At 38.4% G+C, this 71,518-nt stretch overlaps 6 protein-coding genes and 2 long non-coding RNA genes across 9 annotated transcripts; 3 read left to right on the forward strand and 5 right to left on the reverse strand.

Annotated features, from left to right (window-relative positions):
* Positions 1-4,844: 4,844 nt before the first annotated feature.
* LOC133738774 (umecyanin-like) lies at positions 4,845-6,532 on the reverse strand. The gene is made up of 2 exons (XM_062166390.1): positions 6,261-6,532; positions 4,845-5,445 (listed from the first exon to the last, which is right to left on the reverse strand). Exons 1-2 carry the CDS (start codon positions 6,442-6,444, stop codon positions 4,970-4,972), a joined length of 660 nt encoding a protein of 219 aa, XP_062022374.1. The 5' UTR covers positions 6,445-6,532; the 3' UTR covers positions 4,845-4,969.
* A 2,745-nt stretch (positions 6,533-9,277) lies between these two features.
* Positions 9,278-10,736, forward strand: LOC133729062 (zinc finger BED domain-containing protein RICESLEEPER 2-like). Its single transcript, XM_062156541.1, has 4 exons — positions 9,278-10,007; positions 10,091-10,155; positions 10,303-10,573; positions 10,630-10,736. Exons 1-4 carry the CDS (start codon positions 9,278-9,280, stop codon positions 10,734-10,736), a joined length of 1,173 nt encoding a protein of 390 aa, XP_062012525.1.
* A 2,421-nt stretch (positions 10,737-13,157) lies between these two features.
* LOC133711448 (uncharacterized) lies at positions 13,158-13,622 on the reverse strand. The gene is made up of 2 exons (XR_009847076.1): positions 13,525-13,622; positions 13,158-13,194 (listed from the first exon to the last, which is right to left on the reverse strand). It is a non-coding gene; the product is annotated as an uncharacterized LOC133711448 (long non-coding RNA).
* Positions 13,623-14,478: 856 nt separating this feature from the next.
* Positions 14,479-15,264, forward strand: LOC133729070 (uncharacterized). Its single transcript, XM_062156547.1, has one exon. The coding sequence runs from the start codon at positions 14,479-14,481 to the stop codon at positions 15,262-15,264; it is 786 nt and encodes a 261-aa protein (XP_062012531.1).
* A 13,241-nt stretch (positions 15,265-28,505) lies between these two features.
* On the forward strand, positions 28,506-29,696 carry LOC133729094 (uncharacterized mitochondrial protein AtMg00810-like). The gene has a single exon (XM_062156563.1). The coding sequence runs from the start codon at positions 28,506-28,508 to the stop codon at positions 29,694-29,696; it is 1,191 nt and encodes a 396-aa protein (XP_062012547.1).
* A 2,670-nt stretch (positions 29,697-32,366) lies between these two features.
* Positions 32,367-35,124, reverse strand: LOC133738782 (uncharacterized). The gene is made up of 2 exons (XR_009860269.1): positions 32,934-35,124; positions 32,367-32,832 (listed from the first exon to the last, which is right to left on the reverse strand). It is a non-coding gene; the product is annotated as an uncharacterized LOC133738782 (long non-coding RNA).
* A 12,594-nt stretch (positions 35,125-47,718) lies between these two features.
* On the reverse strand, positions 47,719-49,855 carry LOC133738787 (glucan endo-1,3-beta-glucosidase 14-like). Its single transcript, XM_062166410.1, has 3 exons — positions 49,680-49,855; positions 48,174-49,207; positions 47,719-48,061 (listed from the first exon to the last, which is right to left on the reverse strand). Exons 1-3 carry the CDS (start codon positions 49,786-49,788, stop codon positions 47,972-47,974), a joined length of 1,233 nt encoding a protein of 410 aa, XP_062022394.1. The 5' UTR covers positions 49,789-49,855; the 3' UTR covers positions 47,719-47,971.
* A 628-nt stretch (positions 49,856-50,483) lies between these two features.
* Positions 50,484-55,406, reverse strand: LOC133725106 (methyl-CpG-binding domain-containing protein 11-like). Of its 2 annotated transcripts, none has more exons than XM_062152226.1 (2): positions 55,201-55,406; positions 50,484-51,720 (listed from the first exon to the last, which is right to left on the reverse strand). In XM_062152226.1, the coding sequence occupies exons 1-2, from the start codon at positions 55,264-55,266 to the stop codon at positions 50,866-50,868; spliced, it is 921 nt and encodes a 306-aa protein (XP_062008210.1). In that variant the 5' UTR covers positions 55,267-55,406; the 3' UTR covers positions 50,484-50,865. The 2 variants fall into 2 exon arrangements, with proteins under 2 accessions (XP_062008210.1, XP_062008209.1); XM_062152225.1 differs by lacking the exon at positions 55,201-55,406 and adding an exon at positions 52,666-55,181.
* Positions 55,407-71,518: the final 16,112 nt, after the last annotated feature.

A 71,518-nucleotide genomic window follows, 5' to 3' on the forward strand; every position in this document is an offset into this window, starting at 1 on the left:
TGTGGGTTTATCCCGTGATTTGTGAAACGTGTGAGTTTATCCAGTGATTTGTGAAATGTGTGGGTTTATCCCGTGATTTGTGAAACGTGTGGGTTTATCCCATGGTTTGTGAAATGTGTGAGTTTATCTCGTGATTCTTCTGGGTCTTCCCCGTGTTTTTGTGTGAGTTGTTTTTGAGTTACTCATACGGGCTTGCAAAAGCTTACCGGGTTTGTTGTGTGACAACCCGGTGCACTATTCAAACGGTGTAGGGGTTAATCCTGCAGGTCAGGATAATCGTGGCTGAAACTGAGGTAGCTTGTTGGCAGCAGAACGGGTAAGAAGCAAATTTGGGTGGCTTTACCATTGTTATGACTTCCGCTATGTAGTAAACTCTGAGGAGCATTTACGTTTTATTTTGTTGTTGACAATTTAATTCGTAAGCTTATGTAATATATGACTCTGTGGGTAGGTCAATATTGACATAGTTGGTTCAAGGAATCAATACGTTTGTAGTTTAAAGGGAAAAAGTTTTCAGGTGCTTGGTATTGATGGTTGAACGATCACGCATATGTAATTATGAGACTATATATCGATTTTTATTTGTGTTAAAAATCAGGGGCGTGACAAAACCCTCCTCAAAGTAAACTCACTCGGTTTCTCTCTCTAAATATAAGGAACAATTGACCAAGAGAGCTACAAGCATACAGTTCGTAGTGTTTGACGTGCATATTAAAAAAAAGGGCTTCACTTCTGTGGTCTAGTTCTTCTTCATCAGTAAAGATAACAATTTGACCTCGTGGGAGTAATTATGAATTTTTTTTCTCTTGATAAGGTCATTTTTCAACTTTTTAGAAAACTAGGTCATAAATCAATTTAGAGACATAAAAGTGGTCATTAGAAATCAGCTATGTAAGGTTCATTAGAAATCAGTTATGTAAGGTTTACAAAGATTGAGAGCTGCCGAAATGAGCATTTATTTATTTATTATTTGTTTGGTTTACGGTTGAAAAAAATAAGGTAGCGAAAAACCCGACGAATAAAGGCAAAGATTTCAGTATTAAAAATCGGAAGAAATTTAGAGAAATTGAAAAATATCGAACCTTTTAGTCGAATCTAGTTTATCCAATCCGCATCTTCTCTAATTTCTCCCCCAATTCTTCACTTTATGCTCCCATAGAAACGAACTGAGCTGAACCCAGACATAAAAAATCCAATCGATACGAAACGCTCTTCTCTCCACCGATCTGAATCTCGCAGAATTCAGTCCCGTATGCTAATCTCAAACATAATCAAAATTCTGAATCCTCCGACTTTTCCCAGCTCAACAGACAACAAAAAAAGCCCAGGAAGAAACTGCTTCGACTTCTTCTTCTACTGAATCAGAGGGGATCGAACTTGATGATGATGAGATTATAAGAACAAACTCTGGTTCTTCTTCTTCGTTGTTGTCTCAGCAAGCCTAGACCTTTTTTACTTTTCTTTCTGTTCTCCTCTCTCCCTCTCTCTCTCTCTCTCTCTCTCTCTCTCTATCTCTCGAAAGTCCCAAATTCTCTTTCTTCTTCTTCGATGCGCTAAAAATCATCATCACTACTGTCAAGTTGAGAGGGAGGAGAGCGAGAGCGTGAAGAAACCTGAACCTTCTAGTCTTCTACTGTCAGTGGGTTTTTATACCCAGACTGAATGGCAAGGATGCAATTTAAGAAAAAGATAGGGAAAAACTGTCTCTTCATTTCGAGCCGAAATGAACAATATCCCATATTTAGTATATAGTAAATTATAGGTTTTATGGTTTTAATTAATTTGGGCATCAAAATATGAAGTCTCTGATTCGTGTACAGAATTTCGTGTTGAGAGAAAATTGAAAACTCATATATGTAGATTTGAAAGAGCTACAATGATGACTATATTTTTTTTTTATATTGATTTGTGATTGATTTGAAGAAATGACGAGTACGTTTACTTACCAGGAATGGGAATGGGAATGGGAATTAAGGGAATGATTCAAGGGTCTGAAAGTTCATGCGTTTACTAACATATAAAGGTATTGGAGAGGGTGTGGGTCCCACCTCATTATCAGAACTCGATTCTTGAATAAACCTTAGTTTGATAACCAGGGGGATTATGGGTTTAGGAATCATTCACATACCGATTCCTTCATTCTTCCATTCCCGTTGTCTCCGATTCATGATTTTTTCCATTCGAAGTAAGTAAACGTGGCATACATTGAAAATTTTACCTTCTTCCATGGATTTTGAGAACCAGATGTGGAAATTTAGCGCATCATCAAAATCGAACAAAAACTGAAATACTGAGGTTGGTTAAACCGACTATGTTGGTGTTGAAAGATTCTGACCAGTTTAGGTGCCTAAAATATAGTAAACCGAATGGCTGGTTTGGTGGTCAGTTTCAATTAATTAACCGCGATGAACCAACCAAGTCCAGCATGCTAGTGTCACTGTTTCTTTCTCTCACTGCGATGCCCTTCCTGTTGATCTAGGATTGCAGCAAGACGATGACCATATGGTTGGCCGTCTTCTCAGCCGCAAATTTAATTTAGCAGGCTTCACTGGCACAATTCCAACAATATGGAAGATGTGCACAAGTTTATCAATATGAGAGGTTGGAGATCAGTTTGTGTTTTAATTTCATAGGGAGGTAAATCGTAATCAAATTCTACATGTGGGTCAGCGGTTCTTTGGGAACAGGATAGTGGTTCCCATTAAGTACAACAACCTTGCTCTAGTAGATTCGATCCCCCTCCACTCTTAGGAGACCTAGTTCAACAAGGTCTTGCAAAACCGTTGAAGGGAGAGGATGCGAAGCCAGAAAAGATGTCAGATGAAGATTGGGAAGAGTTGGAATCCAGTGTGTGTTAGCACTATTAGGCTTTATATTGCTAACAATATTATCAATAATGTTAATGATATAGATTCGGCACCTGAGCTTTGTAAGAAAATAGAGAAGTTTCATCTTGGGAAAGGCTTGCAGAAAAAGTTGAATCTAAAGTGGGATCTCTACAAGCTTAAGATGGGAGAAGGTATGAGTCTCATGGAGCACATGAACATGTTCAGAGGATTGGTAATCAACTAGCAGGAGTTGATGTAAAGATTGAGGAAGAAGATCAAGCCCTTCTACTTCTTAGCTCGCTTTCCGATTCATATAAGAATATCATCACTACAATCTTGTATGGTAAGGATACATTAGAGATGGAGGAGGTGGAATCGACTCACTTAACTCAAGAGAAGCGGAAGAAAGCCGATGATTCCAAGGTTCCGTCTTTGTTGCTCATGATCATAATCAAAGGAGAAGGTCAACTGCCAGGGGATCTAGAGGACACAGCAGGTCTAAATCCTGGGGCAGGGAAGAGGGCAAGCAGTGCTACAAGTGCAAGGAGTGAGAACACATAAGGCTGGATTGGCTATCGTGGAAAGAGAAGGATGATAAGGGCTCAGATACTCCATGGTTGGTGTAGCACATGTTTCAAATGATTTTGGAGAATTTCTCACAGTATCCAAAGTTAATTACAGTTGTTCTCAATGTGATTGGATATTGGATACTGATTCTTCTCATCATCTTTGCTCAAGGAGAGAATATTTTGATACGTTCCAAGAAGTCCAAGGATTTGTGACTTGGGGTGATGGCACAAGGCGTCATGTCATGGGTGCTGGAACGGTGAAGAACAAGATGTTTGATGGAGCGGTTCGCGCTTTGGGTGATGTTGTATACGTCCCAAGGTTCCGGAGAAATTTAATATCCTTGAGCCAATTAGACTCCATGGGCTGCAGGGTTTCGTCAACAGGGAGAGTTATGAAAGTATCATGTGGTTGCCTGGTCCTAATGAAAGGAGAAAAGTGTGGAAGTATGTTCCGTCTGATAGGAAAAATTCAAACCTCGAAGGTTGAAGGGAAATAGTGTGCACAAGGATGTAGGTACCTGAAGCAGTGGGGTCTCGTTTGTGGGCATAGTAGAGACGTTAGTCACAAGTTTCCAAGTTTCAGACGATGGTCAGAAGGTAAATTCTACTAGGGAAGGGGTCGAATCAAGGTCCTCATTCAGAGTCAACAAGTGATCGTTGTCTCGGGGCAGTTACACATGGTATTGGTCAATTGAATCAGGGGGATCGAGTTATGTCCGAATGCAATTAACTCTGATTATGTGCAACTGGTGCAAGTACAAGGCCAAAGGGGTGCTTGTGGGTATAACAAGTTGTGTCTCAGATCGAGATGACTTCAAGGATTTAAGTGGTGGTGCGGAGCAAATGAGGGAGATGGGTTGTTGGTTCATGAATGGGCATTGATGAAGTGAGTCTAGAGACTTCTATCAATTGCTATAAATGAATGAAGCTTGTGTGGCAAGAAAATGAGAGGTCAAGAGCAACTCTAAGGGTCTTTGTGTAAAGAAGCAAAGTGAGTTGTGTTCAAGAGTGTGAATAGCTGTTGGGGTAGAGTGATCTTCTAGGTTGAGAAAGGGTTTACAAGGGGCATCCTTTTGGATACAAGGGCTTGAGTTGCGCATAAACTTGAGCGGTGTTATCTTGTACTTGTGTAATTCTCTCCTTAGTAAAGGTGAAACTCTCTGAGGATGTAGGCAAGGATATTGGTCAAACCTTGTTAAATCTTGTTGTCTTCTTGGCTTGATTATTTCTTCTTTCTATCTTTACTTCTATACTTGTGTGGTGAGAGAATTTTTCCCTAACACCTAATTGACATGAGATAAGAAATAATAAATGTGTTTTATCATATCCAACAAATATGAGAGTTTCATGGATAATGAATTGCCCCATTACATTATACAAAGGTTGGTTCGAGAAAGTCAATTATATAAGCATTTATCTATATTCGTAGAGATCTAGATTTCAGGAATAGAAAAGAATTAATCCTTTATTAACAATCATGCGCTCCAAAGATATCATCACGCTGAAAAATGAATAACGATCTCGATCTCAGAATATCAAAATGAATAATGGGATCCCTATATATATACATATCTAAAAGAACAATCCCATAACAAGGGACAACAAGCACAAAACGAAACCAGCCCCAACGGCAGGGGAAGAAGAGCTCGGCGGCAACACGGTGGATCCTGGTGTGGAGCTAGCTGTGGGCCCCGTGGTTTTGGTGGACGGAGATGGTGCTTGGACCGGAGGGCACGGGGCGTCAGATGTGGGTGAAGGCGTGGTAGGAGTAGTAGTGGTAGTGGGTGGAGGTGGAGACATAGGAGTTGGTGCAGAAGGGGAGGCTCCGGGTGACGTGGCGGATGCTGAGACGGTGATGGCGAGCTTCTGGCCGGACTGGCAGTGGCTGCCGAAAGTGCAGATGTAGTAATGGTCGCCGGCAGATGTGAGAGTGATGTTGGCCGGGCCCGTAGTGATGGTACCGCCGATTTGGTTGGCGGAGCTGCATGAGTCGAACGATGCTTTGGGTACTTGCACTACGTCGTGTGCGTCTGTCGCGAAGTTGAAGACTGCAAATTAATTAAGAAACATCAGGATGTGAGAAATGGGGATAAATAACCACTAACCATTAACCCCTTTTTGCTACATGATTACTAAAGTAATCGATCTAGAACAAAACAAAAAGAGATTTGATTCCTATAATGATTTTATTGATTGACATTGCATTTAGAATATATTCCATGGAACATATATGTGATGACGGATTTTGTTTTTTGTTTTTTTTTTTTTTTTTTGACTTTGTCAAGGGAAACCAAAAGGCTTTCTAGGCCCAATATAAACCCTTTCGGCGCATGTGAAATGCTCCAACTGTGCATTGCAGTACAGTGTCTGGCCACTTTGACAGCTTCGGGGTTCGAACCTAGGTTGGGGACGGATTTTGTTTAACTTCCTCAAATTCATGTGAACAACATTAATTTTTGAAAATGTGAACAACATTAATATGAGAACAATAAACTTGATTAGGCCACGTACATGCTATTTTTGATAAAAATAAAAACAAAAAAACTTGGTCATTGCTTAGAGTTTAAGTTATTAAACTGTAAAATATTACTGAAAAAGGTCGGACATACCATCAAGCTAATCAATCTACATGATTTGAAGGAGCACGTATGTAAAAACCTCTAACGTACCCATAATTTGAAGGACTTAGTCAGCGAAAAAAAAAGAATTTAGGATTTTAATGTGATACAAAAAACATGGTAATAACTTAATAAGAATTTCCCCTTGAGGGTTGGTTTCATAAAAGACTGAAAAAAGATTGAAAAGAAGATGATGGTGATGATATATGGGAGTGAAATTAAAAAGCTAGAGATGGAAAACATACTTAGAACATCACCAACTATGAACTTCTGACCAGACGCCCAAGTGACATACTCTTGTGCACCATTCTGTGGTATGGTCCAGCCTACGCTACCTCCCACCACATGGGCCGTCTGCGCGGCCACACTCTCCAAAAACACAGCCGCAAGTAACCCAAAAACAACCATCATCTTCTTCTGGCTTTCCATTTCGATCTCTCTAGCCTCTTCTTTCTTGATCTGTTTATGTCTCTTTTCTTCAAATGGTATTGTATGTGAGTGCTAATGTCTGATGAGAATATATGTTCCAAAGAAAGAATTGAAGGCTATAAATAGGGCTCGAATGAGTGAGAAAGACCAATAGGGTGGAAGACTTTTTGGAGCTTAGGCACGGCAAAGACTTGACAATAAAGGCATGCCATTAATTACCGAGTACCGACTGGTTCTTCATATGTGAACGCCGGTCATTTTTCTATGTTCTAGACTGTTCTGCATTGTTTGAGTCCAAACGTGTGGAAACAAGACCCAAATTAAGTGGCAATAGAGTTCCGACCATTATTGGTATGGAAATTTAGAAAGGCCATACTATTGAATCATTCATGCTTGATTATCAGTCTATACCTACCTTTTTTTTTTTTTTTTTTTTTTGAGACTATACCTAGGTAGGCCTACTCTTTGTAAGGAGCATTAATATTTGGGTATCAACTAAAATCCCTCGACAACACTTGAATTCTGCAATGTTTTTTGCCCACATCTGAAGGTAAAAGCGGTGTTTGCTTCAGCAAGTTTCAATCTTGCTTTTGTCCAGTTAACTCTCTGGTACCTGGTTCAGTTTGAATTAGGTGGAGACGTTTATCTCTTTTCTAATTTGTTTGTAGAACTGTTTTGGGCCTTTTCTTGGCTCTCCGGGCTAGTCCCTTAATGGAACTATCTGTTCAACCAAAAAAAAAAAAAATCCTCGAGCACCCTTAAAGTTGGTGTTCATTAGAGAGGATAGAAGACAAAATCTCCATCTAAACTAGAATTATACAATGTTATTCGCCATTTGATGGCGAAAAAAGTGTTTGCTCAACTCACACCATCTGGCAACCTCAAAGTTAGTGTATATCAAAGAGAAAATAATGCAAATTCAATCACCACTAACCAGCCCCACAACTGGTATTTTGATATTTTGCATGTGAATATACTTAATTAATAAATTAATTACAAGAATAATCTTTCAGAGCTCTTTGGATTATCACGATCTTTTATGTAAATCTTATCTCATTTGGGACACTATCAATAATATTGTCCATGTTTTGAGGCTGATGAAGAACATAAAATGAATAAATGATTCAATAAATAATACCTCAGAATAATTGCATGTTTAATTAGTCTAAATGTGCAATGTCGATGAATACAGTTTCCAAACTTAACTGTACTTACATTCCTAATTTTGAAAAGTTTTAGTCTCAGAAGAACCAAATGATTAATGACTTGTTGCGGGGAAATCATATCAAAGCTTCCATGCTCATGCTTTCTTTGACTATATATAGCTTTAGGCCAAAAAATATAGACTAATTAAGTAACTAACCTGAAGTACCCAAAAATTGACGTTTGTGAGACTTGAAACTTGAACCACCTACAAATGCCTACCACTACACTGTGATGGCAGATTGTGATTTTAGATAGGGTTGGGCACCTCAAACCGGAAAACCGATCTCGAACCGGTCCCGTATCGAAAATTGGTGGGACGGAACGGTTTGAAATCATGAAAATCCACTATTTGGTCCCGTCCCGTCCCGTTCCGTTAAAACGGGACGGGCTTCGGTTCGGAAGCTAGGAATCCCGCGAAGGCCCGGCCTGGCCCGAATTAATTTCATTTATTCTGTTTTTCTTATTTTTCTATTTATATGGCATTTGATTGGTTGATTTTCGAGTCTATAGTCTTAATATGAACTCGAGCACACTGGATAGGCCGATCCTAACGGTAAAATAATCCCCAATTCTCATCCTAACGGTAACCACTAAATCACTCACCGTTCTGATCGATTCCGTTCGCAATTCATCGTTCATCAATTCAGCACATCAAGTCATCAACATCACCGATTCCCAAATTCAGCAACTTCCGAGTCATCAATTTCAGTTCAACAACATCTTGCAGCTTGAAGAAGCTGATGGCTAGAGGGAAGAAAATAGCTCGACCTCGATCAGATGCTTCTGGTCTTGAGAATTCTTCAACAGCCACATCACTAGCTTTTCCTGCACAGCTCGAAGATACAAGCCAAACCGAAGCTGCAAATCGGCCAAATCCAACTCTTGAAGTAGGTCAAGTAGCTGCAAGTCAACCTTCTGGAAGCGAAGCTGCTGCATCTGTAGGTGAGGCTCCTTCTGAAAAATCAGGTATAAAACGTAGCTTTGTTTGGGACCATTTTAAAGAGTATGATAAGATTGAACATGCCAAAGATGCTGATGGAAAAGACATTCAGATAGTTCATAAGAGAGCTCATTGCATCTACTGTCCTAGGGGAAAGGTTGGTGATTTTGCTATTGACAATTCTAAGAATGGCACTTCTGGTATGATTAGGCACATTAACATGAATTGTAGATATTATCCTCCTAATATGGATAAGTCGCAAAAAAATTTTGTTGGTGATACATTTAAGGGCAATAGACTGACCACAGTAACTTATAGTCAAGATGATTATTTAGAAGCTTGTGTAGAGATGATTGTCATTGATGAGCTTCCTTTTAGTTTTGTGGAGAAGAAAGGCTTTAATAGATTTTGTGTTAAAGTGTGTCCTCTTTTTGATGTTCCCTCTAGAAGGAAATTGTGTAGGACCTTTCTAAGTATGTATGATACTTCAAAGAAGGATTTGAGGAAGTATAGGTTGAGTCTAACCACTGATACTTGGACTAGTGTTCAAAATGTCAATTACATGGTGTTTACTGCCCATTTCATTGACATAGATTGGAAGATGCACAAGAGGGTTATTAATTTCTGTGTGATTCAATAGGGAAGCTTATTGAGTCATGTTTAGTGCGTTGGGGAATTGAGAAAGTCATGTGCAGTACAGTTGATAATGCCTCTGCAAACAAGTCTGCTTTAGAGTGGCTTGTGTCTAAAATGAACAAGTCTGCATCTTATCAGCAGATTTTGAGTGGCAAATACATGCATGTGCGATGCACTGCTCACATCACTAACTTAATAGTGGGGCATGGCTTAAAGAGGTTGCAAAAGTCTGTGTTAGCAATTAGGAATGCAGTGAAGTTTGTGAGATCTTCTGCAAACAGATTGGATATTTTTAAGAAGACTGTGGAGAAAGAGAAGCTTCCCTGTAAGGGACTTGTGTGTTTGGATGTCCCAACTAGGTGGAACAGCACCTATCTAATGTTGGAAGCAGCTTTGAAGTTCAAGAAAGCATTTATAGTGATGGCTGAAGATGAAGATAGCAATTTTGCAAACTACTTCAAGGAACCAGATGAAGAATATGATGAAGATGGAAATCTTGTACCAAGCAAGAATAAGAGAAATAGGGTTGGACCTCTAGAAGTGGGAGATTGGGAGAAGGCTGAGGTCTTTGTGGAGTTTCTAAGAGTGTTCTATGATGTCACATTGAGAGTTAGTGCATCATTGCACCCCACTGTGCACACAACTTTCCATTATGTGATTACCATGGAAAAAAACATAGAGAACATGTTTTTGGCACCTGAGATTGCTAGTGGATCAGAAATTGAGAAAATATTGATGGATATGGCAGCCAACATGAGATCTAGATGGTCAAAGTACCATAGTTCATTTCATGAAATCAATCACATGATCATCATAGTTCATTTCATGAAATCAATCACATGATCATCATTGGCCTTGTATTAGATGCAAGGTTCAAGTTGAAGAATGTGACTCACATCTTTCAAATTGAAGGTTTAGATGATGATGAGGTGCAGAGAAGAACCTTGGAAATTAAAACCCTTCTACTTGCTCTCTATGATCAGTTATTACAGTACTAGTTCCATACTTCCATTGTTTGAATTTCAGTTGCTTACTTGGTTTCAAATATATATTAATTTCTGTCTTTTTTGTCTTAGTATGTCCTGGTTGTAGATGGAGGTAGACACCTGCAAAGGCAGCAATCTCCAAGCTCTTCGTCTAGCACAGTTACAAGTAGAAGCAGCAGAGGAGGAGTTAGAGGCCAGCTGCTCAATAATTGGAAGAAGGTTGTTGAAGAAAGCAGTGAGGCAGTGGTAGCACATGAAGTGGATCAATACCTGGATGCTCCATTGGACCCAACTAATGATGAAGATTGCTTTGACATCCTGTGCTGGTGGAAGATAAATGGATGCAATTCCAGTTTTGACTGTTTTCAGTATTTTCAGTGCATAGGCATTTACATCACTTTTTTTTTTCTTTTGCAGACCATGAAAGCACTGCATCTAGCAAAACTAATGTGTGTCCAGCTCCAATTCCAAGAGCAAAAGGCAAGGGAAAGCTTGGGGCAGTTGGTAATGTGATAGATATTTGAACTTCGAAGATTTCATTTAGTTGTGTGCACATCTTTTCAGTTATGGCTTAAGTGTTTAAGAACTTAATCTTTTACAATTTGGAATTGAAGTGTTTAGTTGTGTGGACTGTAATGGATTATTGGATTATGCAGATTTGGTCTTCTTTGAATCTTTTCTTCTTTTTTAGCTTTTACCTGCAACCTGCAGGTTTGGTAATTTGCCCATTTGGTATGCATTATGCAATATTGCAATATGCAGATTTGAACATTTGGTCATTTTTTCTTCTTGTTTAGCACTTTTGCTTTTAGGCTTTTAGCTGCAGCTTGCAGCCTTGCAGGTTTGGTACATTGGTATGCAACAAAGCACTATGCATATTTGGTCATGCTTTTGTTGTTCTTCTTGTTTAGCTTTTAGTTGCAGCTTGCAGGTTTGGTAGTTTGGCAGTTTAGTATGCAATTGCAAGTGTGGAAGTGTGGAACTATGCATTATGCAGATTTGGTCTTTTTTAGGTTTTTTTTTTCATTCAGTTTTAGGCTTTAGCTTTTATTGAATAAGATCAACTTGTTGGATTATGGAATGATGAAGTGTTGTAGGGAATTGCACTCTTGCTTGTTCTCTTTGAAATGATCATTTTAATGCAGTGTTGAAATAATGGAAAAGTAGAAATGTAAACTGGAAGATTTCACCAGATTGCAAACTCAGGAAACATGTCTTTTTTCTTTTTCTTTTTTAAATTTCGGGTCTGTCCCGGATTGGGCCCGGTCCCGGCCCGATACCGATCGGGTTCGGGCTTGTCGGAATCATTTCTCAAAATAGCCTAAACCGTCCCGGCCCGTACCGAACTCTATTTCCGGGACAGGCTTCGGGATTACCACAATTTTAGCCCGTCCCGGCCCTAATTTTAGATGACTAAAAGTTATTTATATGTAAAAAGTCTAGTGGTTCTCGTGACCCACTGTGCCCCAAAGAGGCTCCGCCACTGGATGAAGTTATATCCAAAGCTTGAAATCCAGACCACTGGACAGTATATCCATGATATCACCATAAAGATTTGAATGTTGACTTGTTGCTAACCATTCCTTGCAAAACGAAATGGTAATAAGGCGTTAGAGCAAACACACCCATGAACCAAAGGCAATTGCTGATTTGCCAACCAAATTGGAACTACAAATTCACTATTCATCCAAAATTGGCAATTGCCTTCAACTTGCACAATGCACCAATAAAAGGCAATTTGACTGCCAATCCACTAGTCACACTTCAAATTTGAATAATTAATTATCATACAACATTAATTTAAAAATAATTAATGAATAATTTTTTAAGAAATTAAATTCTATATCAAGCATAGATATCGTTATCATCAGAAGAAAAAAAAAATTCTATGACAAGCTATAAGATTATCGACCAATCTTCATTCGCTACTTGTCGACTTTCAATATCTTTATCTTACAAAAAATATTTATGATTTCAAATAAGATAATCACTCAATCTTCATATGACACGTGTCACCTACAGATATCGTTATCTTCTTAAAATATATCTACAGTATGTGATCATATTTTTGATCTATATATACGTGACACATGTACTTATCCTAAATTTTTATCTTTCAACATTGGTAATAAATAAGCTTCTGACTTCATTCTCTACTCACACATTCCTCTCATTGTACACCTATATTTCTTTTGAAATCTTATCATCCATCTCATTTCCCCTCTTTCTGATGGAAGAATTGAACAAATGGTTGTTAGATAGGGAGTGTGAAAATATGGAAGAGCTCGAGAGGATTCAAGCTACAAACTCTTAAGCTGCTGCGATGGTGGCGCAATATCTATTATCGGAGACACGCAGAGGGGGTGGTTCATGACCTGGCCGTGCCCTAGATGTTGAAAGATATAGAGAAGTTCGAGGTCAATTTCTCTAGGAGGATTATGTTGTCAAACATCCAGTGTACGACAAAGTAGGCTTTCAAAGGTTGTACAGAATGCAAAAACATGTTTTCCAACGCATAATGGAGGACGTTTGCAACCTCGATAGTTTCTGGGGGCAAAAAGCATATGCCACTTGAAAAATGGGATTGCTTCCCTAACAAAAAATGACAGGTGCCCTAAGAATGCTTATGTATGGTGCAGCTACTGATCAATGTCATGAAATCACTAGGATGGGGGCTTCTTGTCACATCCCAAATTTTTTTTCTTTTTTCTTTTTGAGATGCAACTCATACTCCAATCATGGAAATAAATTTCCGAGATCGAAATATGAATAATTGGAAAAAAACGATACTAGACAAGTTTCCGAAATTGAAACACAACCTTTATTACAAGAGGGGTTTACACCAACATTTACAACAAAAGGTCAACTATATTCCAAGTTCTTGTCTAGGAACCCAAGCAGAATTAACAATAACACACATGTATATTACATTATTAAAAACACCCTTGCAGTAAAATAACTTCAAACTTATTTATTCGTCACCTGCAAAATGATAAAAAGGGGTGAGCATACATTGCCCAGTAGGAGAACAAAACCTCTGTGAAGATCATAGTTAGAATAGCACTAATGAATGGATGCAACTATTATCTATTCCCGATAATCCACATTGCAAAATAAACCGAACATACATGTCCCATACCATGTATTTTACCATGAAGGTGACTCAGAGTATTCAACAATGTGAACTAACCCCCACCCAAAATCAATCCCCCTAACCCTCTTTTGCTAGTCATCTTGTCCATTCCCCTTTCGCCAGTCCCGAATTACCCTTTCAATATCCTATACTAAGTGCACATTAACAAGTGGGCATACCTGGGATCTGGTACCTGCTGAATTTGGGATGTGACAAGTTGGTATCAGAGCAATAGGTTTAGTGTCCTTTAGGACTGTTAACATTGGATAGACATTTGTATTATCTTTATTCCTCTTGTTTTTAGAGACTGTAAACTGATTCCTTTATGTTGTGTTATAGGATGGATAGAGTCTACTCATCCGATAGCCTTGGACCCTTTGAAGCCACCAGAAATGAGGTTCGACCGTTAAATCCCGACACCTATGAACTACAATTGGATTTTCGTGCCGAAAGACTCGTGAGACAACTGATTAGAAAGACCATATTTTTCAGATCTAGTTACTCTTACCAATTGCAGCGGAATATGGTCAAGTATAACCTTAGGAGCCAACTTCGCACCGTCAACCTTGGGATAGCTGCTACTGCTAATGACTATTACTATAATATGTTAAGGGACCAAGTAGTAGCTCTATGGAATCTTGGAAGTTCACCTGAAAATCCTATGATAATACCACCATCATCATCAGAGTCTAATATGAGTGAGAGTAGTAATGATAATAATGATAGTACTGATGATGGGAGTAGCTCGACGGGGGACTATCTTGATGCTATTCTAGTTGTTAGCTCCCCAAAGCCTTATGAGGAAGAGGAAGTTTAAAATGCTATGCTGAGTAACCATGTTCTATAGTGTAGAATAAATAACCGTGGGTGTGTTTATTAGTTTTTGTATACAGGTGTGCTACTTTTGCTTAAGGGTTTGTAAAATATAGTCTGTTGATATGTGTTTTTACTTTCAAAACTTTGTAAAGTGTTTCATGTAATATATGTTATGTATATACTTCTCTCTCTTACGTGTTTATTCTTTGTCTTATAATTGGAAGTTTTGTTTACTATATGTTAGATTACTTGAATTTTATAAACATATAATAATGAATAAAAATTATATGATTGTTTTGTTTTTTTAAACCAAAAGAATGGCAGAAGAACAACATAAGGGTGTGGTTAGTAGCAACATGGAAGTCATAGCTGCTATTCAAGATATGGCAAGTGCAATAAGGGAAAATCACAATGGTAATCATCAAGAAGGTAATGAAGAACGAGTTATGAGAATACAAGGTGAATTTCGTAAGGCCCGACCTCCTATATTCAAGGGTACCTTAGATCCCATGATAGCTGAAGAATGGTTGAGACAAATGAAGAGAACCCTGAATAATCAAAAAGTGCCGGAAGATTTGAAAGTAATTATTTCAAGTACTTACTTGGAAGGTGCAGCTTATCACTGGTGGGAATCAGTTCTTGCTACTCCAGACACTGAAATTACAACCTGGGATGCATTTGAAGTTATTTTTCTTGAGAAATATTTCCCAGACACAGTAAAGCAAGCCAAGGCAAAAGAGTTTATGTTTCTATCTAAAGGGGAAATGACAGTAGCTGAATACCAAGGTAGATTTGAGGAACTTATGCGGTTTGCTCCAGGTATTATTCCCAATGAGGCTGCCAAAGCAAAGAAATTTGAGGAAGGACTTAATCCTAAGATTAGGGAGAAAGTATCAATTCTAAAGTTATTGAAATATTCAGAAGTGGTAGACCGAGCACTTATTGTTGAACGTAGTATTCAAGAAACAAAAAGGGTTTGGAATTCTGGGAGTACTAGTGGACAGTTCAAACGCCAGAATTTTGGACCTTCCAGAAATAATTTCCAGAGATCATACAAATCTTTTGGGACATCTCCATATACAAAATTCTGTTACTACTGCTGAGGACCGGGACATCTTCAGAGGGATTGTCCACTCATACAGCCAAATCAAGTTCCATATGCACAATTTCGTCCAAGTCAGCAACCTCAGTTCCGTGCTCCACAACCCCAGTTTCGTCCTCAGCAGCAGCAGGGTTATGCACCGCAACAACAGTATCGTGCACCTTTTCAACCACAACAGAATTGGCAGAGGCCAAATGTTCCTCAACAGGCACAACGACCAGGAAATCCAATTAGGCCTAGAGCACCAATTGGCGCACAACGTCCCACACAGGGTTGACTGTATGCTCTGAATGACATGGAGGAACAAAATGGATCTCAAGTGGTAGAAGGTACATTCTTAATATCTAATACGGCAGCTAGAATATTATTTGATCCTGGTGCGACACATTCTTTTATATCATCATCCTTTGCATCTATACTTGAATTGAAACCTGAGATTATGAAGACTTCATTAATTATTGGGTCTCCTTTGAGTAAGGGTGTAAGAGTTAATAGAGTGCATGTGTAGGCTATGCATGATAGAAATATCAAATCATAAATTCAACTTTGATTTGATAATGCTGGAAATGTCAGAGCACGATATCATCTTGGGTATGGATTGGCTTAGTCGTTATGATGCTATCATGGACTGTGGTAAAAATAAAATAACTATCAGTACTCCAGAAGGTGAAACTTTTAGTTTTTACGGGGATAAGAGCACTTATAAATCAGAAGTATCATTTGATATCAAGTGCAATTATTTGAATTTAATTGCCCACATTGTGGCCGAAGAGGAGAATAAAATGAAGTTAGACTCTATTCCTGTGGTAAAGGAATTTATTGATGTGTTTCCGGAAGATTTATTCGGATTGCCTCCTGTGCGTGAGATAGAATTCGTAATTGAAGTATATCCGGGCACATCACCTATTTCGATACCCCCTTACAGTATGGCACCAGCAGAATTGAAAGAACTCAAGGCACAAATTCAGGAATTAGAAGACAAAGGTTATATTCGTCCTAGTACTTCACCGTGGGGAGCACCGGCCATTTTTGTGAAAAAGAAAGATGGGTCTCTTCGGATGTGTGTCGATTATCGTCAATTGAATAGAGTAACTGTGAAGAATAAATATCCAATACCAAGAATTGACGATTTGTTTGATCAGTTAAGGGGTTCTTGTTTCTTTTCGAAAATTGATCTCTGTTCCGATTATCATCAACTCCGAGTCAAACCTGAAGATGTACCGAAAACAGCTTTTAGGACTCGATACGGACATTATGAATTTTCAGTTATGCCTTTTGGATTGACAAATGCCCCAGCAGCATTTATGGACTTAATGAACCGTGTTTTTCGACCCTACTTGGATCAGTTTGTAATTGTCTTCATTGATGATATCCTCATTTACTCAAAATCACAAGAAGATCATGAGAGATATTTGTCCATTACGTTACAGACCTTGAGAGAACATCAGTTATTTGCTAAGTTTAGCAAATGTGAATTTTAATTGACTGAAATAAAATTTTTAGGACATGTGATCTCTAATGAAGGCATTGCAGTTGATTCTTCCAAGGTAGAAGTAGTATTAAATTGGAGTCAACCAAAGAATATTTCAGAAATTCGAAGTTTTCTTGGATTGGCTGGTTATTATCGAAGATTTATAAAAGATTTTTCTCGGTTAGCTGCACCCCTGACCAGGTTAACTCGGAAAGAAGTCAAATTTATCTGGTGTAGAGAATGTGAAAATTCATTCCAAGAATTGAAGACACGCTTAACTACTGCTCCGGTGTTGATTATTCCTGAGCGAGGAGAAGGTTACGTGGTGTACACAGATGCTTCTTTACGCGGATTGGGATGTGTGTTAATGCAATCAGATAGAGTGGTCGCATATGCCTCTCGACAATTGAAAACACATGAAAGAAATTATCCAACGCATGATTTAGAATTAGCTGCAATTGTTCATGCTCTTAAGACTTGGAGACATTACTTATATGGTGAGCGATTTGAGCTATATTCTGATCATAAAAGTTTGAAATATATATTTACTCAAAAGGAGCTTAACATGAGGCAACGACGTTGGATGGAATTTTTAGAAGACTATGATTTCGGATTGCATTACCATCCTGGAAAGGCAAATACAGTTACAGATGCTTTAAGTAGAAAATCAAAAAGTTTTGTGGCAAGCTTACATGTTCAGAAATGGAAGATGATGGAGTCTCTTTGTGAATATGATCTACATGTTGATGTACACAACAATATGGCTAGAATTTGTAACTTAGCCACGCGACCAATTTTGATGGAAAAGGTTATTGAGAAACAACATGAGGACACTCTATCCAAATCAATTCAAGACAGATTGATGTCTGGAAATCAACTTGAGGGTTGGATCTTCGATCAGAGTAATGGTTTGAGATATTTTGGAAGGTTATATGTACCTGAGATTTCAGAGCTCAGAAATGAAATTTTACGTGAAGCACATTACTCATCATACACCATTCACCCTGGAAGTACAAAAATGTACTATGATCTTCGTCATCAATTTTGGTGGGATGGAATGAAGAAAGATATTGCACTATGTGTAGCAAGATGTCTTACTTGCCAACAAGTCAAAGCGGAGCATAAAAAGCCAGCAGGAAAGCTTCAACCGTTGCCAATAGCTGAATGGAAATGGGATTATATTACCATGGATTTTGTAACTGGTTTACCACGTTCACCTCGAGGTAAAGATGCAATATATGGGTTATTGTGGATCGTTTAACTAAATCAGCTCATTTCTTACCAGTGAAAACTACAGATTCTGCAGAAACACTTGGCAAGTTATATGTTCAAGAGGTGGTTAGATTACATGGAGTTCCTCTCTCAATTGTATCAGACAGAGATTCCAAGTTCACTTCTAAATTTTGGGAAAGTTTACAACAATCTCTCGGTACAAAGTTAAATTTTAGTACTGCCTTTCATCCCCAAACTGATGGTCATTCAGAAAGAACAATTCAAATTTTGGAAGATATGTTGAGAGCATGTATTTTGGATTTCCATGGAAGTTGGGAAGATTTTTTGTCATTAGCAGAGTTTGCATATAACAATAGTTTCCAATCTAGCATCAGAATGGCACCATATGAGGCCCTATATGGTAGACCTTGCAGATCACCATTATGCTGGACAGAAGCAGGTGAGACTACCATAGTTGGACCTGATTTTATACAGGAGACTACTGAGAAAATAAAGATAATCAAGCAACGACTGCTAACAGCACAAAGTCGACAAAAGAGTTATGCCGATCAAAGGACACGTCCACTAAAATTTAATGTGGGTGATCATGTGTTTCTGAAAGTATCACCTCGAAAAGGAATTCAAAGGTTTGGAAAAACTGGGAAATTAGCTCCAAGATTTATTGGTCCTTTTGAGATCCTAGAACGGAAAGGCGAAGAAGCCTACAAGTTAGCTCTACCACCACAGCTTTCGGGTATCCATGATGTTTTTCATGTGTCAATGCTTCGAAAATATGAACCAGACCCGACACATATTTTAGATTGGACAGATCTTGATGTGGACGAACAATTATCTTTCGAGGATAGACCAATCCAAATATTAGATCGGAAAGAAAAGGTACTGCGAACAAAGAATATTCCGATAGTCAAAGTTCTTTGGCAACATGCAAATGTGGAAGAAGCTACGTGAGAATTGGAAACAGAAATGCAGAAAAAGTATCCAGAGTTATTTACGGATTGTGGTATGTTCTAAATTTCGAGGACAAAATTTCTTAAAGGAGGGGAGAGTGTGATGACCTAAAATTTTTAACATTTTCTAAAAAAAAAAAAAAAGTTTAATTTTAATTATTGTGCTAAATTATTTGTTTAAATATTATTATTTAGAGATAATTTTACTTGTTTTCTTTTGGGTTTAAGTAATTAGAGTAGCCCAAAGTTTTTCGCCCAAAACTCAAACCCAAAGTAACTTAACAGCCTATAGAACGATTTCCACGACAAAACCAAATCAAACAACGTCTAACTCAAAGCATTGTCCTTTCTCTTCATCGCCTTCCTCAACCCCAGAATCTCCTCCATCTGATACACCAGCCACTACCTTAGGAAAGTACAAAGGACATAGCCGCCGCCATGGGTAAGTAGGAGGTGTCAACAGCCTTGGAAATCAAGTTTCAGATTGGTGATTCCCCAAAGCTATGAAGCTAGAGCTGGAACCCTAGAATCAAGAGCTGGAACTCTAGCAATCTGGAGGTGGCGAGTCTAGTACCTATATGGGTAAGATTTCAATTAGAATATCCAATTTTCCTTCTGTTAGACCAATCTTGCTTTCTACATTTACACCTCTTTTCCAGTCACTATAAGTAGGCTAAACTATCTATGCTTTCCATACAGTTCCTTGAGTTGCTAGATATATAGATAAACAAGGGAGAAAGAGAGAAAGAGAGTTTTGGTATCTTAGAAGTGGTGGAGTAAAAACTCAGGTGTGATTCTTTTTACTGAGTTGATAGTTCTTTGTTGGTTCTGATGGATAATTCAATTTGAAAATTGGGTTATGTTCATAGGCTATTATAAGACCTGGGGATTCATGATGATAGAAGAAGTTACAATAGAGATGAAGTTCAGTTAGGAATAAAAGTTGTTGTTACTGGAACAACTAGAACTAATTATTTTCTCATCTTCTATTTGATTTCACTAGTTTTCTGGAAAATAGTTTATATCTTTTATCTTTGAATTGATCCAAATTAGAATTTGAAATCACTTTGTATCTGGTTTGTTGTTTCCTTTAGTCATTAGAGTTTTTGGAAGACAGAGATTAATAGAATCTGATTTGAGAAGAGTCAGGAACCAAGTAGGAAACATATGCAGTTTTAAAGTTGAATTTAGAAAGCCTTCACTCATCTTTTAAAGCCTTGTTGAAAGTGGGGTTTCTTTTCTTTGACACTTTATAATGTCTATTTTCAGTACTGAAAGTTTTACACAAATGGGAGTTTTAGAAAGTACATTAAAACTAAAGAGGTTAGCACACAGTAGCAGTTTCTGCAGAAAAATGTGGGACTGTAGCTGAACTTTAAAAATTCATAACTAATTCTAGGAAAATTGTTTTCAGGTGATTCAAATTCTGAGCGTTTCTTTAGGATGTCAGCTACAAATCGTTAGAAGACCATGAAAGCAGATGTTAAACATATTTGTACAGTTTTTAACATTAAGGTGACTGGGTCAGAAAACTGCAGTATTTCAGTTTGTCAAGTAAAAACCTGTTTTGGTCAAAATAACTCACTGCTAAGATTTTCATAGTATGTTAGCTGAGTTTTTCTTTAATTCTTTGTGTGTGGAACTAATGAATTCTATTCTTGCAATAGGAACTTATTTTCATCCGGATACTTAACAAGAAAATCAATCAAGGTAGGGGAAAAACTTGGGGAGCCTCTATGTTTGCATAGGATGGTTGTTTACATGATTGTATTGGATGGTTGTGTACATGATAATATGCATTTATGTCCTCTGTTTCTGTTTGTTGGTATGGCTGAATAGTGAATACACTTACATATTCAAAGTATTTGTGCATCAATAAGACATGAAGTATAAGGGTGGTGATGGTAATGTGAATATGCTATTGGAATGAGTATGTTGGTTTATCTTTTGCGTAGTTGAGTCTATAACCTCAGCAGGTACCAGATCCCAGGTGTGCCCACTTGTTAATGTGCACTTAGTATAGGATATTGAAAGGGTAATTCGGGACTGGCGAAAGGGGAATGGACAAGATGACTAGCAAAAGAGGGTTAGGGGGATTGATTTTGGGTGGGGGTTAGTTCACATTGTTGAATACTCTGAGTCACCTTCGTGGTAAAATACATGGTATGAGACATGTATGTTCGGTTTATTTTGCAATGTGGATTATCGGGAATAGATAATAGTTGCATCCATTCATTATTGCTATTCTAACTATGATCTTCACAGAGGTTTTGTTCTCCTACTGGGCAATGTATGCTCACCCCTTTTTATCATTTTGCAGGTGACGAATAAATAAGTTTGAAGTTATTTTACTGCAAGGGTGTTTTTAATAATGTAATATACATGTGTGTTATTGTTAATTATGCTTGGGTTCCTAGACAAGAACTTGGAATATAGTTGACCTTTTGTTGTAAATGTTGGTGTAAACTCCTCTTGTAATAAAGGTTCTGTTTCAATTTCGGAAACTTGTCTAGTATCGTTCTTTTCCAATTATTCATATTTCGATCTCGGAAATTTATTTCCATGATTGGGGTATGAGTTGCATCTCAAAAAGAAAAAAAAAATTATAGACTCAACTACGCAAAAGATAAACCAACATACTCATTCCAATAGCATATTCACATTACTATCACCACCCTTATACTTCATGTCTTATTGATGCACAAATAGTTTGAATATGTAAGTGTATTCACTATTCAGCCATACCAACAAACAGAAACAGAGGACATAAATGCATATTATCATGTACACAACCATCCAATACAATCATGTAAACAACCATCCTATGCAAACATAGAGGCTCCCCAAGTTTTTCCCCTACCTTGATTGATTTTCACGTTAAGTATCCGGATGAAAATAAGTTCCTATTGCAAGAATAGAATTCATTAGTTCCACACACAAAGAATTAAAGCAAAACTCAGCTAACATACTATATATGAAAATCTTAGCAGTGAGTTATTTTGACCAAAACAGGTTTTTACTTGACAAACTGAAATACTGCAGTTTTCTGACCCAGTCACCTTAATGTTAAAAACTGTACAAATCTGTTTAAAATATGCTTTCATGGTCTTCTAACGATTTGTAGCTGACATCCTAAAGAAACTCTCGGAATTTGAATCACCTGAAAACAATTTTTCTAGAATTAGTTATGAATTTTTAAATTTCAGCTACAGTCCCACGTTTTTCTGCAGAAACTGCTACTGCTACTCTTCAGTTTTAATGTACTTTCTAAAACTCCCATTTGTGTAAAACTTTCAGTACTGAAAATAGACATTCTAAAGTGTCAAAGAAAAGAAACCTCACTTTCAACAAGGCTTTAAAAGATGAGTGAAGGCTTTCTAAATTCAACTTTAAAACTGCATATGTTTCCTACTTGGTTATTGACTCTTCTCAAATCAGATTCTATTAATCTATGTCTTCCAAAAACTCTAATGACTAAAGGAAACAACAAACCAGATACAAAGTGATTTCAAATTCTAATTTGGATCAATTCAAAGACAAAAGATATAAACTATTTTCCAGAAAACTAGTGAAATCAAATAGAAGATGAGAAAATAATTAGTTCTAGTTGTTCCAGTAACAACAACTTTTATTCCTAACTGAACTTCATCTCTATTGTAACTTCTTCTATCATCAAGAATCCCCAGGTCTTATAATAGCCTATGAACATAACCCAATTTTCAAATTGAATTATCCATCAGAACCAACAAAGAACTATCAACTCAGTAAAAAGAATCACACCTGAGTTTTTACTCCACCACTTCTAAGATACCAAAACTCTCTTTCTCTCTCTCTCCCTTGTTTATCTATGTATCTAGCAACTCAAGGAACTGTATGGAAAGCATAGATAGTTTAGCCTATTTATAGTGTCTGGAAAAGAGGTGTAAACGTAGAAAGCAAGATTGGTCTAACAGAAGGAAAATTGGATATTCTAATTGAAATCTTACCCATATAGGTACTAGACTCGCCACCTCCAGATTACTAGAGTTCCAGCTCTTGATTCTAGGGTTCCAGCTCTAGCTTCATAGCTTTGGGGAATCACCAATCTGAAACTTGATTTCCAAGGCTGTTGACACCTCCTACTTACCCATGGCGGCGGCTATGTCCTTTGTACTTTCCTAAGGCGGTGGCTAGTGTATCAGATGGAGGAGATTCTGAGGTTGAGGAAGGCGATGAAGAGAAAGGACAATGCTTTGAGTTAGACGTTGTTTGATTTGGTTTTGTTGTGGAAATCGTTCTATAGGCTGTTAAGTTACTTTGGGTTTGAGTTTTGGGCCAAAAACTTTGGGCTACTCTAATTACTTAAACCCAAAAGAAAACAAGTAAAATTATCTCTAAATAATAATATTTAAACAAATAATTTAGCACAATAATTAAAATTAAACTTTTTTTTTTTTTTAGAAAATGTTAAAAATTTTAGGTCGTCACACTTCTACAGAGCTGAAATGTCTTAAGAAATATTTTGTAGACAAGTCAAGTTTCTTCACGCTGGTTGGTTTCTTCGTCCTCGAAATCAGGCTGACTTATATAGGCTTCTCAACAGAGGACAACGCCTTGATTTTCTAAGCATGATTGGGAGCATCGACTGCATGGATTGGGAGTGGAAGAATTGCCTAACTGGCTAGGCTGGAGTTTTCACGGGTTGAAAGGGTAGACCAACTATTATTGTTGAAGCAATGGCATCTTACAACACACATATATGGCTCACATTCTTTGGAACCCTGGGAGGTCAAAATAACCTTAACTTTCTTGGTGCGTCCAATGTGTTCGAGCGTGTCATAGGTAGAACTCCTCCTCTAGTTGAGTTTGAGGTCAAAAACAAAAAATGCACCAATGGTTACTACCTTGCTGATGGAATATACCCGAGATGGTCGACTTTTGTCAAAACAATATCGAACCCCAAAATAGAAGAGGATAAACACTTTTGCAAAAAACTAGAGGCTTGTCGCAAAGATGTGGAGAGGTGTTATGGTATCAACCAATCTAGATGGGTCATACTCTGTCATGGTGCTAGGTTGTTTAAATTGGAGGACCTTCGAACCATCATGATAAGTTGTATCATTCTTCATAACATGATTGTGGATGATGAATTTGTTGAGGAAGAATTTGTGGAGTCTCAAGAAGATGATCTAATGAATCTATCAATGGTAACTGCCTATGAGCGGCATGTGGATCCCGATACTAGAGAACCTATTCCTTTTGAACTGGTGGGGAGATGAACAAAATCTTTCTGCATTTGTGGATCGTGAATTTCAGGTAGAGTCGAACTACCTCCATAAGTGCCTACAAGATAATTTGGTGAAGAACAATGGGAACATGAATGGTAATTGAGCGTGGACCACCGCAATTTGGGACTTAAATTTGAATAAATGGTGGTTTGTAATTTTAATTAATGTATTCTATGTGTTGTGTGCTTTATTGATATGTTTGATTTTCTTTGTAATTTTAATCGATGTTTATCTATGTTTGTTGATAAGGTTTGGTTTGACATTAATAAAATTATTGTGATTGGAGTTAGATACTTGTTATTATTATTATTCTTATTATGTTTATTTATTAATTTATTCAAAGCATAAAAAATTTATTTCATGAAATTAAAATTACAGAAGTAAAATTTAGATTACATAAATAAAAACTTAATTTCCTAATCAACATTTTATTATCGAATAATAAAATATTTTCTACATAATAAAATTAGTCGAATTAGGGTATGTTGCAACCGTTATTACCATCATCAGACATTATTTTTGCTATGATATCACCCTTCCTCTTTTTCCACCAAGCCTTTGATTGTGGGGTCATGGAATTAGTATCTATGGCTATAATTCTTACATCTTCTTTTGCCTCTTCAAATTTTTCAAATACCTTCTTTGTGTGAGCAGTCATTTCCTCGTTTCTTCTCTTCACTAGTTCAACAGAGGCTTGGGTTGATTCTATTGAGGAAAGAAATCCTCTGTGAGTTGGATTCTGAGTTGTCATGATCTTCTGTATCACACAAGTTAATTAGCAGATTTGTACTACCATAATTAGTCCTACAATTGTGGAGTAGGAGACGTATACTCCTTGTATAAAAGCTTGTAACCCTATTCTGTAATGAAAAAAGTGAATACAATATCCATCTCAATATCAAAATCTTTATGGTATCAGAGCAATCGCTCTTGAGAACCTAGAAACCTATAACACAAATACCCTATGGCAGGTGATGAAGAAGAGAAGTCCCTTGATTCAACAAGCAAGGGCTCGGAGACTTCCAAAACCTCAGCACCATGGGAGAATACAAACCACCCTCTTTTTCTCCATCACTCGGATCAACCGGGCGCTGTTCTTGTCTCACAGCCACTGATGGAAGACAATTACATCAATTGGGTGCAATCAATGACTATGGCACTCACAATCAAGAACAAGAAGGGTTTCATAGATGGAACCCTCACAAAACCAACACACAATCTTGATGAACAAAGGCAGTGGGAACGCTGCAATATTCTTGTTAAAACCTGGCTGCTTGGTGCGATGCCAAAGGAGATTTCAAGTAGTGTCATTCACTGCAGAGATGCAAGAGGTATATGGTTAGAACTAAAGGAACGTTTTTCTCACACGAACACTGTCTCCTTATTCCAAATAGAAAACGCCATCCATGAGTGTGAGCAGGGCACCACTTCCGTCACGTCATTTTTCACAAAACTCAAGGCCTTATGGGATGAAAAGGATGCATTGTGTGGTTTTCCTCCTTGCAATTGTGAGGCTTCCCTTGAAGTTAAGGCCTACATCGAAACTCAGAAAACCATGAAGTTTTTTATGGGACTTAACGAGAGCTATGCGCAGACACGGAGCAATATTATTGGCATGGATCCTCTTCCTTCCTTGAACAAGGCCTATGCAGCAGTGTTACGACATGAAAAACAGACAGCAATGTCCCATGTGAAGCCAACAGCATCATCTGAAGCTTCGGTGTTCTCTGTTAAGAGGAATGCACGTGACTTTCAACCGAGAGAAGGAGAGGCCAAGTTTTGCGAAAAGTGCAACATGACTAACCACAATACCAAGAACTGTCGAGCTCATCTCAAGTGTACCTATTGTAATGGTAAGGGTCACATTCTTGAGTATTGCCGTAGGCGACAGAAGATCATGGGAGAAGGCCAAAGTAGTTCCAGAGCCAATCATGTGGGGTTGATGAATGAGAGCAACGAGGATGTGTCGACCTTCCCATTGTCACAAAGTGAATGCCAGCAAGTGATGGGGCTCTTAAGCAAACTCAAAACAGCAGCTACTAATACCAATGATGGGCAACAGTTACTCGAGATGTTGACTTCCAAGCAGCCTTCTGCCAATTTCGTTGGTAACGTCCCTAACTATGAGAACTTGTCAGGTAAAGCTTTTGCCCTCTCTCCAGATAATAAATCTGAGACATGGATACTAGATAGTGGGGCCAGTGATCACATAGTTTGTAGCCTTACATTCCTCACATCATTCCAACCCGTATCCAATCGAACAGTAAGGTTGCCTGATGGTACTACGTTGCCGGTTTCTCACATAGGGACCGTCCGATTTTCTCCTCATTTTGTCCTTCACAATGTGCTTTGTGTCCCATTATTTCATCTGAATCTCATATCTATCAGCAAACTTGCTTTCGACTCCTTTTACATCACCATATTCATTAAACAAGTTTGTTTTATACAGGACCTTCGATCGGGGAGGATGATTGGGACGGGAGCTGAAAGTGAGGGACTATATTGTCTCAACATGCCAAGGAAAGGAACGTGCAATGTGGTGGAGACCAAGACACCTGACGTATGGCATCAAAGACTCGGACACCCATCCAGTAGAGTATCTTCGTTGTTTCCCTTTTTACAAAATAAATCTTGCGATGCAAGTCATTGTTCCATTTGCCCTTTAGCTAAACAAACCAGAAGACCTTTTCCTTTGAGTATTTCATCTAGTCATTCTTGCTTTGATTTAATTCATGTGGATATATGGGGCGGTTATCACGTCCCTTCTCTCTCTGGAGCAAAATACTTCCTAACCATCGTAGATGATTACTCTAGGAGCACTTGGGTCTATCTCATGCATCACAAATCAGAAGCACGAGCTCTACTTATTCACTTTATCAACTTAGTCGAAAATCAATTTGGTAAAAGAATAAAAACTGTTCGAAGTGACAATGGTCCAGAATTTAAGTGCATCGATTTTTATTCTTCCAAAGACATTTTACATCAGACTAGTTGCATCAACACGCCACAACAAAATGGCGTAGCTGAGCGAAAACACAGGCACTTGTTGAACGTTGCTCGTGCACTTCTTTTCCAGTCACACTTGCCAAAAACTTTTTGGGGTGATGTTATCCTCACTGCTGCGTATTTGATCAATCGAACACCAACACCACTTTTGCAAGGAAAAACACCTTTCGAAAAATTGTTTTCCAAATCACCAACCTACTCGCACCTTCGTGTTTTCGGTTGTCGTTGTTTTGTGTCTACTCATCCTATCTGACCTAGCAAATTTGATCCACGCTCCATTGAGTGTATCTTTCTAGGTTATCCTCATGGTCAAAAAGGGTATAAAGTCTATAGCTTGAAGGATAAGAAAATATTGGTGTCCCGTGATGTAATCTTCTTTGAGAATGAATTTCCTTATCAAGGTGTATCTTCTCCACCTTCGTCTCCTATTAATTCTCCATCACATCCTCCTATTTTTCCTTCCTCATCCAACCCATTCTCAATAAATGACGACACCACCTTTCCTTCCTTATCCAACTCACCTTCCTCCAATGACACGCAACTCTCCTCACATCTCTCAGAATCACCTCTTAATTCTCCTCCCATAACTTCCGCTGCTGACATTCCTCCTAATTCCACCAGTGACACGGACTCATCTCCTACCCCTCCGTCCCCTTTTCTGTCCGACACTAAACCAACCGACTCATCTCTTACCTCCACACTTCCGCCAAACACATCACAGCCCCAGCCACGAAGGTCAACACGGCCAACTCGAACTCCGACCGCATTGCAAGGCTTTCATATTGAGACAGCCCTTCCTTCACGTACCGCCTCATCATCATCCTCGTGCGAGGTCAATCCGGCTCACCCTTCAGGTACTCCTCACTCTCTTGCTCATGTTCTCTCTTATGACAGACTCTCTCCTCACCATAGAGCCTTCACTGTTAATATTACCCTCGAGAAAGAACCCACATCTTTTTCTCAGGCTATCCTTGAACCACGCTGGAGAGAGGCTATGAACAAAGAGATTCAGGCCCTTCAAGAGAACAAAACATGGAACATTGTTTCTTTACCTCCTGACAAGAAACCCATCGGATGCAAGTGGGTGTACAAGATTAAACACAATCCCGACGGCACAGTCGAACGCTACAAAGCCCGTTTGGTGGCCAAGGGTTATAGCTAGGTTGCAGGGATTGATTGCCGCGAAACTTTCGCTCCTGTTGCCAAACTCACCACCGTTCGAGTGTTGCTGAGCCTTGCGGCTTTACAGGGTTGGTACCTCCATCAACTAGACGTCAATAACGCCTTCCTCAATGGCGACTTATATGAAGAGGTCTACATGCAGTTGCCTCCTGGTTTCGGAAGAAAGGGGGAGAATAGGGTCTACAAATTACACAAATCCTTGTATGGCCTCAAGCAAGCATCAAGACAGTGGTTTTTGAAGCTTTTTGCCGCACTCAAAGCAGGAGGAGTCAGTCAGTCTTGGTTCGATTATTCACTCTTCGTCCGAAATATTGAAGGTAGATTCACAGCCTTGCTCATATATGTTGATGATGTTATAGTGGCAGGAAATAATCTGCAAGATATCATAGCAACAAAGCAGTTTCTTGCAAGTCGGTTTAAGCTCAAGGACATGGGTCAATTGAGGTACTTTCTTGGCATAGAGGTGGCGAGATCAAAACAAGGCATTGCCTTGTGCCAACGGAAGTATGCACTAGAAGTTCTTGAGGATGCAGACTTTCTAGGTGCCAAACCGTCCAAATTCCCTGTTGATCAAAACTTGGTGTTAACGCAAGGTGAAGGAGTGGAGTTGAAAGATGCAGCTCAATATCGTCGATTAGTTGGGAGACTTATATATTTAACAATCACGAGACCCGACCTTGTGTATGCAGTGCATATCCTAAGTCAGTTTATGGATAGACCGCGACAACCTCACCTAGAGGCGGCTTACAAGGTGTTAAGGTATGTCAAGCAAACTCCAGGACAAGGAATCCTCTTGCCTTCTACTGGTCAGTTGGAGATCAAGGCGTATTGTGATGCAGACTGGGCACGTTGCAAAGACACAAGAAGATCAACTACGGGCTATTACATTTTCTTAGGTAATGCACCCATTTCGTGGAAAACCAAGAAGCAAGGAACCGTATCACGCTCCAGTGCAGAAGCGGAGTATAGGTCCATGGCAACTACATGCTGTGAGATTACATGGATTCGGAATTTGTTAAGGGATTTGAATGTCAAACATACACATGCAGTCAAGCTGTTCTGCAATAATCAAGTGGCAATTCATATCGCATCAAATCCCGTCTTTCATGAGCGTACAAAACATATTGAGATTGATTGCCATGTCGTACGAGAAAAAGTACAGAGAGGACTTGTTAAAACCATGCACATTCGAACACAAGAGCAGCCGGCTGATTTGTTCACTAAGCCATTGGGTTCGAAGCAATTTTCAACACTTTTGAACAAGTTGGGTGTAATTAACATACACTCCAACTTGAGGGGGAGTATTGAGGAAAGAAATCCTCTGTGAGTTGGATTCTGAGTTGTCATGATCTTCTGTATCACACAAGTTAATTAGTAGATTTGTACTACCATAATTAGTCCTACAATTGTGGAGTAGGAGACGTATACTCCTTGTATAAAAGCTTGTAACCCTATTCTGTAATGAAAAAAGTGAATACAATATCCATCTCAATATCAAAATCTTTAGATTTAGCCATGGCTTGAATAGCAAGAGCCAAACTTTCTGTTGCATCTTGCGTCTTCTTTCATTTCTTCTTTGCTTCTTTGGGTCTCTGTAACACCCGACCCGAATTGAAATTACTAGAATTTCAACAAGTTTACCTTTAATCAGGGGAATTTAACAGAGCCGTTGCTCTTGCATATCGCCTTCCTTCTAGTTGAAAAGGAGGGAGTGTGTACCTCAACGTTTCCTCATCAAACCATGGCTTAGCTGATGAGTTCTTCACGAGAATCAAACATGGTGATGCCAGTCTTGGCGTGATCTGTGTCAGCGACAAGAAAGAGCAAGTAAAGATGAAATTCACGTGGTTTCGCGAAATTTACGTGAATCTTCGCTTCACAAATTAAGCTGTGATCGGATTGATAATTAATATCGAATCCTATGCCTTGCTATGTTATTTACTGGTGATGTAAAGAAAGCAGAAAGCTTCCTACAAATTGCAAGAGAAGAGAGAGAGGGGAATTTCTCGAGGGTTCCCGAGAGACCCAGTCTTTCTCCATCCTTTTTTTTTTTTTCTCATTCCTTCTCCCATGATAATCATTAGAGAGATTAAGAGTATTGGTTTTTTTGGGCGGCGTCGGTGAGTGGATAGAGATGAGACTGTGCGTATGTTCACGAAGCGAGAAGAAGCTTCTCCCCCCTTCCTCAGCTGGACTCAACTTATATATACTTAATTTCAATGGTCAAGATTAAGCGGTGATAGACAACGATCCAGATTCAACCACTTAAATTCCCGTTAATTCAAATAAATTTTAATAATAAATAGCTTGAGTATCAGAAAAATTTCACGTAAATTTCCACAGACTCGTCTCGATAGGAACTTTAATACCAACTTATCCTAGGCACCCTTAATGATTACCGAGATAATAAAATTAATCTCAAAAAATTCATCTTAACTAATCATATAGTTTGTGTCACAAATTTGCAGGGTATTACAAACTCCCCCCGTTTAGAAATTTTGTCCTCAAAATTTATCATAATAGTTGGCCATTAATTGCCTTAAAGCGTCGATCACTTCTGGTTCAAGCTCGTAAACTGAAGGTAACAAAAGGTGTTGTGCTTTGGATAGGCATGAAATCGATTCCAAAGCCCTATTCAAAGCATTAAGCCCTTTCCCATAAAAACACGTGGGAAGGTCTGCCACACATGTGGAAGGAAGCCCCGGGATATAATCCACCCGCTCTTCTCCACTCTCTACGCTTAAAAAACATTTCGTCCTCAAAATTTAGAATAATAGGCTATAATTCAAACTCTATATTTAGTAGATAGCTCTTAATCTGTCAGTATGTTCTTTGGACTACTCATCCAAACAACACTAAAATTTCTTGAATAACTGACATTCTGCTTTCTAATTTCTAATATATTATTGAGAGAGAGAATACTCGGGGCAAATCTTGCCCGTCCAACAATTTAACTTGTGATGCCATATATATTGCATCACCCCCATATGATTTCAAGTGGTTTTTTTTTTTTTTTTTGTCTAAAGCAAACTGGATCGTCTCTATTTCCTCTCTATAAATTAGTCTGATAGGAAAAGCATGTAAAGCTTGTTCCACTAATTCTAGTCCATGTGCGATCAGTACCGGCTTGCATTTGTATGTGAACATCATACTTTCTAGTCCATCCTTGTTCCTTAGGATGCTAAAACTACATCATTGTACGACACAAACATTGGGGTAAAGCTATGGTATGTTAACATTTCTCATACATCAACTATTTTTACCACTTTAAGGACTCATGTTACCACTTTGAGGACTAATATTACTATTTTGAGGACTCATATGGTAAACTAAGAAAATTTACCACTTTAAGGACTCATGTTACCACTTTGAGGACTAATATTACTATTTTGAGGACTCTTGTGGTAACTAAGAAAATTTACCACTTTAAGGACTCATGTTACAACTTTGAGGACTAATATTACTATTTTGAGGACTCAAATTACCACTTTTAAGGCAATTGTATGCATGTCATACGTTAACATTTTGTAGAATTTTCCCAAACATTGTATGCCATTATCTTATTCTGTGTCGTTCATGCGGTACAGAGCATAACATCTCCTAAACATAGCCCCTATTCCAAATTATTCACACTAGTGGCGAAAGGAGATTCCAAACTCTGAGTCATAATTCAAAACACAACTGGATATTAGAATTGCATTTTGTTCCTTTGAAAATTAATAGTTGGATATGCATTTTACCACAGAACACCGGGTTGCCATAAGCAACCATTGTTCTCATACTGTTTACTGCCAATTACATTCATAAAAACTACCACTAATTATGAATCATCTTCAGCTACTTTACCCAAAGCCTTAGGCATATTCAGAAGCTATGAAACTGCTCAAGGAGCCAACTCAAATAATCAACATATTTAATCACACTTATTCTTGTAACACTGACCATATCTTCATGGTATCATTTTCCATTATGCCAAGCACAGCTAACATATCCAATAGATTCATCAAAATTGATAATTGAGTTGTCCATTGCATTCTTTGGTTATTCTCACAATTACCTTTTTCTTTCATATCAGAACGCATCATCATCTTTGACAATAATTTGATCCAAATAGCCAAGTCCAATGTGTTCATCGAGTTTGGCCATTGGCAACATTCATTCAGCATGCTTCTTTTGAATTTGTCAAATAACAATCTCTTTCTTTACTCTTTTTCCCGGTTAGAGCCCATTGCTCGCATTAAGGCCACCGAGCACACCCCGTACTAAGCGGATTCCCGATTGGGTTTTGGGTCTTTCACCCTAGGGAGGCACAATCCCTACTTAATTATCCGCTCGAATCCACGAGCCTCAATCGGGTTTAGGGTCTTTCACCCAAGGGAACTCGATCCCTCCTTACTTATATCCCGGGCCTAACCGGATCAAATTCATTAGAGCTCCAATCGTTCTTTACATTCAATTGGATTCTGCCATTGTTCTCAAACTCATTTGATATCAAGGTATAATTGAATAAAAGAACATACTTACAACTATAAAAGTAGTATAGAAACTAAGAGGAGGAATTTACCTGAATATATCTGCTTCCCAGAGATTATTGCATCCTTTTGAGGATTCCAGTTCCGCATACTGACTCATTACATATAATTTACATATAATTTACATATACAAACTCTTAAAACAGATGATACATTGGTATGGCTACATATACAAGTACAAGAGACAGCATCGTAAACTTTCAGAAACTAACAAATGAAGTCTGCCCCATATACAACAGTGAGCTAGGAGAATAAGCACCTCACAAGAACAATCCACTCCGAAAAAAAAACTTTGCTAAATGATCAACAGAGTGTTAGTTCCACAAAAATTAAATGTACCAAGACTCAAATGCTGCATCATAAAACAGGGCAAGTAATAAAGAATATCTGGAATTGATTCAGTTCATATTAGAATACTAATATACTCAAATATAAACAAGAACATTTACCTGCATCCCAGACTCATTGTGTCCTTTACATCAGCCCAATATCAAAATACATAAATACATATCCAGAGAGATAAAAGATAATAAGCAACTAGCAGCATTGCTTTCGGCACCCATATATGATAGAAGCAAATAATCAAGCCTTCATCACAGCACCCACAACCAACCAAATAATAGCAAAGTAATGCAATAACAGAACACTGTTATAATATCTCAATTATATGACAAACAAGCAGAGACTTAATTTAGTTCTATAAAGCAATGCCTTACTAGGGCGTTCTCTACACCTTGGATCTGTGTCTTGTACGATCCTTGAAGCTTTGCACCAACAATATACATTAAAGTGTACAGAAGTATGTGTGTGTATATATATATATATAGATAAACCACAAGACCACCCTTAATAAGGAGAAACAACAACTGAACCACACCAACTGTGTGAAAAAGATCAGAAACCAATAGCTCCCCAAAATGAAAATGTCATCAATTCCATCTTTTAAATTAAATAAGTGGGCAAATAATCAAGTTACCGTAATATGATGTAATCAAGATAAAACAAAGTAGCACACCACCACCTTCTCTTTGTACACCGATTATGTGTTCAACTTCCTAATCTAATAATCAAACTCCCGTCAAAACTAGGCTCAGCAAACAGCAACCCAATTCAACCCAAGTTAATAATAACTTAATAAGCTTAAATGCACTCTCTCAAGTTCATACTCACTAGTTAACAGTGATACAAACTTCCTTTTGGTTTGAAAAAAAAAATTCAATATCTATAACATAGAACAACTACCATAGCACCATGTTGAGAGCAATTAATGATGTGGAAAATTATACACGCACCCAGCAGCAAGAATATCCAAGAACCAAATGTCTAAAAATAAAACTTCAGCAAATACCAAACCAGCAAAACAATATGGTGAGAGCAGAAACTGAGTCGATCTAACACAGAGACTCCAAAAACTAAGCCAAAGAGTTCTCCTGAAGATTTGAGTCTAAAACTGAGTAAAATTGAAACAACCTCTTAAATTTGGTATCAATGAATCAATACAAAAAGTTTATACCAAAACCCAAAAACCTTGACGGACAATGATTCAAAGCAAACAATCATGCATACTCGCAAAATTATGAAAACCCATACCACGAGTCCATTTCAACCCAAAGTCTATCCCTTAGAAATCATTTCCCCGCTCTGATGCCATTTGTAACACCCCGAACCCGAATTGAAATTACTAGAATTTCAACAAGTTTACCTTTAATCAGGGGAATTTAACAGAGCCGTTGCTCTTGCATATCGCCTTCCTTCTAGTTGAAAAGGAGGGATTGTGTACCTCAACGTTTCCTCATCAAACCATGGCTTAGCTGATGAGTTCTTCACGAGAATCAAACATGGTGATGCCAGTCTTTGCGTGATCTGTGTCAGCGACAAGAAAGAGCAAGTAAAGATGAAATTCGCGTGGTTTCGTGAAATTTACGTGAATCTTCGCTTCACAAATTAAGCTGTGATCGGATTGATAATTAATATCGAATCCCATGCCTTGCTATGTTATTTACTGGTGATGTAAAGAAAGCAGAAAGCTTCCTACAAATTGCAAGAGAAGAGAGAGAGGGGAATTTCTCGAGGGTTCCCGAGAGACCCAGTCTTTCTCCATCCTTTTTTTTTCTCTCCTTCCTTCTCCCATGATAATCATCAGAGAGATTAAGAGTATTGGTTTTTTTGGGCGGCGTCGGTGAGTGGATAGAGATGAGACTGTGCGTATGTTCACGAAGCGAGAAGAAGCTTCTCCCACCTTCCTCAGCTGGTCTCAACTTATATATACTTAATTTCAATGGTCAAGATTAAGCGGTGATAGACAACGATCCAGATTCAACCACTTAAATTCCCGTTAATTCAAATAAATTTTAATAATAAATAACTTGAGTATCCGAAAAATTTCACGTAAATTTCCACAGACTCGTCTCGATAGGAACTTTAATACCAACTTACCCAGTCCTCAAATTGGACATTATCACTCATGAAAATTTCAGAAAAATTTTGTTCTAGGCACCCTTAATGATTACCGAGATAATAAAATTAATCTCAAAAATTTCATCTTAACTAATCATATAGTTTGTGTCACAAATTTGCAGGGTATTACAATCTCTTTTGTTCCATAGGTCTCGGCTCGGAGCTTGGGGGTGTCTTAAAAACTATATCATCATCCAAGTTAATTGGAGACTCTTTTTTAGAGGCACTAGCTGTTGAATATGACTCCGGTGGTTGGGGATTAGATGGTGGATCTTTGAAATACAGGTGGTGCTTAATTACATTCTAACATCCAAATTTATCAAAGGGCTTGGGATATTTTTTCATGAAGATCCCTTGAGTTTGATTTTCCTAAGCAAGGAGAATGAAACGATATAAATCCAACATTTGTAAGGAAAATATAACTTAAAAACATAAATAATAATAATATAACAATTAATAGTATTAGTAGAAAAATGTGAACATCATCCATTCGATTGGTGCCGCTTACCATACAGTTACGGAAAGTCATCTGTGCATTGTGCCATCTTTGAGCATTTTCTTCAACCCTGCTAGAAAATGAGATTGGAGAGCTTGAGGAGTTTAGATGATTGGTGGACCTACCCAATTTTGCATGTAATCGGCATGAACTTTTTCTCATAACCCAATGGTGGTTATAGCTTTGCTAGTGATGGGGCATACGGTCTTACATGCCCACGAATCGCATAATTGTATTTCTTCATCAACTTGCCAATTAGAATATGAATCTACCCTTGTTGGATGACAATAAAAGGAAATGAAGAACTAATTGATGGAGGGTTATCATTGTCATTTAATTGCAGCCGTCAGATTGAAGATCCAACGGTTGCAATTAAATGGCTGTTACTCTTGGCAGCAGCCACATGTTGTGGAGCCCACTGAATAGGTCGGGCTAAATGGCTGATCAATTTTTGGCCAGTGATTGGTATGACTGGTGGGATCTATTAATTGGTATCTACCAATTATGACCGCTGCATTCAGCTTTTATTGATTGTTGATTAATTGGTCAGCAAATACGCCCATTGGTGCATCTGCTTTTAAAGGATCATCAGCTGGGAAATGGAAATGTAACTAAATACTGGATCATTCTTTACAGGTCCCACCAGGGTCGGCCTGAGAATTTAAGGGTTCAAAAAGAAGTGAACCTATGGTGCTTGAGATCTTTCAATACATTGAACCATTTTTATAACTAATTGATATATAAAAAATTATTGAATGAACCTAAGATAAAGAATACATAGTACAGTAGATGGATGTATTCAAATCAAAAGCATCTTTTTGCAATTGAGACCCAATATCAAAATATGAAAAAGCTAAATAATTAATAGAAAATCAAATTCATAAGATATAATTACCTATGAAGAAACGTTAAATTTTAGATCAACTAACAGAGAAAATAAGAGATTGATGAAGTTGGAGTTGAAACTAGGGCTTCCAATCATTCTCTTCTGTTTATGAATATGTGTCTTTTAACAGTGAGGGAAATGGAAACAGCCTAAAACAACAATATTCGTCAATAAATATGCTTTTTGTTGTATTTTTTATGGGAGACTTTGCTGATGGAATATTTCAGTTGACGACTCATGTCGATTTTTATATTTTGTATGAGTGACTTTTGACAACAAAATATTCACTAGAAAATGTGTGTTTGTTTTCGTTTCTAGGAGGCTTTTACCGGCTTGTTATTCATCATGATTACTATGTCCGTGTTTATTTTATTCTTTATAAGAGGTTTTAACCAACAAAATTTGTCTGCAAAGATGTGTCTCTTTTCATTTTATTCTTTTTACGGGGAACTTTTAACAACAAAACTTTACCAAGATTATTAAGTCCCTCTTTTTTATATTTTTTTATAGGGTGCGGCTATTGTCACCCTACTATTTTCTTTGTTCACCCTACTTGCTCATTTCACCCTACATTTTAATTTCAATTATTAAAATTACTTATCTAACCCATTTCTCTTTCCAAGAGTATCCTTATATGTATATATACAAACTACAAGATTGATCTCTCTCTCTCTAGAAAACCCTAAAGCCGAATTCGACTGCGAGATCTTTCCTCGTCCGGCGGCGCCCTGGCGTCCGGCCTGGCTGACGTTAGATGGCTGCTGCCGGACGGGGTGATTGATACTATTCACCGGGGCTCCCAACGTTAGGTGCCTTGCTCGAGGTTTTCCGGGTGGGGTTGGTAGCAGATTTCGGTCGACGTCTCGGGGGAGTGATTGCACAGGCTCGGTGGGCCTCGCTGACGGTGTCGGATGCTGCGGAATGGAAGGCGGCCTGGGTCGTGGGTGCTGGATCGAGTGGTGCGAAAGCATGGTTCGAGGTGGCAAGGTCTTGCGGCTTCGTGGCGGCGTGGCGGCGAATCGGGCGGTGGCGGCTTTGTGGTGCTGGAGTCGGGTGCAGTTGCATCGGTGCAGCTGTCTGGCTTCTGGGCGGCTGACGTCACCCACTGGCCTCGCTGACGTCACCGAATGGGCCATCAATCCTGCTGGGCCTTGAGTTTTGGGCTTCTGATATTTGGCCTGCTAGGTTTAAATTTGGACTAGGGCTTTGGCCCTTGATCCAATCCTATGTTTTTAGCTTTTGTCTAATTACAATTAGTTTTTTGTATTAGGAACCTAACAAGTCTAGTTTTGAACTTTGCCTATTACTATGTCTAGTGTTATCATAGTCAATAGGCTTGCTTTAATAAGTGAGCACTGAGTGTCTAATAAGTGGTCTAGTTTCTATGTACCGTGTGTTACCTCCACAACCTCTTGTCTATCTTTGAATGGTAGCGGAGGGGTATGTAATGGCCATTCTGGCTTGAGTAATACAATCATTGATGGATTGATTCAAAAAAAAAAAAAAAAAAAAAAAAGAGTATCCTTATATGACATATCCAATTAAAAAATATTTTTTTAAGGAAAATCTCTTATTTAATTTATACCAATAAAAACACTGAAATATATTCAAGTTTTCTAATTAATTTTTTTTTTCGATGTTCGTCTATTTTAATCCATGTCAAAAAGTTAGTAAGTTAACAACTATGAGCAATGAAAAAAAGATTGATTTATTTTTCGTGTTTTAAATTTTACTTTCGCTGTTCACAAAGGGTATTGCAAAGATTTGGATAAAGTTAACATTAATAGTTAGGATGCAACAAAAAGACAAAAAAAAAATAGTAATAAATTCAAATTTGGGTGGAGAATATGAAGATTATTGTTATCCAATGAGGAATTAAGTAGTTTTTATATTTAATTAATTGGTTACCTATTTATTTTCCTTATAGATTTGGATTTTAGAAGATTAGTGTACTTAATTATTAGTCATTTTGTACTTGGGTAATATAGTCTTTCTATAATAATGTTTGTAGGGTGAACTAAGAAAATAGTATGGTGGCAATAGCCGCACCCTTTTTTATAAGAGGTCTTAACAACGACAGTGTTGCCAACAAATATGTTTAATTTTTTATGGAGAGCTTTTCCCAAAGAATGTTGGTCCTGTTCAAGTAAATCCAGAATATGTGTCTGGCCCAAACTCGAGGTTACTTGCTCTGGTTGAAATAGGGTTTATATTAGAGATATTCTAGGAGAATCTTAGGAGATATCCAATCAATGTACGATTATGTTTCCATGTACAACTCTATCTCTATGTTTCTAATCCTCTATATAAAGAGGCCCCTATTATCAATGAAAGTACGACTCAATTCTCTCCCAATTTCAGTTTTCCTTAAACACGTTATCAGCACGAAGTTCTAACCCTGAAATCCTAAAATCTCAAACCCTTGAAAAAAAAAGGTGTGTGTTAGCTTCGATTCACTGCCGGTTAGTCTCATCCACAAAGCTTTTGCACGTTATAGCTGGTTAGCCCCTGCCAGCGAAAAGAAAAAAAAAACTGAAGAAGAAGACGCTCTCGGTCAAAGGCAGAAGAGAAAAAGAAAAAAAAAACAAGAAGAAAAAGGCTTCCTCGATCAAAAGCAGAAGAGAAGAGAAGAAAAAAAAAACTGTGGGTAGCAGCCCACGAAGGGGGGGGGCACGTTTTCAACATTTTCAGTCAAAGTTTGCAAGGAAACAAAAGGCAAAAAGAAGAACAGCAGAAGAAGAGTGGAAGAAAAGAAAAGAAAGAGAAAAAAAAGAGGAGGCCCACGTTAGCAGAAAGAAACAAAAAAACAAAAGGGAGAAGGAAGAAGCAGGCGGCCCAGCCAGAAGAAGAAATAAGCCCACTGACGCAGTCCAAGCCCATCATCAGATTCTGCCAAGTCAGCAGCCACGTCAGATGCCACGCCAGCAGCCACATAATCAGATTCTGCCACGTCAGTCCACGGTCAACATCCGGTCAACAACTTTTCCGGCCAGATTCCGGCGACTTTCCCGACCCTTTTCCAGCCACTTTTTCCGACCACTTTTCCGGCGACTTTTTCCAGCCAAAATTTCCCGGCGACCTATTTCGAGGTCATTTTTACTAAAAGTTCCCGTTTTTGAAGTTTTTATTTCTTTTCTCTTCTTTTTCTCGGGGACTTGCAACATCCCTTCTTCTACCCCCGGCCCTTTCTTCATCATAGGGGAGACCAAATTAAGCCGAACTGTGGGGGTTCGTGCTCACTCCAAGCTTGGAGCTTGTAGAGTCCTCCAAACTTAGAGTTTATTCAGATAAAACGATCGACCGCAAACATCATTGTTTCGATCTAATCCAACCCCTCTTGGAATCGAATTTCTTGGAAGCGACTACGCTCGGAAATTCCTAATTTCTTGGAAGCGACTACACTCAGAAATTTTATTTGTTTTCGTGGTAGCCTTTTTCGCTCCGAAACTAACCCTAATTTCTTGTTCTCTTTCAGGATGAGTAACCTGAACAAATTGGACTTTGCTCCATTGGGAACAACTGGCTCTGAATATCACAGGTGGGTTCGTGATGTCCGCCAACATCTCAAGGCCGATGGAATCCTGAATACGATTCTCGAGCCTAGCCAGGATGTGGATGTGCTAACTGTTGACCAAGCTCAAGCTTTGAAAGCAAATAGAGCAGCCTTAGAGGCAAATAAGGCGAAAGCCATCATCCTAATGACTCGTCATATGGATGATTCGCTCCAGTACGAGTGTATGAATGAAGAAGACCACAGAAGGTTGTGGGTCTCACTCGAAGAAAGATTTGGCAACGTCCGTGACTCCTTGCTTCCTAACCCAGAAGTGAGATGGCATAGCCTCCGCTTCTGTGATTTCAAGTCAGTTCTTGACTACAACTCGGAAGCAATTCGCATTAAATCCTTAATGAAATTTTGTGGTAAAGAGATCACAGATGCGATGTTGATTGAGAAGACTTTCTCTACCTTCCTCGTCTCTGCATTGATGGTTGCTAAGAACTATCGAATCGATGTTACTACAAGACGGATCACAAGGTTTCATGAGCTCATTGGAGCTATGAATGTCGTTGAAAAGCATGACAACATCCTTGTGAAGAACTATAATTCGAGATCCGTGGAAACAGAGCATATTCCGGAATCCAATTATAGTCGCGCCCCTAAGAGAATGCGCCAAGAGCGAAACCCTAATCTTAGGGAAACTTCTTGTCGTTCTGGTCCATATAATCGCTCTACTTGGGAAGGTAACCGCCAAAATAGGCAAACACGGAACTGAAGAGGTCAACGTGGAAAGAGAGAGGGAGGCAACACCTCTGGCCATGTTGGTGGCGCCACCAACACTAAGAGCCATCTAAATGACGCTTTCAAAGCGCCTCAATCAATGGAGTCTGAGCAAAGAGATGCATGTTCTCGATGTGGAGTATCCGGTCATAGGGCACCCATTTGTAGAGCTCGTGAAGAAATTGTCACCACCTACAAAGCATATTGTGAAGCAAGAGAAGCTCACTATGTGGAACAAGAAGATCAAGAAGATGATCTATAGTGAAGGGTTAAAGACTACAAATCTGGCTGGGATCAATAGATCGCCAATTCTATTTAAGTCTTTATTTTTCCAAGAGATGTAATAGGCAATTGCCATATATTTTTGCAGTAAATGCCGATGGTTTAGCCATTCTTCAAAGTAGGCTCACCCAAAGTAAGTGTGATGTCTAGGAAGGTTCTGAGATTAGTTGTACTTAAGCGAGCCTTGCTCCACCGACATCTCTCTACTCACCTGGTCACATTTATTTTGGAATTACCGAAAGAAGTTAGACGACTACCATTGTTTTGCATTAGATAGCATTTTGGATTAGATTTTCTTTGGTCAAAGAGACAATGATGTAACTCCGTTGCCTTATGAATAAAATTTCGAGTTCTTTTCATTATGACTCCATTTTGATTATGAGCATATTACTTTGTGACTACGATGGCTGGGCCATCGGTATTAATTCAAGGACATGGAATAGCCCAAGTTCCACTTGCCAAATGGCACCTTGATTACTGTCACAGAAACTCTCTACGCTCTTAGGGCAAATCATACCCTATAAATAGCTAACGGATTCCATGCGAAAACGCATGTAGAGAACTAAAATGAGTTCCTTTGTAATACCTCTAATGATTGCGAACAAAAGCGCATCTTAGAGAAGTTTATGTGTCTCTCTAGTGGATTCTATGTCACTATTCGAGCTATTAAATCCAATAAAAGTTATGAGAGAAGATCTCTTGGATTTAGACACATATTGGCTTTGTCACGACAGGATAGATCATCCTAGTCATGATATGATGATCTGTCTACAAAAGACTTCACACGGACATCCATTCTCTCAAGCGAAATGAAGCATGAATCAAAGGTTGATTCTTGGACTAAGTGTGACCGTCGTCGCTGCCTCTGGTACTGCCGCCGTCCACCACCAGCTTAGGGCTGGCATAGTCCCTATCCATGACACCATGGATGGCGTCCATCATGGTGATGGCGCCCCAGGTGATGCTGCAATCACCAACTTGCTTCAAATAGCATTTCAGACGCTCAGGCCCAACCAAAATCCTCATTGGTTACTTCTAAAACCTCTCGCTCGTTTTACAAAGCCCGTTCCTTAGGAAAATTAGGACTGAGACCATCCTATGCAAAGGATATAAAAATACTCATTCTGTTCTTACATAGAATCCGTGGGGATTCTGTGGACTAGTTCAACCAACTTACGGACGTTTAAATATCTCATGATGTTGGTTGACACGCAAACACGCTGGTCACGTGTTGTGTCATTGTCCACTTGTAAATGCTGCTTATGCTACACTCCTAGCAAATATCATATGACAACGGGCTCACTCCCCGGATCATCCTAATTCCGTCAATTGGACTTAACAATGCTAGAGAGTTTACATCTAAGACTTTCGATGGTTATTGTATTGGGACTGATGTTGGACATCATATTCCCATGAACACACCCAAACGGTCTCACGGAAATGACTACGATAGTAGTCCGGACATTGGTAATGCGTACCAATCTCCTAATATCCGCTTGGGGTGATGCAATATCGCATGCAGCTATGCTAATTCGTCTACGACCCACCGCCACTCAATCTACCTCTGCATTACAGCTAGTGACTGGGTACAAATATCATACTTACGCATATTTGAGTGTGTCATTTATGTGCCAATTGCGCCGCCACAGCGTTCCATGATGGGTCCTTAAAGACGAATGGGCAACTCAGTTGGATTTGAAACTCCAACAATCGTCTGCCACTTAATACCCTTGCAACGCGATCTCCTTACCGCTAGATTTGCGGATGTCACTTTGATGAGACAGTCTTCCCATCGTTAGGGGGAGATAAGAACACATATGTTCAGCAGGAACGACAGGAATTGTCGTGGTCTGTCCCCATTATGTCTCATCTCGATCCCTACTAAAGTGACGAGATCACACAAATATGCTGCAAATATGCCTGCAAGAAAGGACGTCCCTATGAGAGGACGTAGCTCCACCCTACACGGAGGTAGGCATGGCACCAACGCCAAAGAGAGTGACACTCTGGCGTTATAGGCCATGGCCCCAGCTAGGATGCGTGGAAGGCCCGTGGGTTCGAAGGATACTTTCGCACACTCCAATCCTTTGATCATCGACACTCAAAATCCGTCTCATGAGTATCTTCCGGGTTATGGTTATCGTTGGGGGACGCCTCAACGTCAGAACCTATTCCTGATAATATAGAGCTCTATGAACTTACACTAGTGTACATGAGACGTGGGATAGAAACTCCATCATAATTGATGATGTAGTTGCGCATTTCGTTTCGCATGAGTTTGTTGAGTCAGATGATATCGAACCACGCTCCGTTGATGAATGAATGCCAACGTAGAGAGATTTGGCCTAAATGGAAAGATGCGATCTAGGTTAAGTTGGATTTTCTAACGAATAGGAAGGTTTTCGAGCCAGTGATGCCAACACCTCCTAACATAAAACCTATTGACTAATGGGTCTTCGTTAGAAAGCGTGATGAGAAAAAGAGATGACAATCTCGCCTTATGGCGCAAGGCTTCTCACAAAACGCCCTGGAATCGACGACGATAAGACATATTCTCTCGTAATAGATGTCATTGCACTCCACTACCCTGTGAGTTTGGTAGTTTCCAAATAACTGAACATGCAGCTTACAAATGTGGTCACTACGTATCTATATGGGGATCTAGATATGGAATATACATGAAGGTTCATGGTGAACTTCATTTACCCAAGTCAAGTGGCTCTAGACCACGGAGCGCGTTTACAATAAGGTTGAAACGCTCACTAAAGTGACTACTTGATTGGGAAGGGATATGCCCACGCGTTTCCATAACAAGTTTCGGATTCTATCGCAGTTCATGTTGGACATGATCTTCATTAGAAGCCCTTAAAGAGTTAAGGGAAACCGCTGAACACTTGAAATCTGAGTTTGAGATGAAGGATTTTGGGAGAACACGATTATGTCTCGCGAGATGTTTGGCATTTTGACAAGGTCAAGCCTTCAAGCACCACCATGATCGTCCGTAGTCTTGATCCTGAAAAGGATGATGACGAAGATGTGCTAGAGACAGAAGTGCCTTACTTAAGTACAATAGGCGCATTATTGTACTTAGCTCAATGCACAAGACCAGACATCTCATTTGCCATGAACTTGTTAGCTAAGGTATAGCTCTGCGCCAACGCGACGCCATTGGATTGGTGTAAAAGATATCTTTCGATACTAGATATGTACGACTGATATGGGCTTGCTTTATCCCTACAGAGAGATGATGGATTCGGACCCATCACACACCAGGAACGCCGCCAACACTGGCCTGCGTCCACTATCCCCATCCCAAAACGACATGTGTTTTGGAAGGTTTTGCTGATGTTGGGTATCTCTCTGACCCACACAAAGGTCATTCCCAAAATGGTTAAGTGTTCACCATGGGTAAAGACCGTGATATCTTGGAGGTCTACAGAAATAGACCCTAGTCGCTATATCTTCGAACAATGCAGAGATTATTGCTCTTCACAAAGTGGTTCGTGAATGTATATGGATTGGATCCATAATTACGCATGTTCGAAACAATTGTGGTTTGAAGTCTACCACAGATGAGCCTACGAGCATTTAAGATAATGCTGCTTGTTTTGAATAAAGAAGCAAAGGGTACATCAAAAGCGACAACACCAAGCATAATCAGCAACAACAGACTCTCCTCAAGATCAAAGTGAACTAGGTTCAATCTGAGGACAGTGTGGCAGACTTGCTCACTAAGTCATTGCCTAAATTCCACTTTCGAGAAACATGTTGGTAGCATCTTTTGCGGAAGTTATCCGAACTCCCATGACCGTTGTCATCAGGGGGAGATGCAGACATCAGGGGGAGATGTCTACATGTATGGTCTCGAAACGTGAAGGGTGTGTTTTGTTCTTTTTCCCCTTCGACCGAGGTTATTTTTGTCTCACAGGGTTTTTGTTACCCGGCAAGGTTTTTAGTGAGGCAACAAGAGGAGCACCACGTTTGGGCGACACAAGGGGGAGTGTTCAAGTAAATCCAGAATATGTGTCTCGCCCAAACTCGAGGTTACTTGCTCTGGTTGAAATAGAGTTTATATTAGAGATATTCTCGGAGAATCTTAGGAGATATCCAATCAATGTACGATTATGTTTCCATGTACAACTCTATTTCTATGTTTGTAATCCTCTATATAAAGAGGCTCCTATTATCAATGAAAGTACGATTCAATTCTCTCCCAATTTCAGTTTTCCTTAAACAGGTCCGACTAATTTGTTCTTTTTTATTTTATTTTGGGTCCTTGACCAAAAGCCCCAAAATGAGCCAAAGTTATCCTACTTACCCCAGCAACAGATTTTTATTCCCCACTACCCAATTTAAATTAAAAAGACAATTTTACCCTCACTCAAATTAATAAATTACACCATATGCCATCTAGCTCTCTCTCCTCTCTCCCCTCCAATCTGACTCTCTCTCCTCTTCGATCTGACTCTCTCTCCTCTTCGATCTGATTCTCTCTCTCTCTCTCTCTCTCTCTCTCTCTCTCTCTCTCTCTCTCTCTCTCTCTCTCTCTCTCTCTCTCTCTCATCCGGCGATAGTCGTGCAGTCCAGAAGCCGGCGACGAGTTTGTGCAGCCCAGAAGACGGCGGCGAGTTCGTGCAGCCGGCGTCATCGATCGTACAGCCGGCGGCGAGTTGGTGCAGCGAGCTCGGAGCTCCTTTACGTCACCTCCGTGCAGCTAGGTCGGAGTTCCGGTTCGTGCAGCGAGCTCGGAGTTCGCGCCATCCATTGCCGGCGGCGAGTTCGTGCTGAAGACTGAAGTTACCGGTTGCTTGGCTTCGCCGATCACGAAATCAAAACCGCAGCTCATCTCCGGCGGGAATTGGCACTCGAGCTCGACCTCTGGTGCTCGACCCAGGCTCTCCGGCCTCGACACAGGCCGGTGGCAGAGGAGAACATGGATCTGGTATGCCGGTGGTGGAGGAGAACCACGATTTGGTGCCCAGAGCTTTTCTCTGGGTGCCCAAATCAACTTCTTTTTTTTTTTTTTGCTGTAAATTGGTTCAGAAGCCCAAAATGAAAAGAAAGAAAAAAAAAAGGTTCTATTGGGGCAATAGAGGCCTCTTAAAGATCTATTGGGGGGGGCAATAGACGTCTATTGCGTCTATTGGGGGGCAATGGACGTCTATTGGGGGGCAATAGACGTTTTGAATTGACGTAATCACCTCTTTTTTTTCTTTAATCAAAGTTTTATTTGTGTAATTTTAGGAAAATTAGTTCCCATTTCGGTAATCGAAACGTCTATTGGGGGGCAATACATGACTGATAGTCGTCTATTGGGGGGCAATACATGGTTGATAGTCGTCTATTGGAGGGCAATAGACGTCTATTAGGGGGCAATAGACGTCTATTAGGGGGCAATATACTATCGGGGCAATAGGCGTCTATTGGGGGGCAATAGGGGGCAATAAAGGTCTATTGGGGGGCAATAGATATCTATTGGGGGCAAAAAAACCTTCCGGTGAGATTTTCAGCAAATTCCGGTGGGCGGAGGTCGGTGACCAGATTCCGGCGGCCGGTGACCGGATTCCGGCGAAAGTTGACCGGATTCCGGCGAAAGTTGGCCGGATTCCGGCGGCCGGTGACCGGATTCCGGCGGCCGGTGACCGGGCTCCGGCGAAGTCCCCTATGGTTTCTCTCTCTTCCATTCTCTCTCTCTCTCTCTCTAAGTAACAAAGGTGAGGGTAAAATGGTATTAAAAAAAAAAAAAAACAAAAAAAAAATCTTAATGGGGTATTAGGGAAGACCTCCTTAGAGTGTTTTGGGTAAGAGGGAATTAAAAAAACTTAGTGGGGTAAGTGGGAAAAAAATCTCTAAAAATGGTGTAAATGGACAAAAACCCTTTTATTTTCTTATGAGAGACTTTTACCGTGGGCACATGTGTGGCTACTTTTATCTTATTTTATTTTTTAATGGGGAGTTGTTGCCAACGAAATTTCATTAGGACTCAGACCAAAAATTCGTTAGGATTTGTCCCTTTTTATTTTATTTTTGTATTGGAGGCTTTCCTCTCACAGCCCACGGTGCGTCATTTTTTTTTTTTTTTTATTGGGCGCCCGCACCAGTGCTGGAGCCTGGAAGTGTGTTGCGAAATTGCAATGGTGAGTGGATCTCTACTTTTATGGCCAATTTGGGTTCTGGTCAGGTACTTGAGGATATTAGTAGCTTTGCTAGGATGAGCAAGTCTTGTACCTATACTCCTATAAATTGTCTCTTGCTTTTGCTGTTAGTCTGTTACTAGTCCTAGCTAATACCGAGATCATGCAAATATGATTGCTCATACTGTTGCTAGTTTTGCTGCAGAATGTAGTGATTCAATTGTTTGGAGATGAGGCACCATCCCCGCTTGTGCCCCAGCTTCGATCAAGCTGATATTCATGTGACTTGTATAGTTTTTAATGACAGTTTGGTTACTACTAGGAAAGAAAACAGAAGGAAATGAGTGTTGTACATGAACATTGCCGGAATATTATTAGAAAACCGTCAGCTATTTAGATCTTCATCTAATGTACAATGAATAATAATGTAAAACTAGAAAATGAATTGGATATACATGGAAATGTGACAATTGTTAATGTAAGAACTTGAACCACTTCAGCTGTTCAGCATCACCCGGCGCAAAGGATCGAGCCTTTAGTTATGACGATAACATTAGAAGCAGAACAGCAGCACAACTTGTGAAAACCCAGGTATGCGAAGATTGAAACCAACCTCGAAATCCCATGCCCTGTAAACAAAAATGTCGCATAAATGAGGAAGTGAAAAAAAAAATGGCCAACTAAGCAATGTTTGACAACTAATCATGGTCATATGATTGTATTTTTCGTAAAGATGCATACCTTGTAATTAAGAAGAGATGAGGATGCTGCGTTTGGTGCAACAAGTCCAGTGAACCCAATGTCATACGAAATGCTCCCATCTGCTTTGAACAATCCGAAATTCCTCTCCGACGTTGGCCCCGGTTTCAAGTTCTCATTGAACAAAGCAAAAATATAGGCTTTCACCACCATCTTTGGCCTATGAGGAGTCCCCTTCTTCTTGGCCAGCCTTTTCTTCAAATTCAAGTTGTAAGTCCTGGCATTTTTCGCATCTGCTCCTGCTTCATCTGGGTCCCCCTTGGATGCCCAACCAGTTTCGGATACTATGACTTCCATCTTGTCATATCCAGCCTTCTCCAAAGCGAAATAAGATGCATCAACCATGGCATCGAACATGTTGTCATAGTGGAGATTAGTCTTTGTGTCTAGAATTCCGGGATTTGACTTGAATAGAGCATAGTTGAGGTTAATGTGCTCAGGGTCACTCTTATAAGCAAGGAATGGATATGCGTTTATGTAAAACGGAGATTTAATCTGCGAAAAGAACTCCAGAAGTGGCTTCATGTAACCAGCAATATCTTCTCTAAAAATGCAAGCAGATGGTGGGTAAGAATTAGCAAAAACAGCCTCAGAATGTGGACTTGAGACCTCAATGCTGCTAGCCAAACCAAGCTGGCCAAGAGCACTATACACATTCTTCACTGCAGGCAACAAGACCTCCCAGAGTACCACATCAGTCCCCCCCAAGATCTCATTCCCGACTGCTATTCCGGAAATGTGAGTCCCTGGTAGGTATGGCTGGACCTTCTCTTTGATCCAAGTCGTGGCGCGATCCTCGGCTATGCTGATTTCCTTAAGGAACTCATTGCCAAGTCCAACAACTATTTCGATTCCTGATCCCTTGAAGGCGGTGAGGACTTCAGGTGCAGCATCATATATTCTGATGTTCTTGATCTTCGCTGCTTTGAGAAGTGTCACCACACTATGAGGTGATGGTATGTTGTCTGCTATCCTGCCATAGTTTACTCCATATGTTCCAGTAAACGTTGCATCAACTGAACACAGAGACAGAAAGCAGCCTCATTAGCCCAAGGGAACCATCCAAGTACAAATTTGCTAAGATTACATGGAAATTCTGAGGGGAACAAGCTAAAGAGCTTGTAGAGCTAAGCATAAAAAGTTTTAGCATAACGCAGCTAAACAGAAGCAACGTTCTCTTGCCAAACACGTGACATGTTATGTTGATAAACCGATAAGGCGATAATCTAGAACATACATTCTAATAAAATTCAACCTAAACACAGGTCTAGATATAATATGAACATTTGAACATATTGAGCAATGTAAAAGTTATTTATGGATACTTTGCCAAAAAGACAAAAAAAAAAAAAAGACGTTATGGATAAATCAATGGCACAATCAAATCAATATGAGCAAGATCGACTGAACTGCTTGCAAAACAATCATATATATCAACATATGTAAGAACACTAAATTCATCGAATAGTTGAAGAGGCAATTACTTACCATTGAGAAATGAAGTACTGATGATGAAGAGAAGAAGCAACCGGAGGAGGGAGGAAGAGAAGCACTCCATTTGTCTTTTGGGAATATTAACGATGAAAGAGCATTGCATTTGTAGAAATATTGAAGGGGACAAGAACTAATAATGGAACTTCTGTAACCCAACAAAGTCGGTAACCTCAACCGCCAAACTACCATAAACCCAATCCTTGGGATGATGCAATTCTTTTGCTTCAGGCATGCCATAATGCCCTAGATTCTTAGCCTTAGTATTATGATTCCATGAACGAGAATAGAAGATATTCTTAGGCTTGGCCTTGATACAAAGGTGACGAAATGTTTAGTGGTCTAAAAATAGAATAGATTCTTACTTTGTTCTTACTTTACATCTCTCGATCAAAAGTACGTACCATTCCAACTTTCTGTTACTGTTTCCATTTGGCTACTTTTCTCTCTCTGAAAAGGCACTCTCTTTGGGTTGGACAACGATCTATACCTTTCGTGGGAAAGGAGAATTATAGAATCCAAAACTCCGACATTATAAAACCCAACAAAAAGAAATGAAATTATTACCACAAATTCTAATGCTTAACGAGCACCTGATATTATAACCGTCATGTACTTCAATGGATGTGTTTCCAGTGCTAGCAGTGCATAGAAATTTGACAAAATAATGGCTAAAAATCATGTAAAATCTGCACTGTGTAAGTTCTAGCACCACAACACAATAAAGCTGCATAATCTTTAACCTAGTCTTCATCCATTCTCCAGTATTTCTGACAAAGCTATGACTGAAAATAACCATCATCAACAAAAGCAACACAAGAAATTACTAAACATTAGTCACATTAACAAAGTTACAAACGAAGTTCACGACAAAAGAAAAAGCGCCAACCCAATAAGCAATCTCTTGCATTCTAAATTCTAAGCTCATCTGCATAACATAAGGCTGCAGAGTCTGCCTGTACGACCTATTCTACCAGAGTACAGGTTGGTTCCCTACATACAATTAAATCTAACATCAACATTGCAATTATCCATAAGTCCCAGAGTTACTAAAATAGGAGCAAAAAGTTCAACATAGATCACTGAGAGCCTGCATACAATAAAAGGTAATTCAGTCCATTTCACAAGATCAGTGGAGAGGTAGTAGAGTATATTCAGCAGCTCGAGGCAAGGCCTATGGATGTTATGCAGCATCAGGTTTAACCACTTGGTCAACCTTACCATTTTCAACTACCTCCCCATCCTTTGTCTTAACTTTCTCCTCAGCTGGAGCATCGCTTTTCCCATCGACCTCTGGTACATCTTGTTTCCCTTTGATCTCTTCCTCCACAGATGGTGCTATTCCCTTCAGATTCTCTTTCTCTGGTGCTCCATTTTCTTCAATGTTCACAGCAGCTGTTGTGTTGTCCTGTTTCTTGTCAGTAGAGCCATTTCCTTCCTCTCCCTCAGCTTGTGGCACCTTTTCCTTGTTGTTTTCAGTTACCTCAGTAGCCAAAGCTACTTCAGCAGGTTGTTCCTCTGATGCAACACTGTTTGACTTTTCATCTTTCTCTCCACCTTGAGTTTCCATAACATCAGTCTGAGTCTCCTTACCATCCTCTGGGATAGTTTCTTCAGTTTTGGTATCTGTGGTCTTAATTTGGTCAGTTTCTTCTGGTGCTTTTCCTCCATTCTCAACCTGTTTCTCAGCTTCTCCATCTTTCTTCTCAGCTACCTCTGCATCTTTCATTTCAGTGTCATTCGTACCATGTTCTGCATCAGTAGTCTCCACTTTATTGTCCTTTGAACCTGATGATTTCCGGCCTCTTTTCTTTGGAGGCTCATTCTCTGGTGGGGGAGTCGACTTGACCTTTTCACTGATCCTGGATGATCTCCTAGGGGTTTCACCTGTGCTCCAATCAAACTCCGACAATGCAGGGTTACCAGGATGTGATTTTAGGTACTGCTCCAGTTGTTTTTTATTGTTAATCTCCTCCCCAGTTGGAGAAATGAATGTGACATCATTTTTCCTTGGTGTAACTCCCTTCTTGGGTAAAATCTGCATAACAAAAAGAAACAAAATATCAACAACCACATAACAAGGAACATTTACAATAACCACATTGGCATCAGTCAACCATCCTCAATAATGACATGATAACGGTAGTATAGCTATAGTTGACTTGTCTATATAAACTGGAGGAAAAAGAGGAACAGGAAGAAAGAAATAAGAAAGAGAGGTTAATAACAAAAAGGTTTAGGATGTATTATCAGTCCATACAGAACCTTTTTTTTTTTTTGGACATTCCGTGCAGATTTATATGATATGTAATACTACATAACTGTCACAGTAGTTGTAGATTCAATGGATTCACAAAAGTATGACCTGAGTCTAACACATAATGGAAAATAAACAAATCAAAGAGAGAGAGAGAGAGAGAAGGGGCAAAAGGTGTTTTAAGAAGGTCTTATGTATGTTATACCAGAGTACCCGGATAACCTCTTTGATAAAATTATTCGAAACTTCTCCGACATTTAGTTTGCATCGAAATACCAAGATTATATTATTGTACAACCGTGACAAATCTGGACCACCCATCCTTTTTGCCATCTCAAACCTATGTAAGAATGTCTCCAGCGTCCACCGCAGCATTCTGCTCCACAATTTAACATTGACATTGCCTTCAAGTAAAACCACTCCAGCACAACATGGGAAATTTCTCCAATTGTATATCACAACCAATGAATGAGGTGTAGTTCTTCGACCGGTTAGCCCTCAAATTCTTTTCCTCAAAATTCCCAGAATATGTGTTGTTTATTCTCTATCAGGGTCCACTTATTTCAAAACCAAAATTTTAATTCCTAGATGCAGCTACAAAACATTAGGACAAGCAAAGATATATACCAACACATTGCATCTATTATGTGCAACCGCCTACTTTATAATTGGCATAATAATACAACCTATTTATGCATGATTAAAAAAAATACACGTACTACATACATTGGCAGAAACAGAATGCCTTGCCGTAGCAACCTGATGGTCGTGGGTCGAGTTCCGGAAACAACCTCTCTGAAAACAGGGTATGGCTGTGCACATCTTGCCCTCTTTAAATGCCACACTGGCAGGAGCCTCAGCAGTGAACTGCCTTTAGGCATGCATGTATGTTACATGCAAGAGAAAGAGACAAAAGGGAAGAGGAACAAACTTAAGCATATACCATTCTATGTCTTAAAAATTTATAACAGTTTTAAGGTTTTAATTTCATTAGTTTTCACATCCCCTTTCAAGAAAGACAAGGGCAGAGATATGGGAACTTTATGGGGTTATAAGAACTAGAACAATATGAAAAGGAATAAAAAGTAAACATAAGAAAATAAACATTATTTATTTCAAAACCAATTTAACTCAGTTTGTGATGCTTGCATAAAAGGTATTTGACCTGAAATTCCTATTTCATGGCCAGTTTTGAATATAAGCATTAGAGAATATAGGCAAGATAATATTTCATCCAGATAGTTTGTTCCCGCATGATCAGTACGTACTCACTACGTAGCAGAGGTGTTAAATATTGCTGAAATTATCTACAGTTAACCACCTAAGAGAGGAGATTTTTCTATGTAGATCAAATGTGTCCCCACTTTCATTTAAAGGTAAGCTAAGACCCAAGGGCATGCCAATATTACCTAATTTCTTGTCCTTAAAGAGTCAAACAGTTCACTAGACATCACATCTCACAGGCCTTGACTCTGTACTAAACACTAAAAAGAATTGCCTACCGTTGACCATGAAATATATGCACTCAATATAATCAAGAGGAAATTTGTCAATTAAAACTTCATCTCCCTTAGAAATACATGTAGACAGAAGCAGCAATATCCCTCATCCGTATAAAGTCTTGAAATCTTTTGTAACAAAAAGTAACATAACTAGCAACCATGAGTATACATTTTATTTTCCTTCACAATCTGCATGACTTTATACCTCAGGTAGTACTTTGTGAGTAAAACTCCACATCAATACACGCTAACACTGCCTCTGCTTTTTTGGTCAAACAACATTGTTCATATATAAATACGTCACACACGAACACACACATATATATCTATATGATTATAGAATATACAAGGTGATCCATAAACATGAACATTCTCCACGTATCAAAATACAAGCCCCTTGCTAGATTTTGCTCAATAATTGCCCACACCTCTTAAATTTCTCGCTCCACCCTCGACTGGCACCTAAAAGTGGTATAAGCTCCCCATGAAAGTATAATGACTATAATAGGTTTTTGAATCCAAAGGACGGTACCAAGAATGACCAATTAAAAAGAATGACGTATTGACAAAAATGAAAATATCTGTGAGAAAAGGTCCTTGATTTGATTAAGCCAAGTGTAAGCAGACAGATATGTAATTGCATTACCTTACCAGTTACATTTAGCAAACAATTATAACAATGCCTAACCAGTTATAACTAAGTGGAGTCAAATCTACTCAAGAAATAACAAAGAAACCTGTAAAAGCTAAATACAATTACAACTTTCTTTTGGAAATAGCACCAATGGAAATGAAATCACCAAGGTTGCCGTGTTTGAAGAGAAATCTTAAGTTGTGGAATATGTGTGATTTGTGTAAGTAATGGAGGAAATACCAGTATTATCTAGAATTGAATTTAAATTTAACTACTATCCCCCTACAAGTTCTTCAAATAAATGAGCCTATCAAATAGCTCCGTTTTACTTAAACTTCGGTAATTTTGAATTGCCAATACAGATTACATGAGTCCAATACCTTAGAGGCATATTTTAACAAGGGGATACAACTTCACCAATAAGTTACTAATTCCCTATACATTTTCTGGGGAAGGTATAAATTTAGTTAAATTAGTAAAATTCATGTTCACTCGTTGGTCTATGTTGACTGTTGTGTGATTGCCCAAATCTTAAATATAGGCAAACAAAGATTCTACTTTGTATTACAAAATGAATAAGAAAACAAAAAGAAAAAAAAAATTTAAAAACCTAAGCTTTACTAAACAAATTTCTATCATAACACCCGAAAAGAAAAAAATCAGACCAAACCCAGACCCAAAAAAAAAGAGAGAGAGAAAAATTCTTCAGTTCGCAGCAAACCACCAGAATCGAATACAGATGCAAACAGAAAATGTGTACTCAAAAATTAAAGAAATTAAAAATAAATCAACAAACTTTGAGCCTCCAAGGTTTCAGAGTAAAATCTTGGATTAAAAAAAAAAAAAAAAAAAAAGTTACTCCCTTTTTCTGGGCACATACTACCTCGAATTCCCAAATTCCTCTGCCAAAAACCCTAGTTCCCAAATACAAGTACAAAACAGAATTCTACCGCAAAACACTACAACCCAACTAAAATTGAAGCAAATTAAGCAAACCCAGAACTCAAATCAAGCTACACAAACAGAATATAGCCCAAAGATAATTCCTTGGTACTTGTTGAGTACCCAATACAAAGAAACAAGTAGAAACTTTGAGTAGGTAAAAAAACAGAGAGAAAGATAAACCTTCTTCTTCCAAGCAGGAGGAGCAGGGAGCTCAACAGCAACAACCTCATCCACTTTGTTCTCCATTTTTTTCAGAATTATTCAAATCCCAAAACTTGAAAAGCCCTCTTCTTCTTCTTCTTCTTCTTCTTCTCGCTCTAAACACTTTCTCTCTCTAGCTCAAGTTCTAGTTGTTGTTGTAAGATTCTAGAAGAGACCTACGTGTTGATAAAGGATAGATAATAAACCGTTGAGGGGGGAGCGCCCTTTTGTCTCTTCACACATTTACTTTTGGGAGCTGAGAAAATCCAATAAAAAGTTACCATTAAGGCAAGTACAGCAAGCAATCTATGGTCTTTTTTTTTTTTCTTATTTCACCCTAAAAGAATGGATCTTGGTATTTTTAATTGATGCTGGACCTATGCCCCGAGAAAACTGTTTGATTAATTAATGGTTTTGGCCAATTAATGGCTGTCTTATCGGCCGGTAAAAGCTGATTTTGTCTCGTAAAAATTATTTTACGAGCCTCTTCTTGGACTTTTTAGGCTCTATCCCGGTTTTTAAATCAACACGTGGACGGCGTGAGCTTTGTTTCTGGTAAATGGATAATGTGGGGCATAAGTGTTCTGTTTTTTTTTTTATATGCAAAAGTGCCCTAGATTAGCGACCCTCTTAGATTTTATTTTTGTTTTTCCCTTGAGGAGTAGAATTTTTATTTGGCGATTAAAGAGATATTATTGAAATAAACTATTACACCGAGAACGAAAAGCCTCCTAAAAGAAAATAAAAAATTACATACAAGCAACATTAAATTTAAAAAAAATTAAAAACTCATCTTGTATAAGATTTATATAAATAAGGACACAACTCTCAGGTCTTTTTTTTTTTTTTTATAAAGGGCTGGTGCGGCTGCCATCAAGCCTTGATTAATGAAACTATCGAATACAAGGGGGGACATTGAGCCTAAACTCCTTATTAATTACAATAAGCAACTAGAGTATTTCCTGAAATAATATCAAGAATCTCTACAGAAGACATGTATTCTATCAAGCACCAACTAGCAAAGAGTGCTCTACTAGCTACTCTATTTGCTTGGACATTGCGGTGACATAACGGAAAGATAACTCGATATGTAACCTGACACTACACCAATTTCGGAATCAGACAACACATATCAGACGACAGCAAGAAATATTATGTCGTCTGAGTTTTTGAATCAGACAACAGTTGTTACATTGCTGTTGTGCAATTGTAATTCAGACAATGGTTATTTTTTTGATGTTGTCTGAATCAATCAATTCAGACAACAGTTATTACATTGGTATTGTCCAAGATTGATTAACACAATGGTTGAGAAAAGATGTTGTCTGATTGTTTTAATCAGACAACAGTTATTACTTCTCTGTTGTGCAATTACTATTAACACAATGGTTGAAATAGATGTCGTCTGATTGTTAATTCAGACAATGGCTGAAATAGATGTCGTCTGATTGTTAATTCACACAACAGTTTTTAGTTGTCTGTTGTTCCATTCTCCATCAGACGATGTACTTGAATTGATGTTGTCTGAGTTTTAGGATTCAATATATATATCACTAGGCCAAAAAAGCGAACAGACAACGGACCAAATTCGTTGTGTGATTTGGACGATCTCCGTTGTGTATCGGAGCGTTGTGTGATTAAAAATCACATAACGATGAAAACCCGTTGTGTGAATCACAAACAGTCAACACTTATTTGGTTAAAACCGTTGTGTCTTCTCTCGGCAGATGGCAGCCACAGTTGCCGCGCAGTCATGCTGCACATGTCATTGGCATCATTCACACAACGAAAGTTGTTTCCGAGCCGTTGTATGAAAAGCAATCAGACAACTGCATTTTATTTTATCTGTTGTATGAGCTATCCTCACACTTCACTTTTGGAAATTTTATTGTTGTGTGTTAGTTTTAGATAACGTATTCTAGTTATTACAGTTGTGTGATTGTAAATCAGACAACGTATGTTTGTTAGAACCGTTGCATGTTATATAAGGATTCATTGTGTGAACATCCAAATTGTTACTTCAGACAACATTATTAACATTAGAAATTCTGTTGTGTGATAATCGTCTTTTCTCGATTTTGTGCATTGATAATAATGCTCGATTTTACCTAATGAACAGTGACTAATTGTAAAGAAAAGACACTGGAATCCATGTAATGATCAGTAATCCAACTCATACTATTTGAAGAAAAGCATTCAAACTTTAAAAGGGAGGATTTCCCAATCATCCAAGCCAACATTGAAAGAAGAAAAGCATTCAAATGCATGCCCATCTACTTGGGACATCAAAAGCTGATACAAATACAAACTATTTGTTACAAAACATGCCACACAATGCATGAATATTGTACCAGCAGAGAAGCACAAAAATGATGCTTTCCTTCAGCAACAACCTACTTCCTCTTATGCTTTCCTTTAGCTCCTACACATACGCCTTCACGACATACTTTGCCCATTCATTTTGCATCATATCTATGTCTGCTTGGGTATATTGACTGTTGCCTCTCCTCTCCCACTGAATCAATTTATTATATGAAAGTGAGACATGAACATAAAAGAGTCAATATAAACCAAGTTAACGTGACTACATTTATAAACTCCACTTGTACCTTTCTTGGAAACAATGTCAAGTCTTTATCCTCAATGATGTCTCTCATGTAACGCATGACAAAGTACCCGCACTCCTTGTTACTGGGTTGGAGAGGAATACCCTAAAAACAAATAAACAAGTTAAAAAATGAACCAAATCCAGTATTTTCAAGACAAAAATATACTAATTAGGTGAAACTTACTGCCAAATTTTTCCACAAGACTGAACTCCGACCTTTCTTCTGCCTTTCAGCATTGAACATAGCTATTGCAGAAATGGCAATGGTCTGACCAACTTAAACTTACAGACCACATTGCAAAAAAAAATATTGCATGGCTATTATAGTGGTAGGCAGTCCAAAGACCCCAATGATGTTGAAATTAATCAAAATCTGGTGAATTTATCTATCAGTACATTGCATGATATTGTTTGTAATCGGACCAAAAAAAGAGTTAAGAAAAGAACTTGTTGCAGCTTATGACACTAATAAAATGCTATCAAAGTGAACAAGTTAGCTACATAAAAAAAATAAAAAAATAAAACGCCTAAAGCACCTAATATTGCAAAGGAACCAAAAGTCTAAGAAGTATTAGACCAGAAATAAACCATTATTAGACTTCCCATGCCTACTACATTCCCCTCGTGAAAAAGCTAGACTATGGCCTCTATTATAGGGGGATCAAATTAATCCTAAAAATCAGAGCTTGCACATTCCAGCAATAATAGCAAGTAAAAAGAAGTCAAATTTCTCAAGCAAGGCTTCCCAAAACATGCAATTGTTTACCAAAATTGAAATATGGTAAATATGTTGTGAACATGGAAGACAACCAAACTTAGAAACCTATCAACAACAAGGACTACAACCACACAAAGAATCAGACGAACCCCAATTTCAAGAGACTAAACAACAGCTGCACTGCAATATCCTCAATAGATAAAAAATAGGTGCAACAGAAACACAACTAATAGCAAAAACACTCACCCATTATCTTAAAGCCCCGATTCCACTGTCAAAAGCAATCACTGCAAAACAAAATCCAATTATTCTTTCAGTGACTCATTCACAGACATCTAGCTACCTTTAGAGCAATAAATATTATATAGCTTTTCAATGACCTTCCTATGTATGATGCTATCATCCACAACCAGAATATGGAACTAAAAAGGCATGGGAACTAAAACATCAATTAACAAATGATTCAACCATTCTGGAATTTCAAATAGGCATTCTGCAATTTGTGGTTTGTGCACCATATGCATCCTAAGCATCAATTATATATACTCGCCGAAAGTTAAAAAGTCATAACTCAGCTCATCTAATCCGGGTGTCTTTGCCTGCTCGATTTGACATATGTAATTTATGTCTTCATTCCACCCACATATTTACCATATTATATAGCAAGATGGTTTGTAATTCTAGCTTACCAATCATATGTATACATATATAGGGGGTTCAACATCTCCACAGATTATATATATATATATATATATATGCAGATTACAGGCTAGCTGTACATTTTGACCTTCTAATTTATTCTCAGCTCAAACATGCACCATATGCATGTAACACAAACCCCTTATGCAAATAACCAAACTCAAAAGGTTTCAAACAAAAAATATGAAGAACTAAAAAGGTTAAAAACAAATTCAAGAGTAAAAAGAAAAAAATAGAAAGCAACTCACCCAAATAGGCAAAGAAGAGCCAATCGATGCATGCAGAGCAAACAACAAAACCAGAAAGCAGCAACAGCAACGGGAAGAGAATGAACAACAAAAGCAGAAACAAAGTTTAAAAAAAATGACGTCCTTTGCAACGGGAAGAGAGAGAAATTATTCACCTCCTTTGCAAAAGCTCAGCTCGTCCAAGCACTAGAGAGCATTAATAGAACACTACAAAAATCACAAAGAGGGTCAATTTCTTATAGCAATGTAACCCAGTTTCATCAAAAACAAAAACCCTAAAACCAACTTAATTACTATCTCGTTTATGGACTGATGAAATCACAAAGGGTTTTGGTTCTTCTTCTCAGAAAAGGCATGTAATTCAGTAAAGGCACTAGCTAACTTGGTGGACGTTCAGACCACTAGGCCAAAAAAGCTAACAGACAACGGACCAAAATCGTTGAGTGCATGCTTTCTCTTCTCCTTCTGACACTTATCGCTGGCCCTAAACACCAAAACCCTCACAGTTACCAAAAGTGGTCTGATTGAACACAAGAACGAATACCAAAAAGAAGACACAGTAAAATACCAGTTAGAACAACCAGAAAATTGCAAAGTAAAATCCCAATCAAGTCCCAAGAATGGTGATGTTCATAAGACAACTATGAACTTAAAGCCAATTGATTTTTTGGATTGGAAAGCACTATGAACATAATGCAAAAAAGTTATGTATAAAAGATATGCTATACAGAACACTCTTTCGCGTGTGTAAATATTAATGCTGCGATGTAAATTTTGGGTTGAGGAAGAACATGGATTTTATGCAATCATAACACAAAAAGAAAAGGTAAAACAGATTAGACAAAAATGAATTGAAACCAGATTCTGCTTTCCTTTTTTAAATAAATATATACTAGAATAATGTTGCTCTTATGAAAGTTTTTGAAAAATGCAGTTAGCAGTTTTCCTGCACTACAAGTACGTAGGCATTGCTATTTAAATTTAGTTTGGAATGTAATCTAGTCTATTGAGTAACTTAATATTTCAATCTAACTTAATTATGAAATCAGTGTGTATATATGTAACCTTCTAGTATCCTTCCATACAACTAAGACTGGGATCTATAATATTTCAATACAACTAAGACTCTATCCCAATCTGTAGTGTAGAATGGGCTCAGTGAAACCAAAAATTTGGTGCTGTGAGAACCAAGTTGCCAGTCATAGAGCTATGAGATCCTTGAACAAATAAAAAAGAGCTATAAGATCGAGGTTGTCCGAGTTGATTGGATCAACAAATGTAAGCATAGAAGTTGAAAGTAATTTAATAATTTTGTAACAATTCAAAAGAGTTGCATGACACAAGTGGGCATCATGGCAAACGATCATTGACTTAGGAATGAAAGCCTTCCTTCTATATTCCAAGTATGGATATTGCACTAGAATTCCTTTCGGAGAATTATTTTATGTTTTTGTTAAGTATCTATCTACTATCCAGAAGAACAAGAGTCATTGTCCATTAACAGTCATAGGACTGTCCACAATACATTATCAATTCTAGTGGTAACCTGGCTAGTACTAGCAAATATCCTGAAATCAAGACGAATCCTTTTAGCAATGTAAACATGGTGCTCAAAGCCTAAATGCGTTTAGCATACCTATGCAAGTCTCATATGTGAGTGAGAAAAAAAAAAAAAGACAAGTGAAATAAAAGGCACTTAAAGCACAGTTTACCTGAAACCCAAAATTAGCCGAAAGCCAATCTAATATATCATTTACAGGTTTAATCGTCCAAGTGTTTTTTTCACTTAAACCACACTCATACTTGTTGCCTCAGCTAGTTCACCCTTATTTGGTTCTCTCCACAAATCTTTCTGCAAAGTCTGTTTCACTTGAAGACCCTGAAGAAGAGTGTAAAGGTCAAATATCAATGCTACCATTATCATACAAAATCATCAAATGCATTCAACAAAAAGTTTCGACTACTAGCAGCTCAGCAGATTATACACACCAAAGCATTAAGTTTGAAATTAAGGTATGGAGGGTGAAAGTTAGGAGCTTAAACACAATTAGGAACACCAGACCCCCCAAAACAACCTAATTTGGAGATTATGAAAGCCCATAAAATTCAGAACCAACTAGAATTCATAATTATAAAGTAAATCTCCACATTCAAGTTTCATAAGAAATATACACAATATAGTACTGGTCAGGGAATTTGATTAAAGCTTCGAACTTTTCTAGCAAGTATAGAGTAGAAATCTTGAACTGGAAATGACTTTCCATACAATTGAAGAAGCATGCAGTCCAAATGGGTCATAAAGAGCATCATATTGACTACAGAGGGTCAATCTTTCTCTTTACAAACATCCATAGAATTTAAGTATCACGAAGTCCCTAATTTCAATTGTCAAAAGCAAAATAGCTGAAGAAATTTAAACCCATTTCATAAAAAACCCAATCATATTCATCGGAAAATGGAAGAATGCTGGTATACCAAATTCCTTAAACCACAAATCTTCATGTTAAACATAAAGGAAACTTAAGAGCCACCAGACCAATAAACCCTTGGAAATCAGGAACACATAAAACTCAGAACCAATTAATAGCGATAATTAGTACAACCATGACATCTAACACAATTTTCTTCAAGTCTCCATATACAAAGTTCATAACAATCATATAGTATAGTTTACCGTTCATGAAATAACCAAAGAATCAAGAAATCCGTAAATTCAATATACAATACAGAGCCGGTTCATAAAACAAGCATTCGATACTGAAACAAAATCCATGGAATCAAGAAATCCCTAATTTCAATGCTTGAAATACACAAATGGAAGCCATTTCAGAATCTGAGTCTACCTCCATGAAACCTGGTGCACACAACATCGACGACGGTGACGGTGGCGAACCGGGCGACGACGCAGGCGGTGGCATTTTTCCACTGCCACTGCCGCTAATAACCTTCTTTAAACTAGAGAATAACCCACAAATTTGAAGATTTGAAAATGAATAGATCGAAAAGAGAGATTACAGTGAGGCCAAGAGAGAACTTGGTGATCGAAAAGAGAGGTTCCACTACCAGGAGCTCTACCCATACCCAGCATTGTTAGCAATGGAGGAGAAAGAAATCCCAGATCTGTTTTCTCTCTCCTCGAATTCTTTATCATATGTGTGCTTTCTCTCTCCGCCATGGTAGTTGTAGAGGTGAAGAAGGTGAGAGAGGAGGTGAGAAACAATGCTTGTTATAGAGAAGAAGACAAGGTGTTGGTGTCGCGCAGGAGAATACGAGCGAGAAAGAGAGAGTGACTTAATCGGGTTTCCAATTGAAGAACCCTAACCTACTAATCCAAATTGAAGACCCGAATTCCCAATCGAAGATTTCCCTTTTAGTATTGGGGATTCAAATAGACTGATTTCAGTATTGGGTGAGTGATGGCTGTTTGGCTCGAAGAAAATTCTAAAGAGGGAGAGTTTGGGTGCTGGCTCGAAGAAAAGGGAGAGTTTTAGTCGAAGTGTTGAAAACTTGAAACAGCTTGAAGCCCAAAGTGGGAGTGAGATAATACTCAGAATAGAGATGGTCTGTAGCTAGCTAGCCCTAATTAATTTGTCAAAGGCGCGCATTTGATTCTTTTATTTTGTGTCCCTGACTGACTCAGACAACACATAAATCAAGTTATGTTGTCTGATTATTTACATATTTAAATTTGAGCTAAGGGAGCAAAGAGGGAAAATTCCCGCTTATGCGCAATCAAAATTCACTTTTGGTGCTAGGAATAGGCGTTTTTCATTCAGACAACACAAATAAGTAATTTCGTTGTAGGAGTGCATGTATGTAGCCTACATTTTAATCAAAATTTGTTCGCTTTGGGGGGAATGAATGACATTTTGGGGCACATCCAAACCTTCCCAATATATCTTCGTCATTTGGACAACACAAAGTAAAAAACTGTTGTGTGACATTTTGCAAGCTACACTCATACAACAGATATAAGCAGACTGTTGTACTATACATGAGGGAAGTTTGAGCAGAAGTAGGAGGGAAATGTGCCGCTTATTTTTTTTCCATTCACACAACAAACCTTTCTTCTAAGTGTTGTGCAATGAGTTTCTAGCTAAAAACTTTTGAATTTTAACAGCCTTATACGACGAAAGTTTCTTAAACGTGTTGTATGATTCACTTTCCTTCATCACACAACATAAAAAAAAAATTCGTTGTGTAAAAAGTGTTGTATATTGACGTTATTGGCCTAGTGTATGCTGGCGCCCTTCTTAATTGACTTTAACACTTGGCCAAATTTTCAATTTTTCACTTCCCACCATTCGACCAAAACCCGAGCTCGCGCTTCCCTCTCTCAAAATCACTCTTCATCTCCCCGAGCAGCCATCTATCTCTCCCACTCTCCCTGTCAGCTTTCTCTCTCTTCCACTCAACAAAACTACCTCTCTCTTCTCACAGCGCCCATCTTTCTCCTTCGCCTTTACAAAAATAAGAGAAAGTGGGAAGATCAAACATATAGCGCCATATAGACGATGATTGAGAAATCGAAACCCAAATTTCTCTTACTCTTTCTCTCCGCCCCCTTCTGCAAAACCCTAGCTTTCTCTCGCCGCCGCCCCATCAATACAGAAGCCCACCGAACTGGTTGAAGATCTCTATTCCCGATGTAAGCAAATCTCCAAACCCTAGATTTCTGATGTGGGTTTTGTAATTTGGGGGTTTTTAATTGGGAGACCTAGAATTTTATATCGAAGACGGAGATGGACTCGAAGACGGAAACGAAAAAATGCAGAGTAGCTTAGCAGCAGCAGAAACAGTTGGTAACTACGAAGACCTCCTGAAACAGGTCCTCCTACGTTTAACAGCTCGATCACTCATCCGCTTCATATGCGTCTCTATGCTTTGGCTCTCTCATCTCCAGCCCCAAATTTTGCGAATCTCACACCCTCTAAAACCCAATCCCAAGAATGGGGAGGTTGAGTCGGTAATTGGGTATTGTCGAATTTCTCATCAAGTCTACAACAAAGTTGATGATTATTACAAGTTCAGAGACGCAATCAATCAACTTGTTTCTGAAGGGTTTACTTGTGCTCTACTTTCTAATTGATGAGGTATGCTTGACTTTCATCCATTTAATTGATCTATAAGTTGAAAATGCTATCAATTGCAATTTCTTTCAGTAGCAGTACGTGGCTTTTCCACATGAAAGATCTGCTTTGTTTTGTAGTATGTTTTTCAAATGAAGAATTGAGTTCTGCCCATCCTCACATGTTGAGATTGAAATGCTAGTTAAATATAACAATGAGCCTAAGTTTCTGTACTACCGTCTCTGCAAGTTGTAGTATATATAGCCAATTACTTGCTTTAGTAGTTAATATGTCTAGACTTGTGGCTATGGTAGCATGCATCCCCAACCCCTCTGTTTCAGGACAAAATCAATATAGTATAATTCTTATCAGCATCAAAATGACACTAATTGATTAACAATGCTCATATGGAGAACTTCCTTCCCTAGATATGCCCAATGTTACAATATATGCTTGCGGTTATGATATGCAAGGAGGAAGCCTTATTTCGATTATTGCAGAAATAGGCTTTACTTGGGTGTGGTTTGTTGAGTTGACAAGTGATTTGGAATTTAGCCAATGAGTTTTATTCAGTTCGATGTGAATTTTTTGTTAATTGTTTGTGAGTTGTTTTGACATGCAACTCTCTGTATGCCTGTAGTTCGATGAAGCAACCGAAGAAGTTCTTCAGATGAATAACGTCCATGGTTATCTGCCTCTTCTGCATGCCTCCTTGTTGTTGTAAATGTTTAATGACTCATTTGTATGGTTATATAACTTTGACAAATTAAGTACTAGATAATATAAAACTTGTGACACTGAAAGTTTGCTATATAAACCCCTTGTTACAATTTTTGTCAATTTCTCACAGATGCTCCTTTAGTGGTAAGAGTTTCTTGTTCACTTTTCATTTATATTGCATTGGCATTTTGTAAAATAGCATTCATTCTCACCATGCTTTCTTTACAGGTCAACACTTGCAATGGATTTTATTGTGATCAATTCACCCCAAATTCTGCTTCTGGTTTTCTCTTTAGGTGTTGAGATAAAAAAGAGTTGTGGTTAATTTGAGAGTTTGTAATCATCATGAGACTGCCAATATGTTTGAATAAATTTTTATACACTGAACTAGGTACATGTTAGTTGTTCGATTTACCAAGATATAGGTAATTAACTTATTTCTTTTCTTTTGTGTGCAGACTATAGTCCTCAAGGTTGTGTGTAAACTAGAAGGTTTGTAGTTGTTTTTGTGTTTACTTGTTTCATTGTCTCTAAAATTGCTTTTGGAAACTACGTTTTAATTCTTAAAATCATGATCAGCATTTCAACAATGTGGATAATATCATATGAGACGTGTGTGAGTGCAAAGGGTTATTAATTGATAATTATCAATTTCATTCTATTGATCAAGTGCTGCATTACTTTCATTCTTACACAGCTTTATTAACAATCAATCTATCTCATTTGCTTCATTTTTTGACTTGCAACCCTTACTTTTTCTTTTGTTTGTTTGAACAGGCAGGTGCTAAAGAGAAGGGTTTGAAGCCAATATAGGTGCATATGCAATTGGGAACCAAAGTGTTGTGGAGCTCTTCTTTCCTTTATCTGTTTTGGTATTTAATTTAGTATGTTTTTGGCCTTTAGGTATATATAGACATGGATGGTTAATGTGAATTTGACACATTTATGGACAAGTTTACGTATTTGGCAATTAGGTATATATGTAGAGGGTTAGGATGTGTTAATAATGTTGGGATGAACATATTGCTGATGGAATGAATTTTTATTTTTTTTGATTCAATGGATGTGTTTTTGGATGTATTATGATTCTCTCTCAGACAAATCCAACTAAAAACTATTGTCTAACAATTGAATATCAAAAAGTGGAATGCAAAAACTGTTGTATGAACCACCTAACTACAATACTTTTCAAACATATTTAATTGCCCAATTAGAAAACACACAACAACAAAATAGCTTATTCTGTTATATCAAATATAAACAGACAATGGTTTTCTCAATTTTCTGTTGTCTTACTTAAATAAACTCAACATAATTAAGTTAAATCCTAATGTAGAAGATTGAAAGAGACAACAGTTTCTGCACAAGGCTTGTTGTCTGACTTCTCTTCACAAGTTGCTTTCCGTTAGGCTCATGTCGACAGACTTTGCTTAGGACAACATATATGACACCAAGTTCTGTTGTTCTTTCTGGTGTTCAGACAACAGACATTTACATGCCTGCTCTCGTACAAAAGCAAATCAGACGACGCATTTTTGCTGTTGTCTAATTCTTCTATCAGACGGCATGAGTATTAACAACACCAATTTACTCTATCAGACGACAGTGAAAAACTGTCGTCTGATTCGTTTTTTGGCATAGTGTGAGTACAACGTAGCATAATTACCATAAGCACAACTTTCCTACTATGTTGCCGCCGGAAGATAGATCCGATGACACTTAGCTTCACCCTGCCATTAGGCGAGAGCGACCATTTAACGAAGCAAGAAACTCACCGCCTACCTAGAGCAGACAAGACACTTTGAGTGCACACACAGGCAATAAGCCCGACTAACCCTATACAACTAATGTAAGGACTTATTACTAGCATAAAGCGCAATAAAACGAAACAGCATAAATAAATAACAAACTTAAATAAACAAACAGCCTGGGCAAGGCCCAAGAAATGGGCCCTAACCCAAGCACCAGCCCAAGCCCAGCCCAACTTTGGTTCAACCTCCACCGACAATCCACCGTCGTTGTCGCACCTGTGTCGAGGCGCCACCACCAGTGCAGCATCAACCTCGGAAGATTGCTCCACTGCTAGAGCTCCATCAGCCCAATCACTCCACCGTCGGCTCTTCCCGGCCCGTGCTCCACCAGTCCAAGCGTCCCCCCTCCCCAAATCGGATCTAGGTATACCCACGACTCCAGCCCAGAAACAATCCCCCAAGCACCCTCCAACTCCCCTCTCGCTGGACCCCAACTTGCGACCAAGACCGGTTATTAGAAGAGCCGAGATTTGCCGACGACAACACCAACCCCAGGTCTAAGAAGAATGAAGTAGACCTAATCTCTAAGATTTCATCCGTAATTACGAATTAATACAATTTTTTGTTAAAATTTATGTGATGCCATTGTCAAAAGGTTATATTTGATTTTTATTGTCTAAAATAATTTCTTTAATGCCAAAACTTCCAAAATTCATAAAAATTAGCTCGGGTATTTGAAAAATTCCCCGAAAATTCCCATGAACTTGTCCTATTGTGTACTTTATTATCTTAAATCAAGAATTTCAACTTGTGAAAAATTTAGAAAAATATTCTTGAGCACTTAAGAAATAATGAGATCGTAAATTAATTCGCCAACGATTTCAACTTAACTCGACAAATAAATTTATGGGGCTCACAATCTGACTCGTCCAGAATCGGTGAGTTGTGGCGGTTTGATGACTAGGGTCCGTGTTACGACTCATTCGAGTTGAACGGTGAAGCTGATAATAACTGCTACCAGTTCGGCTACTGCTACTATTCTAAAGCAGTAGCAGAACTAGAGGAGTACGAGTGCAGTAGCAGAACTGGAGAAGTATGAGTGCAGTAGCAGAACTAGACGAGTATGAGTGTAGCGAGTGCAGTAGCAAGATTAGAAGATGACAAGTGCAATAGCAGAACATGAGTACAAGTGTGATAGCAGAACTAGACGAGCATGAGTGTAGTAGCAGGATTGGACCAGTGCAGTATTAGAATTAGACGATGACAAGTGAGGTAGCAGAACACAAGTACAAGTGTAGTAGCAGAACTGGACAAGTATAAGTGTAACGAATACAGTAGCAGGATTGGACGAGTGCACTTGTAGAAGCTAACACTTTTTTTTTTTTTGGCACGTGAGGTGTGTTCTACACGAAGAGCCCTTGGTAGTGTAATATTGAATAAAAGGTTGTGTAATATAAGAATATAATAGTTGGATGGTACATAATGTTAAACAGCAACAAGCGTGGCCCGTGGTCTACCATTGTACAAATATTGTCTCAATTTAATCACTCATATGGTGTTGAGTTTTAATCACAAAAGGCCTTGGTATAATTGGGCGTGGTCCACCCACTTATAAGTTATATATATATATATATATATATATATATATATATATATATATATATTTTTTTTTTTTTTTAAAAATCCTACTTATAAGTTATATTTTATTTGTCACTTTTCTAATGTGACATCTTTCCTATCCAATACGTCCCCTTACGTGCAATCTAACTCTAGGTTTGCACGTGAAATCAATTAACAATCCAATTCCCACATTGAAAATTGGGATACAAGTCTCATATCAGCAACTTAGTCAATATAACAATCCAAGGCTTACACCGGACACTTGGTAGCAATCTAATCAAAATTTTTCAATGGCAATATAAGGAACTCAAATTCGGGCTCATGACAATTGGAGACGCAATTGGATAGGGACCCGCTTTGATACCATATAAGAAAGTATTCATGAATAATATGATAATATTATTCATTTCTCAAGGAGGCATTTATAATATACATCGATGTACAAGATTGAGTAAGTAATTATAAAAAAATGAGTCAACTATCCTAATTGATACAAAAAATAAATCTAGATTGATACAATGTACTTAAACTAATAACAGCTCACGTCAACACTCCCCCTTAAGTTGGTGCATAGATATCTCGAATGCCCAACTTGTCGAGTAAGCTGTGGAATACCTTACGAGAAACAGCTTTTGTTAGAATATCTGCAAGTTGATCTCCAGTCTTCACATGAGGTACATCAATGATATTTGCCTCCAGCTTTTCTTTAATGAAGTATTTATCCACTTTAACATGTTTTGTTCTATCATGTTGAACCAAATTATGTGCTATGTCTATGGCTGTCTTGTTGTCACAAAATAGGTTTGGGCTTGAAACCTAAGTCCTTCAGTAAGTTACGTAGCCATAGCATTTCACATACTCCTTGGGTCATTCCTCTGTACTCTGCCTCTGCACTAGATCTGACAACTACTTTTGGTTTCTTGCTCCTCCATGTAACAAGGTTACCTCCCACAAAAGTGAAGTATCCTGAGGTTGATCTTCTATCAGTGATATACCCAACCCAATCTGCATCAGTATATCCAGCCACCTCTGAATGATTATTTTTAGAAAACATGATCCCCTTGCTTGGAGTTGACTTCAAATAGTTGAGAATACGATATATTGCATTCATGTGGTCTTCACTTGGAGCATGCATGAATTGGCTTACCACACTCACCGCATATGCAATGTCAGGACGAGTGTGGGAGAGATAAATGAGTCTACCAACTAGTCTTTGATACCTCTCTCGGTTAGTAGGCACTTTGACTTGATGCATAAACTTGTAAGCGTACGAATCGTGTCAAGTAAGGGAAGAATTTCGACATTAGTTTATCATACCTCGGGGTTTAGGTATTGGACCTAATCGAGGTAATTGGCTCTAGGACAACCCAAATGCATACAATAAAAATATAAAATAAAATAAAATAAAGACTATAAACAATCAAGGCACCAAGTCTTGGCAATGCTCGGCTTAAATCACACCAAGCCTATTCAAAGCCACTAACTTGTAGCCTCAAGATGGGTATACACAAATGAGTCGATGGATTCAATGTTTGAGAGTTGATTTGAACTTAACAAAAAGTAATAAAGTGTAAAGCGATTACTAAAAATGCAAAGGAATTAATAAAAGTGTAAACAATATGAATGAGAATGTCGGGTGCTAGAGAGGTTCCTTCACCCAAATCTTATGTGTCGGAAGCTAATCTAATGTAGTTGCAAATTTCCTACTTTAGCGGTTGATACGCTAAAAGTAAGCGCGCAATTTAACCCTGCATGTAGTTGTTAGTATAGAATAAGTAGGGATCGTTCTAACCGGGGATTGAGGGTACACCTGTAATTGCAAAAACAATTAATTAATTAGTAAAAGTAAAAAGTATTATTTACAAAAAGAATATATACAAATAACGAAATAAAAGGGGGGTTTAAGAATTATAAAATCAAAAGTTAAATCAAATAAAGAAAACGTAAAAACATATATACAAGGGTGGAACGCAAGGAACAAAGATCAAAACCAATTCCATGTAATCAAATTCGATTCAAACCCTATAATTGTTCATCTAAGTCATGAGAAAGGAGTTGATCATGTGAAACATTCGAAAGCAAATGAATTCCCATTTTTTACTTTTCAATGCTAATTAATCTAAGCGAAAGCACCTAGATTAATCCTATCAAACATGCAATCAAACCCTAGAAAGCTAGTCAATCATGTCATGTTTAATGCATTACACATAAAGAAAGGCTATCAACTCAAGTGTACAACTTAGTATGGAAAAGTCCACCTAATTGCAATCCTCGTTAATTAAATTCGATCTTTGCTCAAAACCTTTACTACTTTGATTCAAGTTTACACAAAACGAAAAGTCGATTTCATGTTCTTAAACCTAGCACCAATTATATCGAAACCCTAAGTGTTTGCAACCACATAAGATTAAAATACAAAAGTTATCTATAAAGCAAATTTAATTAAACAAACTCACATAAGCAACTTCGAATCACAATTATAGAATTAAAAAACTTTATTTAAACATAGAAATTGGGCTTAAACTTCGCCCTAAACGTTAGGTTAACTAGAAACAAGTTCATACGAAATCAAACAAGGAAACCAAAAAGGTTACAAGGAAAAGGAACGAATTACACCGTGAGTGGAGATGGAGATGGAGAGCTAGATGGTTGGATCTTGAATCTTGGAAGCAAGCCTTCAAGGTGGATGATGGAGGATATAATCTTCACGGCTCCTTCTTCTTCTTCCTCTCCTTGCTTGAAAACGCAGAACTTTGCAACTAGAGAATGGAGAGAGAGAGAGAGCTTATGACGTTATGGAGGATTTTCTGAATGAAAGGTGTGTGTTAAACGTCTAGCATAGGGGGGTTTATATAGGGGAACGG

This window comes from Rosa rugosa, chromosome 1, assembly GCF_958449725.1.
Source record: "Rosa rugosa chromosome 1, drRosRugo1.1, whole genome shotgun sequence".
Classification (NCBI taxonomy): Eukaryota; Viridiplantae; Streptophyta; class Magnoliopsida; order Rosales; family Rosaceae; genus Rosa; species Rosa rugosa.

Excerpts from the sequence above, each read along its gene's own strand:
- LOC133738774 (XM_062166390.1), bottom strand. The coding sequence starts at position 6,444 with ATGGAAAGCCAGAAGAAGATGATGGTTGTTTTTGGGTTACTTGCGGCT. Across the intron at positions 5,446-6,260 it reads CATAGTTGGTGATGTTCTAA|TCTTCAACTTCGCGACAGAC; the intron begins GTATGTTTTCCA and ends ATTAATTTGCAG.
- LOC133729062 (XM_062156541.1), top strand. The coding sequence starts at position 9,278 with ATGTGCAGTACAGTTGATAATGCCTCTGCAAACAAGTCTGCTTTAGAG. Across the intron at positions 10,156-10,302 it reads AAGGTTTAGATGATGATGAG|TATGTCCTGGTTGTAGATGG; the intron begins GTGCAGAGAAGA and ends TTTTTGTCTTAG. Across the intron at positions 10,574-10,629 it reads ATGCAATTCCAGTTTTGACT|ACCATGAAAGCACTGCATCT; the intron begins GTTTTCAGTATT and ends TTTCTTTTGCAG.
- LOC133738787 (XM_062166410.1), bottom strand. The coding sequence starts at position 49,788 with ATGCAATGCTCTTTCATCGTTAATATTCCCAAAAGACAAATGGAGTGC. Across the intron at positions 49,208-49,679 it reads CAGTACTTCATTTCTCAATG|TTGATGCAACGTTTACTGGA; the intron begins GTAAGTAATTGC and ends CTCTGTGTTCAG. Across the intron at positions 48,062-48,173 it reads CATCTCTTCTTAATTACAAG|GGCATGGGATTTCGAGGTTG; the intron begins GTATGCATCTTT and ends TTTTGTTTACAG.
- LOC133729094 (XM_062156563.1), top strand. The coding sequence starts at position 28,506 with ATGCAGTTGCCTCCTGGTTTCGGAAGAAAGGGGGAGAATAGGGTCTAC.
- LOC133725106 (XM_062152225.1), bottom strand. The coding sequence starts at position 52,761 with ATGTGCACAGCCATACCCTGTTTTCAGAGAGGTTGTTTCCGGAACTCG. Across the intron at positions 51,721-52,665 it reads GGCATTCTGTTTCTGCCAAT|ATTTTACCCAAGAAGGGAGT; the intron begins GTATGTAGTACG and ends TTTGTTATGCAG.
- LOC133729070 (XM_062156547.1), top strand. The coding sequence starts at position 14,479 with ATGGCAGAAGAACAACATAAGGGTGTGGTTAGTAGCAACATGGAAGTC.